The sequence below is a fragment of the Hirundo rustica genome, chromosome Z, assembly GCF_015227805.2.
Source record: "Hirundo rustica isolate bHirRus1 chromosome Z, bHirRus1.pri.v3, whole genome shotgun sequence".
NCBI lineage: Eukaryota > Metazoa > Chordata > Aves > Passeriformes > Hirundinidae > Hirundo > Hirundo rustica.
This window is the reverse complement of record NC_053488.1, coordinates 69127046-69198120: the sequence shown is the minus strand read 5'-3', so window position 1 is coordinate 69198120 and position 71075 is coordinate 69127046.

The window sequence follows — 71075 nt, the reverse complement described above, 5'->3', positions numbered from 1 at the left end:
ACAATCAGGAGGAGATTGGAACAATTGTGCAGGAGAGTTATGATTTATTTGCTGTCATGGAAAGGTGGCGAGATGACTTGCATGACCGGAGTGCTGCACTGATGGTCATGAGCTCTTCAGAAGGGACAGGCGGGCGAGCAGAGGCAGTGGGGTGGCTCTGCACTTCAGGGGGGGGTTTTGACTGTGCAGAGCTCAAGGTCAGTGGGGATAAGGTTGAGTGTCTGTGGGTAAGGATCAGGGAAAGGCCAACAAGACAACCTGACCAACCTGATCTTCTTTTATACTAGGTGACCCACCTAGTGGATGAAGTAAAGGCTGTGGATGTAATCTACCAGGACTTCAAAAAAAGCCTTTGACACCATCTCCCCTGGCGTGGGAAGCTTTCAGCCTGTGTCCTGGACAGGGGTACTTTTTGCTGGGTTAAAAAATTCTGGCTATAGCCAGAGAATGGAGGTGAACGGTGTCACATCCTGTTGGTGTCCAGACAATAAGGATGTCCCTGGGCTCAATACTGGGGCCAATCCTGTTCCATATTTTCACTGGTGATCTGGATGAGGGGGTTGAGGGTACTGTCGGTAAGTTCACAGATGGCGCCTGGATGAGTGCGAGTGTTGAATTGCTGGAGGGCAGGGAGGCTCTGTAGAGGGATCTGGACAGGCTGGAGCAATGGGCCGAGGTTTGACAAGGCCAAGGATTCTGTACATGGGTCACGACAACCCTGCAGCATGCTGCAGGCTGTGGACAGACTGACTGGGACGTTGCCCAATGGAAAAAGACCTCCTAGTGGTGCTGGTCAACAGCAACTGAACATAAGCCAGGAATGCGTGCACGTGAGGTCAATGGCATCTTGGCCTGTATTAGGATCACTGTGGCCAGTAGGACCAGGGAAGAGATTGTGTTTCTGTTCTTATCTCTGTTGTGTGCTCTGAAGGAGCTGGGAGTGTTTATTCTGGAGAAAAGGAGGCTCAAGAGTGACTTTATGACTCGCTACAGCTACTTGAAAGGAGCAAAGTGAGGATGTCTTGTCCCAGGCAAGCAATGACGGGGAAAGGAGATGGTCTTAGGCTGCACCAAGGGAAGTTCAGGTTGCACATCAGGAAGAATTTCTTCACTGAAAGGGTTGTTAAGCTTTGAAAGAGGCTGCACAGGGAGGTGGTGGAGTGACTATCCTTGGAAGTGTTCACTAAATGACTGGACATGGTATTCAAAGTTATGGTTTTGTTGATATGCTGGTGTTTGGTCAAAGGTTGAACTTGATTATCTTGGAGGTCTTTTCCAAACTAAAAAAATCCTATGATTCTATGATTAGATCTTTCTTCTAGGGAAAGAAACTCTTCTCTGACACTTTCCTACAATAACTACTTGTCATTACTTATTTTTCAAAATTTATCTGTTGTATTTATTTGTATTTTTTTTAGTATTTCTATTTGCCACTCTAATTTCCACTCAAATATTTGTCACTTTAATATGTTTTTCTTTGTTTTTGTTTTAAGAAATGACTGATTATAATTTGGCATATCCTTATGCAGTTATATTCTAGAATTTGTCACTCTACATTCTTGCTGTTCATCATGTCTTACCAAATAATATGTACAGACTTTCCACCAGAAAGTCTGTACATTTTAGGAGACCAGATGCTACAGTCTAATTAAACACAAAGTTCCAAAACCATTTTAATCTCCAGCTGCACTAGTGCAGCCTACTCTTTATAGATTCATGCCACAAATTAGCAAATTAGGATTCTGCACATGTTCTTTCCTGTTGATATTGATGATGCATCAGATATTTAAACAATCATCAGGTGAGTAACAGATGCATAGTTCCTATTCTAATGGTGAAGGTGTGACATAAAGACAACAAGCTGTCCAGTTTTACACCTCTGCAAATGGTAATTCCTCGCTTGTTTCTTTGATAAGGTTGTGTAATTGATAGATCAGAGTGTCACAGGAGATGGTCTACTTTTTTTGTTTTGCCTTTTTTTTTTTCTTTTTCCATTCTACACACTCAGAATACTTCTACTGTCCTCTCTATGTACCTAATTAATATATTTTCTGGTTATGAAATGACATTTATTTCTTCCCCACTTTATTCACATGGCACTCACATTAACAAAGATATCTTCTTAATGTGTTCTGAGTTTTTTTCCCAGTCTTGTTTTCCTGTGGACACCTGGATATCACACTGAAGTGCAAGTTGCCTCCTACTATTAATGTAACAAAAGCATGATAGTAAGGATATTATGTTAGAGAACAAAATGAATGGAATTAAACTTATTTTCCTTAAACACCCAGTCACAGGAAGGCTGTGTTGCAAAACTATTTTTTTCTCAAGTTTAAACACAGAGCAAACCTTACACTCAAAAACTAAAATGAACTTTAGAGTCAGCTGAGTATTATTCCAGAATAGTTGTCCTTACTTTTTATTGTATGTCATTGAAATTTGGTGTAAATGTACCTCCATATACATACTATTAAACATTCTGAATTGTTTGTGGGATCAGAACTCTCTCTCCTTGATGCAGAAGTGAGGCTCACCCTCGTTACGCAGAGCACTCAGCTACACTTTGGAGAATCCCCGCCATGAAACTTAGACATCATAATTATTCAAGCCATTAATAAAATATGTTTTAGCCTTTGCAACATCAGAACACTTCTACCAACGTGGGTAGCCAGTATCAGATGGCTACCTATTGTACCAAACATCCTATTTTTTTCCCTCCTTCTTCATTAATTTGGTGTCTGCAGAGCTGTTTCTCACACTTTTCTTACTCCTCCTTTCCATGCTGCTGTGCAGCTTTTTTCACCCTTTCTTAAACATTTGCAGTGACCAGTAGTGTGACTGGTAGGCCCAGCTGTCTCCTGTGGTACGTCTGTTTTGGAACCCATTAGCACCACCCAGAACTGTCTGTCCAACAGATATATCTCCTGGCCTCTCCTCACAGAGTCAAACCCTGCAGCCCCCATGCTGCCAACACTTCAGCACCAATATCCATTACAGAATAGTTGGCCACACAAAATAAATTTTAAAAAAGGTAGAAAATTGATGGTCATAATTTTTAAAAGTAGGGATACTATAGCAAGTTTTGTTATCATTATATTAAAAAATAATATAGCATGCTTTTAGGAAGATGGCAGTATAATTTTTTAGGATTATTAGTGAATAGAATAGCTAAAACATCGAAGTATCATACAGCAGGTAAGCAGTGTTGTTCATTATGCAACATTTAGATTAAAAAAAAAAAAAAAAAATCCCAGAAAATTAAAACAGTGTTTCACAAATTGACAAAATATTTTATTAATTGCCAAAAACGTCTCAAAAGTCTTGGCAATGTTTTCGTTTTGAGTTGTGCCAGAGTTGATGCAAGCTGCCATTGCAGGAGAGGATGCCACTGTCAGTGAGGGCACCTATACTGAATAACCTACTGCCACCTTAGGCAGTGTGGAGCTCATCTCATTCTTGTTTGTTAAATAATGTAATGCAATATTCTAGAAATCAATTGACTGCAAGCAGCCTGGTTCTTCCTTTCTCTTCCCTTCCCTTTACATGGGTGAACTCGTAGCCACTCAAACTTCCAAAATAATTAATTTTCTGTGCATCTCTACCCCAAATATATAACATTTATTATATAGATATTCATACTAAAGGTTCATAGGAAATAGCCCTGAAACACCCAAGAAAATCTCAAGTTCTTGTACATTGGAACATACTTTAGCTGCTTTCATTTATTTTAATATATGGAAATTATCTAGACAGATGTATTTAAGGAATTTTTTCTTACTTGTGAGGAAGATTTTGTTGGAGGTACAATTTTCATACTGCTACACCTGGACAGTGTATTTGTCGTGAATCAGAGAAAAGTATGAAAATTTGCTTATTCTATTTATTTATTTGTTTGTTTATTTGTTTGTTTGTTTGTTTGTATCTTAGTTTCAGCAATGCTAAAACATAGATATATAGGCTGCAGGTAGCACAGTAAAATTTGGTCAGCTGTTTTCTACTATACATACCAACATAGAGTTGAGAAGGGGGAAGAAATGCATGGAGAGAAAGAACTGATAGCTTCTCTCAGATACTGATACTCTCTTTAGCTAATAAGGTCAGACTCAATCATCAGCCAAAGCTTTAATATATGGAACTCTGACTCCAACAATACCCTTTAATTTCATTTAATTGGAAGCAGCTCATATGAATCTATAATTTTGTCCTTATCAACCAGGACTCTGTTGGAAACGTTCCCAACAGAGACAAGGAGAAATGAAAAGTTCTCTTTTTCTGTTTTTCTGCATTCTGTTACTTTGGATCACACAAACAGTGTAGCAAATTCTGTTATTTTTTTATGAAATTTCAAATCAACCCAGTAGTCTGGTCTTGAGAGCAAAGCTTAATATGCCTCTCCACATGTTCTCAGTGAACACTCAGGATAGGTATTAGTAAACAGTGGGCAAGGAGTGAAAAAATCTGACTCTATAAATCCCAAAAATTCCAACAATCTTTAAATGAAAATATTTCCATTTCCTTGAAAAAAGGATACATTCTGCTATGCTTGTGAGTGTTAAATACCAGCTTGATTCTACAGGGAGACTTATTTTTACGACAATTATTAATTTCAAAGATTGTCTTTTAATTTCGTTGATGAATGTCATTGAGCCCTATAAAGAAAAAGAAAGAGAGTCTAAAGATGTGGAACAAGTTTACATTTTCAGCAAAAAGCTATTCATAAAATAATCAGGCCTCCTGATCCTTTGAGTTTAGACAGAGCAAGAGGAGATAAATACTTTCATCCTATACAGTTAGTAAAAGAGAAAGTCAGCTGAACCATATGCAGAGTGCATAAACTAGTATTTGTTAATCCATTGCCTTATTTTTCTACTCTATCTAGAGATTAAGGCATATACAAATCCTACCTTAAGTATCCTAAAGGAGAAATTGCAAGTAGCTGTCTATTTTTTAAGCATTGTGGATTTCTTTTTCTAATTACTTAAATAATTAAGAAATTGTGACAGTTATGTTCCAAATTAATGGCAAAGAAATGAGCTGTAACACATAGAAGTCTCTGTTCCATTGCTTACAGCATGATTTGGGAGTATTATTTGTATTATGCTTATGCTCATTTCCTCAAATAGCATGAGTCTGACTGGGTGCAATGATAATTAAAAAGCTAAAAAGCTTACCTATTTGGTTCACTTGAGAAGCAAAGGGACTCTAAATTGCCCTGCCCAGAAGTGGGTATACTTCATTTCCTCGCACATGATACTGGCGAGACACTGCATGCCCCTAGCAGGATTGATCTTAATGTAAACCATGTTTCTGGAAAAAGACTAAACACGTTGTATAAGATAAGCAAGAAAGAAAAGAAACCGACTATTGTTTATAATAATTTGGGTTTAGAATTTTTTTTGAGAGTTAAAAGATTAGTTGTTTAGAAGAAGTAGCTGGCGCTTTACAATCCCTGCATACTTTGCCTTTTCTTTGGTGGAAAGAACTTAAAATAAAACCAATTCCTGCAAAAACATCTTTACCATTGTCTGAATGAAGCATGCCTTCTTGTCAGATGTTAAACACAGATATCCATACTGGTTGTTTTGGGGATATTGGAACCAGAAGGGAAGCAGAGTCCTCTGTTGGAAGATACATATGTTACTGTTATAAGACCTCCTCAGCTCTCTAGGAATGTTTTCTTCCCCTTGCTGAAGTGAGAGGAAATTTATGAAGTCAGCACCTATTTATCATTCTAAATATTAAAACTGTCAAAAAGTAAGCTTATATATTTTTTTAAAAAAAAAATTAGAAGTGCTAGGCACTAATCACATGAACATAAGTAAATACCTTCAAAATGAGGATGACCTGTAAACTACTAAAAAGAAAATTATATATTAGTGGAGAAATGTTACAAACTAAGGCAGATATTTTTACAAATTTCTGCTAAGCAACTGGAAAGCAATTCATGAAGATGAACTCACAGCCCTTGAAGTTCTGTTTTCTTCTGTCAGAATGAAAGTTTAAGTTTCATTAGAGACATTAATGGGTTGTGATATCATAAGAAGCATCCTACCCACACAGAATGTAAAATTCTTTATACAGTTAAATACAGGTTGCATGTAGAAGTGTCAGTCTGGGAAATCACCTGCAACATGAAACATAAGAGGTGAGGACCAGACAACTGGAATTATTGAGGATCAATGTCTCTTGGAAATATATTGTCCAAATACTTACTTTCATGATGAGAAATAATAACAAATTCATGTCACAAAAGGCCACACCTAATTGGCAAAGTCAAATAGTTTCAGAAGAGTCAAGGATCTTGGTGAAGGAAATATTTGTTGTATAACTTGGTGTACTGACCCTAAATCTCATTTACACTGAAGGGCCATTAAGATGTATTTATGCTTTAGTCTACATCACACTTTCAAACTAGTGAAGACAGAATTCGTTCCAGAATGTTGACATAATTCCTAGGATTTTGACAATATAATTGTCTTTGTCTTTGGCTGTTATACTTAATAGGGATTCTAAATATAATCACAGGAATGTGTTTGTACTGTAATCTTTCTTCCATTGGGGAAAAAAAAAAATCAAAATGCACTTTAGACCTCAAGATAAAGATTTAGGAAGAGTTAATTGCTTTAACCCATCACAATCCAACAGATTACACATAAGGGTTAGTATTGCTGCTGGAGCTCTCGGCAGTAGCTTCATCTACTCAGTGCACATTTTAATCTTAGTGGAAGTATATTATCCTAGTTTTCCTAGCTAGGAAATACACTTTTATAGTTTCTAGTAAATTAATTTTTTTCCCATTAAATCTTCCAGCACTTTTATTCTCTTTAGGACAAAAATTAAAGTGTTGTCTGTATGGGGGTTTTGATGGTGGAGACAAGGTGTTTTGAGTTTTGGGTATTTTATTTGACATCTATAATTTCATTAGAAGAATATTTTAATTTCTAAATTAATCAAGCTTGGCTTTTCAGAAGCTCAGTATTCATTTACAAACATAATTTCATCTTTAAACAGGAAAAAATCCAAACACTTATCCCTCATCATACTGGAGGATAAGTTGTACAAGGTAATCTTTAATAAAATGGGGAAGAAATGCAAAATTATGATCTACCTTCCAAGATGTCAACACTTGATTTACAGGAAAACATCTTCTTGTCTACTCTGGTTTGGTAAAACTCTTTCTATTTTCTACCTCTGCAAGCACTGCTGAAAATTAAAAAAAAAAAGAAGTAAAAACCCTAATATAATTAATAAATAGTCCTTCCATGAAAAAAAAAAATGGAAAACTCAAACCAAAACAGAACAATTTCCCTCCCCCCTTCCCCCCCCGACCCCCCCCACCCCCACCCCCACCCCATTGTTCCTGAAGGAAGTAGGAAGAGAAGACAGGGTCTCAACTTACTACTGTGTGCTGAGGTAGAGAACATTACTTCCTGTATCTCCAGTTAATCACCAGAGCCAAAACAACACCACTCTGCAGTATTGATGCTACAAATACATGTCACAAGTTTAATTGTAGAGAATTCAAAAGTTATGCTGAAAAATGTCATGGCATTTTTTTTGTTTGGAACACATAATAATCAATTCATAGAATGGCTGTAGTACTGTAGAGCACAACCTTTTGGAAAGGGCTGAATGCTGATGGTTATGTGGTATCCATCCAGCGTATATCTTGGTGCACAATTTTCAAGTGAAAATGGATTTATAGTCTTTGACTAATTATTAAGCTTGCATTTCAATTTCAAAGATGTAACAAAATGCTCTTCCCACCCCCCCAAACCTCCCCAACCCCAAAGAAACACACTAAAATCAACAAAACCACCAAAACCAAGGCTCTAAGCAGAATGTGGCTTCTGTTTTATGATAGTAGGTAAATTTAGTAATTTAAATTTACTTCAAACCCTAGACGTTGATTGATGGCTTCCAATAGAAAAAAAAATGATAGACAGTAGCTGTCACTGCTAACAGAAGTATTTAAAAACAAACAAGGAAGAGTTAGGAAAGATGTCAAGAGCATAATCTCCAGGGTAACAGTTTGATCATTTTGCTAGAGACAAAATAATGTCACAGATTCACTCTTTTATTAAAAGAGTGAGCAGTGCTGAGATATCACGATGAACAAACTCAAAGCAAGCTGCATATTAAAGCCTTTCAATTGAGTTCGTATTTTTAAGTGGCTGTTCAGAATCTTTTAAATGGCTGCAAACTGCTACCATCCCTGTTTCAACAACAACCACCACTTTTCCTTTGCATTCTATTAACATTTATGACAGCATTTCCAGATAATGATAGGTTTATGTATATTATTCCAGCCTAAGAGCAACAAATTTTTTATCAGTCATTTTTCTTATATATTTCCACATTTTGACCCTGGAATACAACAATTAGGACTGGAATACAACAATAAGCTGGACTTAATCAGAAAATTTAGACATTCAGAAGAGAAAAATCTCCACTACCTATTCCATATCTATTTTAGGAACATTACCATTTCAAGCTCAAATTAATTTGTATCTAAAAAGACTGTTCAGATCTTGTTTTATGCCCCTCGCATTAAATATTAACTGCTTTCTGCAGCTGAACTAAATCTAGAGAAAAAAATAAAAACATTCTGTGAATTACTTATGTGTAACTTCATATATTACCTCAATTCCTAGAAATATGACAGTATTAAAAAAAAAAAAAAAAGTGTTAAAACTTCAAAAGAAAGAATTTTAATTTTGTTGGAGGGGTTTTTTTGTTTGCTTTTTTATAGTTTTCTTTTTTTGGGAGATATCTCTTGAAAGAAAGATCTTTTGTATTTAATTTATATGCTTGCTTATGTTCCAAATTTTCCTTTTCAAAAATTCTCTAACTCATTTAACAAATTGTCCAATTGGAATGTGAAAGTCCACCTCATTTTGGCCTTCCATTTAAATATTGTTGAAAATCACTGTTATTTAATATTTGCATCTTCCACTGGTCTATAAATATATAAATTTATTCCTGTCAATTTCTCCTCCATTTAGAGTCCTCTAGTTTCTAAAAGGTCAGTGACCTTTATCAATGGGCTAGTATCCATCTAAGTGACATAGTGTAGTGATTCTGAAAGAATTTATATATATAACCCAGAAAGTAAACAATCTATGCCTTTTCTGATTACTTAAGTTTTCCCATGTTCTTTTTTGACAGTATGTTTTAATGTTCTATTTATTTGAGTCTGTATAGAACATACGTATCACAAATAGCAACACAGAAGGAGTATAAAAATGTGAGTAAAAGCTGCAGTGTTAGAAAAGTAAATTACTGACATGTTGTGTATCACTAACTTTGGTGGTTTATTTTTGCCAAAACAGTGGCAATAATACTGTATGAAGTGCACCCAGGCTTAAAAAGTATTTATATCAAGATTTGAGCATCATTTAAATGTATCCACCAGTAACTTATTCTAAAAAATATACCACTAAGAAGCAGCCTGGAGCATAAAAGGAAAAAAAAAAAAAAAAAAAAAAGAGGCAAGCAAAGTATTCTCTAAAACCTGCAATAGAGCAATATAATATATGTAGAGTATGATGCTATCTTCTGGAGGTGGTGTCTGGACAGAGTACAGCTCTGGTTTATGACAGGTAAAGAAAATGGGCATCTGCTGTGTGCTGGAGGGGATCTACTACCAAAATTTGCTCAGAAAAGAACATGGATTTTCATGTTTAAGGTTGAACACATTTTAATTCAAGAATGTTCTTGAAACTCTCCGCAAACCAATGGATACTATAAACAATCAATGAGTCACAAACAAAAATATAAAACCAGACATAAATGTTAGGCATAAATGTAATATTAGCAAGAGGGGATTTAATTTAAAATGGCCTTGGAACACAAGTCCAGCTTTTGTGCAGTCTGTGCTTGCCTATATCCGGTAAATTGTCCCCAGCATTGCCAGAGAGTAAAACTCCAGCTCTGTTCTGAGAAATGGTGCTTTTGGCATTAAATTTTGCCAAACATTTTCAACTCAGGTGAGCAGCATAATACTAGCAGTATTAATTTTGCATATACCAGTAATAATTTTTCATGTTGTTGTGTTTTGTTTTTGTTTTGTTTTGTTTTAATTCATTGTGCACACACATCTCAGTGAAGCAAACTTCCAGAGAGGATGGCCTAATTAATCTGATTTTATAACCTTAATTTGAAATTAGGAGTGTGACAAAATGCATATAGACAAATAAGGTCTGAGAGAAGTTATTGGAGAACTCACACCATGTTTTCTGCTGTGCAAGATAATGAGCCTGATAAAGTCTTACAAAACAATGAAAATATGTTTTAAGGAAGCGTGGGGAAAATAACCTGAAATATTAGTAGTTATTTGAAAAGAAAGAAATTATTTCAGGAAAATTCAACACTTCTCTATATTAACTTAGGTGAGTCATTCTCTTTAACAGACTGTATTCCTATATTGCACTAGAGCTTTTAAGAAGAAGAAACAATACATTAGAGTACTTCTGTTAGTGGCATGAAGAGGCGTTTTATTTCAGCCAGACACATTTGCCTCATCATAAACACTGAAACTTGGAAGAACTAAACTAGTATAACATGATAGAACAGTTTGAAATAGTGTTTGAAACAGTGAATGCTTTAGTGAAGAGACTTGAAGGGTGATGTCATTATTGTCTACAATTTCCTTAAGAGGAGTCACAGAGAGAGATGTCTTCTCTCTGGTATCTCATGACTGGATGTGAATGTCTAAAACTTGTACTGGGGAGAAGTTCAGATTTGTTATTCGGAAAAAGTTTTTCACTGAGAGATTGGTCAAGCACCATAAAAAGCTTCCCAAGAAGTGGCCCCAAGCCAATTGCTGTTCAAAGGCCTTTCAACAATGCCCTTATACTTTATCTTTCAAAATTTATCTTTTAGATTTCCCTGTGTGGAATCAGGATTTGGACTCAACAATCCTTGTGAGTCCATTCCAAGTCAGAATATAATTATTTGCTAAGGAATAACATTCCTGTATAAAATTGCTTTTCATGAATTAAGGATTAAAATTGTACTTATAGCAAATTTACATTTGATTTGTAATTTAAGTAAATTGACAAAAATAAACTTAAGATTCAGGTTTTTCTTTTTTTAATGTGTATATATACATAGGAAAAAGATATTTCACCAAAGCCATTACAGACATACTCAGTTTCAGAAGAAAAAAATATTAGTTTGGAGTTTTCAAAGTTTCAGGGCTTTAGGACATTCTTGTTTTAGTTTGGGAAACCTGCTTTCTGACTCCTGCAGAATAAAATTATTTAATCACACACCTGTATACTTGTTATGCTTGTGGAGGATACTTAATTCTTTCCTTAATATATCAGATGTTGTAAAGGATAATTACTGTTTCGGTATGACCTCCATAACTGCAGTATATACATGGGAAGTACTGTATTATTTGGCAGAAATAATATTTGTTAAGCAGAATAATTTTTCTAAAGGTTTTTCCCTTCTTATCTGCTACAGAGTAACAGACTGTAATCCTCAATTAATTCTTTTTAGAAAGTATTTTTTTCTGGATCTGAGAATGAAACTCTCCATTGGTTTTAACCAGTGTTATTCAAAATAAGAGCTTGTATAATAATATATCAAGAAAGCAAAAATCTAATACTGTGTCTTGTCTCCCTCATGGAGCCCTGGCTCGGTTATTGCTCTGGCTAGCCTGAGAGACAAACCTCAGTTAGAAGGATTTTTCCTCAGGGTCCCAAAACCTAGGAGTGGCTGAGAACCTTTCCCTTATCAGAGAGAGCAAGTCCCCGTTGATGGCAAGGGAGGGTCTGCACTTGATCTGAGGGTGAAACCAGGATTTTATTCAGTCTTTCTGCTGTGGTCCTGCCCCAGCCAGGGTCAGGAGCCCTGTCCCTCTCCCCGAACCAAGAGGGTTTTGCCACATGTTGCTTCGGCTTATATCCAGGTAAGAGGCTAAAGACGGGGACAAGCCACTACCCAGTCAGGGATAAGGTGGGAGTGGAACAGGGTTGGATTACATTCCAGGAGGGGAACTGCGTGGGAGATGGGCAGGGGCAAACTTCAGGATAATACATTTTCCAGGGGAACTGGGGGGGTACAGAAGAAACCATTACAAAACCCAATATAAAAAGGAAAGGCTATATGAAACCAAATAATATACAGCAACATAATGCAAACAACCATTTTTAACAGCCCAAAATGTAAGCAGTCCAGTTCATGAAAAGCTCTTTGTTCTCCCTTCATGAAATGGGAGAAAATTTTTTTGTGAGTTTATATGATACTTAAGATTCTGTGTCAACTTCTATGTAGACCAAAGTGTGCTCTGGTGGTTGCTGTATAATCTCATGGGTGTGGGCCCCTAAATCACCTTCCAGAAAGCAAGTTCAAAAGCATAACAAAAAGTTTAGATTTTATACTATTACGCTTTTTCATTACAAAGTCCAAACAGGGAGCTTGTTCCACTATCAACTGACTTTTTCTTGGAAAATATAGATTTTGAAAGGTTTTTTTTGATGCATAAATATCTTAACTAGACAGGCTCCATAAGCAGTCTTTTGACATAAATAAAAGTTAATCTCAACTTCAATCTGAAGTTCAGTCACAAAGTTTTCTGTAAATTTACAGCTTATTTATACTGCTGATAGGTATTGTATAGTACCTCTTAAAATTAATATGATTAAACTTATGACCAAAATGTTTCTGTCGTATTTAAAACTTTATGCAATAATGCTATACATGAAGTTTCCTCTTACACGTGAAGTATAGGATATACATTGACAATGAATGCACTGATGATTTTTGGTTGGATTGTAACCTAACTAAGACAATTATAATAGGCAAATACTTTCAGACATAAAACTTTTTCTCATGCATATGTAAATTTGTTCTGTGCTAAATGAGACTACTATTTTCATCATTATTCATGAAGCTACAATAAAAACTACTGCAAAAGAAAAACTTGGGAAGAGATAAAAAGCTAACAAAAAAAAAAAAATCAAGGTTGGTTTCTTTTTTTGATCAATAATCAAAAAATCTTTATTTACAGTGCTAAAAATCAACAATTTTCTCTCCTTCTAAATTATCTTTCAATTCTGACTTCTGGAATGACCAAACTAGGATAGTTATTTCCAACACAAACAAAACATTAAACTACATATAGTCTCAGTAAAAAAAAACCTCTGTGAATAAAAAGAAACAAATCTTCCATGAACAGATGTAAAATAATGAGATGAATACTGATATATATGAAAATAATTTGCAATTCCTTAAAGTAAAATAAAATGCTTTTGAATAAATTTGGATAGACAGGTTTCCATTATAACTAATGGTGGAACTTCCAAAAATATGCGACACTATTATATAGTCAGATACTCATAAAAGTAATGAATCAAAATGGGTGCTTTAATTTTATTTACATAGTCTGGCATTATAAACCATTTTCTGTGACACCAGTTGGTTACCCATACAGTCAGTGTATGGGTAAGTGCAATTGGCCAGGAAAAATAACTTACAGCTGCTTTGAATTCCCAGGGAATAAAATTTGCCAGAAAGTGCTGGATAATATAACCTTCAGTTTCTAAATATGGAAGAGTATCACTTTCATTTTGAAAAGATATATAGATTCATGTACATTGTGAATACATATTCTGAAAGAAATGCCATATTCAAATGATTTGGCCTAAAACATAAAGGAAAAATACGCAAGAACAAGACAAAGTAGCATAAATACAAGTGATTTTTTTGTTTTCAAAACCTAAAGTCCACCCATAAAATCAAAAAAAGGAAAGCTGAAGTCCCAGTGAGAATGAATTATTGAAATAAGCAGTAGATAGTCAGATTTTGTATCACATAATGATTAAACCATTAATTAAAAATCACACATTTTTTTGATGTCGATTATACAGAAAAATTTTTAGATGAAATAATGTATCTGGAATCCAAGCACATTTTCTTAAATACAATGAACAACAGCAACAGCAACAACAAAAGTAATGATGAAAACTACTCTTCAAATGTTATGTTGGAATAATTAAGATTCAGATCATAAAAATATGTGAGATATATCTGCTCATCTGGTGTTTTTGCTTGTAAGTTTCAATGATTATTTTAATCTACTATTTCTAAACCTTTCACTCCTTAAGAAATTTCTTGGACAGTAACCTTCAAAGAGGTATGCTGCCTCCTCTGAGGCATAGTGACCTGATTTGGGAACAACACGGCAGCCACACCCAGGCTGCTCAGGCCACCAGCTCACAGACACCAAAGTGGTGGACGGCAAATGGCAGTTTATTAACTGATTACATGGAGTTATAAAACCTCTGTTTGCTACATCACCTCCGTCTGCTTACGTTACAAGTTAGGTGTTGCTTAGCTTATCAAGGACACTAAACAACTCAGTGTTGAGGGAGGGGTTCTGTCTACCCGTACAGCACGATATCTTCCGATCGCCTGTCCCTAATCTCCCACATCTCCCCCACCTCTCATGATTAAGTAAAAAACCTATGAAAGTATAAATGTTATAAAAAATGCAAAAGCTGTTAAAGTTAATATAATAGGACACAAAAGTGATATAACATGTTAGTAATAAGTGCACTTCATGGTAATTGCGGGCATTCGACCAATAGGATGTCGACTTTCTCTAAATGGCTTCTAACAAACGACACTGACTTGTTCAAAATGCAAGGCCCAGGAATCAATATCAAGAGTATCATGGTGAGAGGGCCTATTAGGGTGGAAACAAGGGTGGCTAGCTGTGGGGACTAACTGATTGAACCATGACTCGAACCATCCTTGTTGGGCCTCTCTCTCTCTCTTTCTCTCTCTTTCTCTTTCCCTCAGTTCGGTCATGGAGTCTCGCACGACTCTGGTATGGTCTGCATAAAAACAGCATTCTTCTCTCAAGGCGGCACACGGGCCTCCTTGCTGCATGAGCAAGAGGTCCAGTCCTCACCTGTTCTGCAGGATGACTTCTGAAAGCAAGGAGATCGATTCCTCGAGAGAGGAGATGGATTTTTCAGTTCTTAACAAGTCCTCGTCAATTGCCATCTGCAGCTGAGAAAACCCAAACTTGGTGTTGGGTCACGAGAGCTGAAACACCTGTGGCTGTGCCAGTGGCTCCTAGGCCAAGGAGCATTGCAATGGTTATACCTGTCATTACATCTCTTTTGTGGAGCTCGATGGTTTCTTCTAAAAGCGATACATTTCTTCTTCTTGGTGATACAGGACTCTAGGAACAATCAAAACTTGGACACAAAAGTCAGCAAGGTTATTGAATTTACCAAGGTACACACAGGGAGTTATTCCTATTTGTTGACAGACCCACATTCCTGATACGAATGGGACCGCCCACTTATCAGTCTTTTGGCTAGGTTGGATGAACTCAGCACGAGTGCTTCCCATCTGCTTTGCTAAGGTTACATTGCAAAGCACTTGCCTCGGCCTGTGACTTGACTCAGGGTAATTTCTCTCCGGGGGGTGTCCCACTTACAGTTGTTTGGATTACCTGCTGCAGAATATTCGAAAGGAACATCAAGGGCAACACCCTCATAAAAGGAGGTTCTGCATTATAACATAACCAGCATGATTTTGTAAAGTTTGGATTGGATTGGTTCAACGACAAAAAGGTAGCGTTTAACACACTAAGAAATGGATTGTAAGGATCTGACTTAGGTTTTTGGTAGATAGCTAAAGGACTGAATGAGGAGGAGGTGCCAGATGTGGCCTTCCTCTTGTGCCTGCGTGCTGTAAGATTCTGATAGGGTTAAATTGATTTGCACCAGTTAGTAAGGCTAGTTGCTTTGCACAATTGTCCGCCCACTCTTGTTTAAAAACTATCATCCCTGCTCCATCGAAAATCAATCTGCAGGTTTGCTTTATGTCAAATGGGAGCATGTCATCCCCTCCAAAAACACTATCAATGAGAGTAGAAACCATAGCTGAATTGATCCTTCAGTCAGTGATTGCTTTAACAATTGCTTGTACATTCTTAGGATTTACTGGGGAGTATGTTCTCTGGTTTCCACCTGCCCCCCGACTCAGACTGGAAAAGCCAGTGTGGCCAATGGACCCCAATCGGCGCATGCAATTTTTATTTTCCTGCAGTCTGTGAGAGGAGTTTGTTCTTTTTCTGACTTCCCCTCAACCAGAGTAGAAGCATTGTTGTTACTGATTTTATATACTGTTACTTCTTCTTTGTCGGAGCAGGAGCCAGAGGCGGCAGCAGAGGACTGGCTGTCCCAGTCCTCTGAGCTAGAGTTCGAATCAGAGTCGGAAGTCGACTGACTGGCTGCTTCCGGGCTCTGGACCCGTTTGGTTGGGCTCTGACCCCACCCCTTTCCCTCAGGGCTGGGCTGTCCCTTCCCTCTTGGCCCCCGCCCCTTTCTCTCAGGGCTGAGCCGCCCCTTGCCTCCCCCTTTTAAACTGTGTTCCTTAAAAGAATGTGCTTTTTGGCAAGCCTTCTGACTAGCTTTGATTCCCTTTTTCTTCTGTTCGCGTGTGTCCGCGCTATCTTTGTTTCTGTTAACAACAGGCACACTATGCAAAAGACCTTCTTTGCTTCTTGCTTCTTGGCTATCTGCCGAACATTCCAATCTGGCTACATTTTTGTTCTCTCCCAGAGATTCACTGCAATCTCTTGCCATATAGGGTGGAGGTCCCCCCTCAGCCCCTTCTACCAGCGACCCCCCGGCAGAATTTTTGGCAATATCCCTGGCTTCCTCAGTTAATCGATCATAAAACAATTTTTCCTGATTTTTTTCTTCAGCAGCTAGCTCTGGACTTGAAGCCTTTGGAGGGAGATTTTGCTCCTCCAAGTTTCTGCAGTCGGCAGCACCAACTTTATCAGCAGCCTGAACACAGTCACTGACTGCCAGATTGCATTTTTCTACACTCTGATAATCGCCTTTAAAAGTTTCCTCTGAAAAAGTTTCTTCTAAAACAGTTTGCATCGCAGCTCCTACACCGAGCTGCGGTGTAAATTTTAGAAAATTTTGTGTGGCTTTCCAGGTCTCTTCTTCCTGAAAAGCCCTTTGTAAAGCTTGCACAACCCTCCCCCATGACTTAAGATACTTTGCCGACCCAGAAGACATAGTTTACTCGGCAAGAACTTTTGTACATTGATCCCAAATATCTGGGTGGAGAATTTCCACCGGCGGATCAATGATACTAAGTTGCAAAAGCCTCATCACTGCGAGGGTAAAATCTTTTGCTTTACAATCAATTCCCCACTGTTTATGAATCTGAGATATCCCCTTCGTGAGAGGTTCCATCCTTCTCCCACGGGTCCCGGGGCATCCCCCTCGCTGAGCTGGCCCCGCCACTCGGCCGTTGTTCACCCGTTCACGCGGTTCCCAATCTCCCGGGCAACTCCCGGGGCTTCGGCACCACTTTCTGCCTCTGCTGAGGCACAGCGACCTGATTCAGGAGCAACATGGCAGCCACACCCAGGCTGCTCAGGCCACCAGCTCACAGACACCAATGTGGTGGACGGCAAATGGCAGTTTATTAACTGATTACATGGAGTTATAAAACCTCTGTTTGCTACATCACCTCCGTCTGCTTACGTTACAAGTTAGGTGTTGCTTACCTTATCAAGGACACTAAACAACTCAGTGTTGAGGGAGGGGTTCTGTCTACCCGTACAGCACGATATCTTCCGATCGCCTGTCCCTAATCTCCCACACCAGTCCCTCCAAGAAATGCTGATTCCAGTGGGATTTAGGCCCAAGTGTTGTTCTCAAGAGCACTGAAGTTCCCGGTTTCAGCAGCAAGACAAGAGCAGGCAGCTTGCCAGGTGTCTGCCATCTCAAGCACTCCCCCGCCTTGCAAATTCCTCGGCTTCCTCTAGCCATGGGCTCAACTCCTGTTCTTGACCTGCTGCCTTCTCCTGTCACCGGTGAAACTGGCCCCTATTTGCTCCTTCCTGTGGCACCTTGTAGGGAGGTCTAGAATGAAATGACGGAGGAGAATTCCACAGAACCTGCACTTTGTCTTATTTGCCCTGTTTGGTGCTGGCAACTGTCCGAAGCAGACGTGGACTTTGTGGTTCGGTGAGTTATGCGGTCTGGAAAAGGAAAGAGGAAGTTAGCTCAGGAAAACCAGGATCCATTTACTCAGCTCCTACAGGCCAGCGAGGAGAGTGCAGCAAATGACTGCAAAATGCAGTACCACGTAGCGTCCACCATGGGCAGGACAGAGATTTCAAAGGCACATCCATGGAGAAATCTGACCTTGCAGTTTTCCCACAAGCTGAAGGCAGTGGGTTTTTGGAAAGGCAGCAGGAGCTCAGTGTTGGACAGAGAGCATTTTCAAGGGAAAGGCTGACTTGGGAGCTGGCGGAAGCAGAGGGGACGGGCAAATGTGCCCATGGGTACACCCACACTATGAGGGCCGCTCCAAGAGCACCCCTGCCATGCACAGGACACGGTCACTGCCCCATGCAGAGGATGGGTCCCTGCCGTATTGACAACACAAACGCTGTTCCAGTGCAGTGCAAGCACATATGTCGAGTTTGTTACTCAGCCTTTTTTCCCCACTAAGGTAGCCTTCTTCCTTCAGCAAGCCCTACAACGTGCTGGTTGATGTTAGCCATGAAGGAGATGGGGGGGAAGGACAGGCATTCCCAGTTAGGGAACTCTCCAGGATATTTCCAAATCCGTATTTGATGGATTTCATCCATAGAATTGAAGCAAGTGTTGCTTGTTTGCATCAGACATATTGGTGGCCAGAGTTCTAGGGCTGTGTGCTTGGTGCCTGTTTGGCATTATTTTTGGATCCTCTGAGCTATGGGTTATGGACTGCAAGGGGCAGTTTGTGCTGCTTTGGGAAGGAGGAGTACTTTCCGGGCTTTCTTTTGCGTCAGCTGTAGAGGAGGTTCAGTTGCTATGCGTAAATTCACAGACCAGCCTAGAGCAGCTGCTGTTGTGATGTCAGTGGAGGGCTGCCACGTCACAGCATTGTCCACAGGAGGTTGCCCTAGTGCACGCAAGGCCTCAGCATCCAGAGCTGCTCTTGGCGTGCTCGTTGCAAGAGGATCCCGAATTGAGGTGTTCTCAAGCAACAGTCTGTGCCCCGACAAGGGATTCTGTTTCTTTTGCCTGCTGTTGCACGAGTCTGCGGACTTGTGTAGGCATCCTTTTGTTTCCCCTGCGGTTGTAGGGTGTGCAGACACATACAGGTGTCTTCTCTTTTCTTCTTTTTGTTTTTTTTTTCTTTTTTTTCCCCCCCTCTTTTCCTTGCACAGTCCGGGGACTTGTGCAAGTGGGGTTTTATTCCATTTTTTATTTTCGGCCCACGGACTCAAGCAGCCCTGCTGAAACCATGCAACGCATCCGTCGAGCAGTCGGCAGGGCTTTTTCAACGGTGTCACCCCCCAGAATTTTTAACGGTCTGAGACGTAAGTCAAAGATTTTTCTTTGTTGTAGCAGACTGAAACAAAAGTGCCATAAAGATGCCATAGGTTTGGTAAAGCTTCTGCCAACAGCTCCTGCTAAAAAGGGAGTGCCTCTTGCCCAGCAGGGTGTGGAAAACTTCCAAAACGCAGACTGGGAGAGCTTTGGAGGCATCTTCTAAAAACGGTGTGGTTCTCTCCAGAACTGAGGGGAAGCAGCTTTTTTCTGCATTCCATCCGTAAAGGATGTACCTGTCTAACTGGACCCTCTCCGTGTGCTGCGAGAGCGTTTGGCTTTGCGCTGAAGGGCAAACTGCCGAGCAGTTTGTGTGTGCTCCTGAGGCCCGCAGCTGGGCCTGTGCTGTGTCTGAAGAGAACTGCAAGCCCTAAGAGGGGTTTGGGGAAAGCTTTTCTGGGGAATTGTTGGCGGCAACCGCGTGGGACATGCTGCGTGCCATTTACAAAAAGAAAAAGGAAGTCCAGAAAAGAGATGAGAAAAAAGCTGCTTTAGCTGTAGGGTGGACAATGAGCTACAATGTAGGCACTGACTACTGAGGAACAATTTGCATTTTCTCGGCCAGGTTTCTAGTTCCTTAGTGGCAAAGCTGAGCAAAGGGTAGACACAGGTACCTAGGCTACAGGTCTGCAGTTTTGCTTGCTGTGCTAAAGATCTGTTGCTCCGGGAGGGTTGTTGTGAGAGAAAAAGGCTCTCTGCTTGGGTAGACTTGTTCTGAGGGATTCCTTAGCGCAGACAGTTTTGTAACAGCACCTGGTTCATTATTTTCCCTTGCCTTTGGCAGGTCGCCTCAGACATGGGAGGAGTCAAGACTACGTTTTGGTGAGTGGCACTGGTACTCTTGATGCTCCTGAGGTGCCTGAGGATTGTGGAGCAAGCTGTGGGCTTGGCCTCTTGTAGTTGAGTGGCAGCCTGGCAGGCTGAAAGGAAGCGCACCTCAGTGTCTCCATGGGCACTACCAAAAGGATTCCATCAGATTCCTCCTTTTCCAATGAAGAGGTTTTAACTAATGAAAGCCAAGTTCTGCAGACAGGAGGCTGCGTGCTGATTGTAGCCAGGCTGAAATATCTCCTTCGGAAACACGTGCAGTCCCGTCCAAACATTAGTCTCATCAGCCCGCTTGAATTGAGTTTTAATGACTGAGGATACCACTTGCATCCAAATTCATGACTTCTCCTTAGGACAGCTGGGGATAGAGCTCAGCAGAAAGAAGGCTCTCTGGGCCAGGTTACTTACTCCCTGTCCCTCATGCTGCTGTCTGTCTGCAGAGCACCACAGCAGCAGCAGAGCCCCCTCTGGCTCGCTCTCTTCCTCCAGAGGCTAAAGAGGAGGCAGAGGACAGCAAACCTCCACGTGCTGTCGCTCCAGGGCCGGAGCATCCTGAACCAGTAAGTGGCAGCTTTGGTTGGTTGAGTGCAAAGCTTTGGTGCAGTGCAGAGCTGCAAGTTTCTGATCAGGCAGCGCTTGCCCTCTGTGGCTGGAGACGCTGAGGGCTGGAGTCCTGCCATGAGCTGGCTCTTCAGCCCAGCTGCTGGCACGTGGGAAATGGGATGCGGACTGTCGCATGCAGGCATCATTTTTGTGGCATTCTGACACATTCTGACTGTGACCTTGCCTCGGGGTCAGATAAGCAGTAGCAGGATGTCCTTTAGTGCTGCTGGGGTGAAAGTGAGCCCCTTTGTGCAAAGTGCCTGAGCAGGCTCCCTGTGGTCAGCAGGGAGAGCGGTCCCAAGGCTCACTTCACAGCCTTGTGGGGTACCGAGGAGGCACCCTTGCCTGCAGGGACCTGCCCCTCTGCACACCCTATCTAGGTAGCTACAGTCACTGCTTCCACTACAGCCTTAACCTTGACATGACTCAAGTTGGCTGAGAAGCAAATCTTGAGCAGCTCTGCAGGGCAGAGACAAGGTCTGTCTCTGAAGGGTCAGAGTGCAGTCCTTATCGGCTGCTTTCTAAGACCTGAAATCCTGAGGGGGGGCCAGTTGACCACAGCTGAGCAGGGAAACGTTCCCTGCTTCTGCTCAGACACTTACACAGCAAGCCAAGGGTTAGTTGGTTACCTACATCAACACCCGCACACACCAGCTTTTGTCTTCAGGTGAGCTGCGTCTCTGCTTGCTGCTTCTCCCAGCTCTCAGGAGCCAGCTTGCCTGCTGCTTACTGCTTGTTTGTGCTTTTTGCCTACCCACTCCTTGCAGGCCGTGGCAGGAGAGCTTCATGCCAGTCAGGACTCCTTGGCCCCGGCAGGAGAGGCGGTGCGGCAGCTGAGCACGGATAGAGTGCGCAGAGCCCGCGAGTTGAGGTGTGTGCTAAGCTTTCTCGCTTTCTCTGGGCAGGGTGGGCATTGCTGGGCTTTAGAGGCCCAGTGTCAAAGAGCACAAGAATTGCCTTCTCATCATTTGACTTGCTCAGCACAGACAGGGGAAGGCAGCCCGTGGGCAGGTTTGTCTGCCAACTGACCTACAGCAGAGCTGCCTCCTGGGACTCGCTTCCTGAACCTTGACAAAAAGTACTCTGAACTGGGCCACAGGAAAAGCAAGGGAAGTTCAGGCTGGCCTTAAAGACAGCAAAGCATTGAACTGCAAAGGCAATCATGGAGCAGAACAAGTGCCCTCAGAGAGCTTGTGCAGATTCCAACCCTGGAAATTTGGGAGCCCCAGCTGGATAGAGTCTTGAGCAGCCTGTCCAGATGCCATAGCTGACCCCAAGGGCTTGGAGCTGAACACTGGGCTAGAGGCTTCCTGGGCTCTCCTGCCAGCCTAAACCATCTTTGATTATTGGACTGGAAATTTGTACCCATCTCTTCCCCAAGCTAGAGCTTGCAGGCTCTTTCCTTGTTTCACTAATGCAAGCAAGAGTAGTTGTGAGAGTACACATCTGGACTTGCTAAGCCTCTCTTAGGCAAAGAAGAGAGTCTTTTGCAAGTCCGGCATCCACTGTACCAGAGAGAAGCATAAGACCTAGCAGGCAGGAAGCTGCTAAGCTGTCTGGAAGCACCTGAGCTTTCTGGAAATGGTGTGTGGTTTCTGGAAGCTTGTTTTACTTTCTCACTGGTACAGACTCTTTCAGCTGCACGAATGACAAAGAGACAGGCTGGTCTAGGGAGGGAATTCCAGCATTCTCTTGAGGTGGAACTAGAAGGCTGGTGGAAGCCCCCGAGGCTGCTCTGTGTGGGACATCGTAGGTAGTCCTGGTTTTGCAAGGAGGCTGTGTTGCTAGTAAAGGCTTGTTTGTCTGTCCCCTTGTCACAGAGGGAAGCAGTTGGCTGCACTCGAGACAAAGCGCCACTCCTCACTGGAGAGGCCATTTGAAATGTCAGCAGAGACAGCAGAGGAACTGCAGCCTCAGAGGGACCTGCTGAAGGGAGAGGTTCCTCTGGCAGTGCCAAAGGTACGCTCCCCTTATTCCTAGGCAGCACTTGTGGGAGAGGGGGCTGCCCCTAGCAAGACCACCTGAAATGCTGCTTCTGGCAGCAAGCTAAGACCGAGATGGTGTTGTTGCTGTTCCTCTTGAGTAATGGCGGCCCCCTTGCTTCCAGGTTTGCCGCCCGCAGCGGCCAGCTCACAGGAGGGGTCTGGAGAGGCTGTTCCAGGAGTTCTCTCGCCAAGGGCACACGCTGTCCCAGGTGTGCAGAGAGAAAGCGGCGCTGGCACAAGAGAACGCAGCCCTGGGAGCCCGACTGGCAGCCACAGAGAGGAATGTGCAAAGACTTTCAGAGCAGCTGGCAGAGGCCAGGTAAAGGCAGCGAGGAGGCCCTGGGCAGGACATTACTGAAGGTCTGTAATTACCACGGTGGGAAGCATTACGTCAGGATCTATTGCCTCCTGCGTGCTCTCCAGATGTTTCTCAGACAGAGAAGTGAGGAGACATGAGAAAAAAGAAACAGATACTGTCACCTGAGCGTTACATTTCTGACAGCTCAAGCTCTCAAAGCTCTTTTTGGGCGCCTGCTTGGGACCCTTTGCACATTCCTGTGACAAGTGCAGCTTGGCACTGGATTGAGTCCCAGGGAAACCATGCAGATGTTTGCTGAAACTGGGTGTTTCCCTCTAGTTTTGGTTTCTCCTTTGCTGCACCGGAACATCAATCTTTCCTTGCCAAGTCGTTTGACCTGGTATTTGCAGAATTCAAGGCTCCGATATGTCAGTGTTGTGAGTAGGATGCTGACGCTTGGGGTGAAGCTAGAGGGTGGTGCTGAAAATCTTGAGACCCTTGTGAGTTGACTCCGGTGAAGTACGGTGCAGGACCTAGAGCTGCTTGCAAGCAGCAGCAGCAGTAGCAGAAGGGAAAGGTCTTGTGACTTCTTGACAGTGTCTGGGGATTCTTGCTGAGCACTGATGCTTGCTCACTTGTCCACTCACTTCTGTCAAGGTCCCTTTGGCTGGTCCCTCTTCCTTTTTAAAGAGGGCCCAGACATGTGTGCGCTGCTGGCTTAGTTGGCCATAACTAAAGGTACCAAGTGTTCCTGTCCATGAACTTCCAGTAATTTAAATGGCAGGATGCCTGTCCCTCCTCCGAGATAGTTCTTGTTCAGATAAAATCCTAGTTCTGGCTTCCTACTCCTGCTGCTAGGAGCCGGAGCGTTCATGCGTCGTTCGGTGCGTTCCTTTAGTCCCTTTTACTTGGAGAGCGTCTGGAAAACAAAGAACCTCTACGTACACTGGCAATAGCATTAAACATTGACAAGTCAGCCAGGAGAACAGTGTGTTCTGTTGCGCAGCAGAGGAAGTGCTGCTGATGAGCTCAGGGCTGTGAGCAGAGGCTGGGCTTTTGCTCAGTGGCAGAGACTTTGCGGGCACAGCCACCCGTGTGGGGTACGTCAGGCAACAGCAATTTGAGCTTTGACTGCTGAGCTCAAACGCAGCTGGGCTTTCGGTGCTGGGTGAGGTCATGAGGAAAGGCTGCCCTGGAGGGGCCTGCTTTGCTATTTTAAGTGGTACAAGTAGTCTTGCTGTACCCATACTCAGGTGTAGCGACCTTAAGGCACATGGTCCTGGAAAAAGTGCCCGTGGGGGCCAGAAACAATTTCTCTTCATCTTCCCAACTTGCAGGTCAGAGAAGGAGAGCTTGCAAAGGAGCCTGCTGGAGGCTCAGCGGCACTTATCAGAGCTGGAGATGGCCAGGAGCCGTCTGGAAGGCCAAGTTCACACAGCCACGCAGGCCAAGGAGGTGATACTCGGTGAGAGCCCCGTGCGCTTTGTTTCTGGTGATTGCCCTGCCTAGTGCAGTTGCTCCCTGGCCAGCTCTATCTGCGGGGCTTCTGAGGAGTGCAGGAGCTGGGGGCAGGTCCCTCCTTGCCTGTGAAACTGAAAGGGCTTAAGGTCAGGAGAGTGCTCTGCTTGTGTCGTCTCTGACTGTTGCCACTTGTCACGTTTGCAGAGGATGTGAGGGGCCTTCGTCGTGAGCTGCAAGCCATAAGATCTCTCAGCAAGCAGCAATGCAAAGAAATGGCTCAACAGCTCCGCTGGGCAGAAGAGCAGTACATCAAGGCTCTCCGACTCCGGCAATCTGCTCAGGAAATGTCAAAAAGGAAGCTCCGGGAAAAATTGGTAAGAAACAAGGTGTACCTGAAGTTTTCAGGCAAGCTGGGTGGGCTGGCTTAGCAGAATAGCAGCCTGAGTATGGGACATGGCTGCAAACATCTGCTGTAGGCTGCACGTTGCTGGGCCAGGCAGCAGCACGCTTCAAGGGCTCCCACTTGCAGGCCTGTGAGGACCCCGAGCAGGGTGCTGGGACAGGACACGCAGCCACAGATTCAGGACGGGCATAAGCCAAGTTTCCCAGGAGGCTGGGTGGTCGCCACCCAAAGCACGGCAGTGAAGGGGCAGGATCTTCCCCACAGCCTCGTGCCATGCAGAAGACTTCTGCTGCTGACCTTGCTGGCTACTGCAGTGCCAGCAACGGGGTGCCTTGCTTTCTGTCCTTCCGTGCTGGACAGAGGTCTTCCCTTTGGGCTTGAAGCATGGGCAACAGGCCCCGTGTTGCTGGTATTCCGGCTGGTGGCCTGTCTTGTGACTAGGGCATTGGGTTGCTGGCCTCCTCCTCATCCTGCAGTCCACCTGTAGCTTCTCCTTGATCAAAAGGCAGAGGAACTTTGAGAAGAGAGCTCAGAGAACAGGCAGAAATCCTGAGGAGAGAGGGGTCAGGAAACAGGCAGCCAGCAGAGCAGGGAAGGAAGGTGGCATCTCCTCTCCTTCTGCCTGCTGACCCTCCTCCTAAGTTTCTGGTCAGGACGGGAGCGCTGCAGGGCACAAAGCCGCGCTGCAAACTCTTTGGGTAGCGGGGTTGTGGAAGGGATGAGGCTCCCATTTTTATCCTTGGAGAGCCTAGCTAGGACTTCACCTGGCTGTGTCTCTTCCCCTCATCAGGAGAGGCAGGTGGAAGAACAGCGTTTGGAGGCGCAGGAGCAACTGGAGCAACAGGAAAACGTCCTGGCAGAGGTACAGAGGGAACAGGAGAAAAGGCTGCTTGAGATGAAGCAGGAAGTTGTCATCATGCCAGCTGAATAAGAAACGATACGAAGCAGAGCCAGTCAAGAGGCACAGAGTGTGAAAAGAGATTGTGTGTTGTTTTGGCCTCCTCTGGGCTCCTTATGGGCACTGCTTCTCTGGACACTGTCCATCTGGGTGGGATTGTGTCTTAGCTGGCCCTTGGCAAACACAAGAAGGAGGACAAAATGCTTTTGGCCAGTGTGACCTCAGCAATCTTGGGTGTCACACAAGTGGCGTGTGGGACGTTTAAAGCTGTCTGGTCTTAATTTCTGCGCAGCTCCAGTGCCAGAGGATTGGTGTATTGGCCAAGGTGTGCCAGCTGCAGGGAGATGGAAGGCAAGGCCAGGAGCAGGTAGAGCAGCTGAGGCAGGAGCTGCATGAGGAGCGGGAGAATGGGCAGGTGACCCTGACTAGCCAGGTAGCAGAGGAAAGGGCAGTAATGGAGGCACGGACTATGGCTCTCAGGAAAGGGGAGGCAAGGACTACCGCAGGCACTGGAAGTGCTTCTGAGCCTGGAAGGCTCCAGCGGTGAGCGCCGGGAGGAAGAGCAAGGATGGAAGGGATAAAGCTGGGTAGAGAAGCAGAAGGAAGTGGCTGCATGGAAGTGCTTATGAGACTGGAAAAGAGGAAATCTGAGTCTGATGGCAGGCGCTAGTCAGATTTTTCTTGAAACAATTTCAAGGACAAGCTGCAGGAAGCTCAGAGGAAGATGAAGGCAATGGAGAAGAGGCGCAAAGAAGAAATGGAAAGGATGCAGAAGATGCAGCTGCAGTACAGGCTGGCTGAACAAAAGCAGGTGAGTGAAAGAGCAGTAGGCACTGCAGCCATGCAGCAAGTGGTCTCTCCTCTTCTCACCTTTCCCCTGCAGAGCAGCAGGTGGATGGGGGCAATGCCTCTGACTGCTATGCTCTGTGGTCTCTATCGCAGCTGCTCACAAGGACACTTGCTGGGCAGCTGAATCTCAGCGGCTGCCCTGGGCAGCAGGGCTCGTGCTTTGCCCAGTGGGCCAGCCATCACCTGCATGTATTTCTGCTGGCCACAAAGTGCTCGCTTTGTATTTTGAGGGGTTGGCTCAGGTGAACAAGGCGACCCGCGCGGATGCTGAGCAAGCTGTCCCTGTCCATGGTAACTGCAGTCCTCAGAAGAGGGTGAACTTTAAAGCTGCTCTTTCCTTTTCACAGTCATGCTCAGCTTGCAGCCTAACACCTGTTCTCTTCCTAAGGGCTTGCCTTCAAAATGCATGGTCTGGGCCATCTCTGCCAGCCACCTTTCTGACACCAACCAATTTCTTGTCCCAGGTGAACGCAGGCTCTGCCGCTGCAGCAGCATCCTCCAAAGAAGCCTCCTCTCCGCAGCCTGAGAACTCGAGCACGAGCAGTTCGTCCCGCTCAAGCCAGGAGAGAGAAAAGCAGTGCCTGGAGCTGCTGAGTACGTCCTGTGGATTTCTTGTGCGCTGGAGCAGAGTGCTGCGTGTGTGCCTCGGCACGAGCTGTACCACGTCTTCCTCCTCACTCTGGTGTCAGACAGACATTTTGAACTCCCTAGAGAAGCCGTTGTGGGGCTTGGAGAAATTCAGGGAGCACTTTGGGCATTCCTTTTGCTTTTGAGGCCAGCTTAGAGTGGGTGGGTTTTGCCCAAGCTTCCCCGAGCAGTATAGGCAAAAAGCGGGGATTGTTTCCCAAGCAGCAGGAGGCTGTGACCTAGCAAATGACCCAGTGTGTGTGTGCTAGTCTGGCCAATGTGATCAGAACAGTTGGCTTCCTGGACTCCCTTTAGACCCCTGACTCGTCACCAGTCATTGGAGACAAAATACTGCCGAGAAATTGATTGGCTGGTTTCAGACCGGTGTTGTTCTTATGACTGGCAGGACTTCTACTATTCCTTCTACAGTTGGTTTTGATAAGAATCCTCCTTTTTGGTTCGCCCAACCTCCTTGAAAAGAACATCAGACACCTCTTGAAAAGACACATCTATGTGGCATGGTCAGACAAAACTGCCCTGCCGACAATGCTCAGGAGGAAGCCTGCAGCCCCTCTGCTGCGTCTTCCTCTGGGGCCGAGCCCTTTGTCACGGCTAATGCCCAGCCGGTAAATGCTCTTGGAATACTAAGCATTGGCCTGAATCCCTGCACCGGTCATACTCTAGGAGAGCACACCCAGGCCTTGGTGACTCTGCAGTACAAGCAACAGAGCTGCTTCTTGCAGCTGGTCCTAGCTGGCAGTGCAGTGCCGTCAGAGAATATCCGGTCAGGTACACAACGGAGCCCAGTTTATTTAGTGTCTGCCATCGGCTGTTGGGACAAAGGGTGGATTGATCTACTCCTCCGTGGGTCTGAACTCAAAGACCGTCACCTTGTGTTGTGAGGGGTATCCACAGCTTGTAATGGGGCTTGGTCTGGCTCCGGCTTCTTCACAGTGGTTGTCAGTGGCCATTTGTGGGCTTTGCCAAGCTTTTTGTCATACCTGCCCTGCCGCTGACAGCTGATGCGACTGCAGAGGCTGGAGCCTTCCTTAGGAGGGAGGTTTCAGCTGTCGCTCCGTTGCTGCAGCTTTGTCTGGACTCGTGAAAGGATCAGCATCTCGTTTGGGCAGCTGTCTGTGGCACGTTGGCGCCTGAGGAGCGGCGCTGTCCAAGTTACCCGTCTCGGCTGTGCCCATCTGGGAAGATGTTCAAGAGGCCGAGTCCAGTGCTAGTGACTGCTGCAGGCCAGGCTGAAGACAAGGAGTTGTAGTTCTTCACTAAAGGGGAAAGGGGTAAAATGGTCTTCAGAATTTAGCCTGCTCATAAATGCAGAGGGTCCTAATTCTTACAGCCTTTGCTCTAGGTTACAGCATGAGCTGCTGTTCTCTAAACACGGCAAGGCATTCTTTAGGCAAACTGCTGAGAGGTAGAGAAGGTCCCCTCCTGTCCTGGAATGCACTTGGCAATATTCTTCCTGCTCTGCAAAAAGTAGTTGTTGATAAAGATTCACCCCAGATCCCAGAGTGCATTTCATCTTTGGAAGCCTTCAACTTTTGTTGAATCTCACCAAGGAGTGTTTATGCCCAAGAAAATGAAGGCTCACGGTTTTTCAGCCCTCCTTCCCGTTTGTAGATGACAACCACTTGCCTCGGTGCCTGTTCTTTTCTGATCTCTGTCTTCTCTGAGGGTTTCTCCACGGGCTTAGTCTCCTCTCAAGGTAACCCTGCAAAGGAGTGTGGCGAGTCAGACTCCGTGCAGGCCGTGTGTGCTACAGAGCTACCTGTCTTGCAGGGGCTGCTGTTGTTGTTCCTGTTGATGTTCCCCTTAGCCAACCGACCATAAATGGCTCAGAGCCCCAGAGAGCGGAGCTGAGTTTCAGAGCTCCTGGAAGCTGGTATCTCTGTTTTGAAGTTTGCTTCTTTGCATTTTCTTTCTTTCAGGGAGAGTTGTGAGAGCGGGAGATCCAGAAAAGAAATACACTGGACGGAAGCGTATTGGCAGTGGGTGAGTGCAGCCGCACTTTCTTCTACAGAGCTGTGGGCCAGGTATTTTGGTGGTGCGATGTCAAGTGGGAAGTCAGGCCGGCTGCAAGCGTCTTCAGAGCCTGGCTTTAGGACTGATCACCGTCTCAGTACTGATCGCAAGGCACCATCAAAGATAACTGGATGCTGACAATGTCTTGCCTGCCACAAGGAGCAGCGCCTGGAAGCCCTCCTGTCCCTCACGCGTGTGGCACCAGTTTGCTTGTTTTCCCGGGAAACATGGTTTTGTATGTGTCAGAGTAATACGGCCGCACTGATGAAGGAAGAAAAACCTGAGGGACCAGCTTCCCACCTGATAGCTGTCAGATAACAGCTGTTTTCTTTCCAGCATCTTGCTGCAAACAATATTCAGTGGTCAGGACAATACAAAAGGCTGTGTGGTGTTGCCTGAGTTTGGCAGTTAGAATCAAGAGAGCAGTGAGAAGGCCCAGCAGGACTGTGTGCTTCGTGGCCTGGAAAGGCACACCACAGGCACAGACACCAAAAGGAAAAAGGAAAAGGCAAAGAAGAGCCCCCCCATCCATAATCTAGTGTGTACATTTGGGACTTGTAGCAGCCCTTTTTCCTCCTGCTGGACCCAGCTTTTCTCTTGCACACACTGCACAGCAGAGGGCTGCTGGGCTGCCGTGCCATTGGCTGAAGAAGTAGATGAAGCCCGGTGTTTTAGAGACACTTCAAGCAGAAGAGAGCTCCTGCCTGGGCTGCCTTTTGCTTCTCAGCACTGAACGGCTTCTCTGTTCTTGCCGCCCTTCTGTTTCTAGGGGTTTTGGAACCGTTTATAAGGCCTTCGATGCTGCCACAGGACGCGCGGTAAGTGCCAACAGCCCGTGCAGATTTTGCAGCTCTTGAGTGGTTTTCCCTGTGATGTGATCTGTGGCTGGAGCTTTGGGCCGCCCGTCTTTGCTGCAAAGGCCGTCCCACAGAAGCAGCCTGCCTAGAGGCAGGCTGCAAAATGCATCTTGGACAGACTTTGTCCTTCCTACCTAGTCGAATGAATGCAAGGATGGCAGCGGTGTCTTTCCGAGAAGGACACCCTAGCTTGGGCCTACTGGCTAAATATGCCTAGACTAGCTGACGGCAACAGCCCTCATTTGCTCTCAGCAAATACTGCTCCGTCTTCCTGGTAGTTCCTTATCCACCTGCAGTGCTGCACTCGGGAACTACACTTGGAGGGAGCTCTACAAGGCATCCAAAAGCCCTAAACCCCACTTAGAACCTGGGGTGTATCCACAGTGTAGCACAGAAAAGAGTCTTCATTTTTAAACCCACTACATAATTACAACAAGCGTAAACCGTGATCAAGAATGTTCTTCAAAGATGCAAAAATCCAAACAGAAGGAGTAAGGATGTGCTAGGATTGCAACTTTACTTTGAGCTGTCTTGGGTTTTTTGGTGGGTTTTTTTGGATAGCATTTTGTCCGTAGTGTACGTGTGTATTTCCTTGGGCGCACAATCAAGAATGGCAGCAGTTTCTGAAACGCTGGTCAAAGCCCCTAGAAATGCTAACGTATTTTCTGCAGTTTCAACTTATTTTCAAAGCCGCAAAATTGCTTTTGGCTTGCAAAGCGTGTGTGAATGGTAATAGTAATGGTGAGAAACAAAGTCTGTTTGAGAAATCTGCGGGTGCAGAGAGTGTTGCTAGCGCTTGGTGGTAGATGGTTTAGAGTCCCTTTCTGTCAAGGTGACAAGGCGTCCAGGCCCCCAAGCGCACGGAGATAAGAGGCTCCTGTAATGTCTGCTCCTAATGGCTTTCAACATCGTTGTAGGTGGCCATAAAGCACCTTGATCTCCAGCAGCAGGGCTGCAAGGATGTGCTGAAAGAAATCATGGTCATGGATAAATTTAAGAACCCAAATATTGTCACCTACCTAGAGAGGTAAGACGTCCTGGTATTTTTCTGGGAATGTTTATTTGCAGACTTGCAAGGCAAAGGTTTGAAAGCTCTTTCCTCACTGGCAGAAAATGGATCTTTCTATTGACATCAATGCACTCCTCTACGATGCATGGGAGAAGACTGCATTTGGTCCCCATGTATGGTTCCTGGCATAAATAGCTTGGAGTATGCTCTCAGAAACCTGGCTCTCTGACTAAGCCTGGATGTTCACTCTCTGCGTGTTCTTTTGCTGTTTTGGGGCGTGAATTTTTCCAAGGATCAGAGGAGAAGTGCTGAGGAAGCATCACAGCCATGATTTCCCTTGCACTGCTCCCACTCTTTTCCATTGCTTTGCATGCCAAGAGACCAGGCTAGGAAAGAAATAATTTGCCAGGTTGGAAATTGTTTTTCCTGGTTGTGACTGTCCCTTATGCAAGGTTTTCCAAAGGGTGTCCGCAGTACTGCACACCCGCCTGCCCTAGGTAAAAGCTCTGAACACTGTGTCTCCTTGTTGCTGGAGTAAAGGGCACAATTTGTCTATGGAGACGATGAAGCAGTTGCTGCGACGTGTCCGCTTCCAGATTGATCTTTACCGTCACAAAACTGCCTTTTTCCCTAGCTTGCCACCTAAGCCGTCTCCTTTTCTGCGGATTTGCCTTCGCCATTTAGACGGCACAGATTGCAAGCACTGGATAGCCTAGGTGGAGTGTGTCTTCATTTTATTCCATCTTCATTTACCAGGGACCCGGAAGCAAAACTCAGCTGTAGGCTTTTCTTCGGTGCAGCAATTTAGCTGTGCACGTTCGACTCCACGCTGTTGTTTTCCTCTTCCAGCTACCTTGTCAACGAGGCTGTCCTGCTGGTGTTGGAATACATGGACGGAGGCTCTGTAGCTGATGTGGTCAGCAGGAAAAGGATGCGTGTAGGACACATAGCAACAGTCTGTCGGGAGGTAAGGGATCCTGCTTGTGCTTGGGATGGCTTGGACAGGCTTGTTCTTTGAAAGCTCTGCTTTCCCATGGAGTGATTCCATGTTCAGAGCCTTCTTTCTGTTTTGCTCTTACGCTTCAGAGAAGAAAGAGCATCTGGCCTGAACTGCCTGCCAGTGTCCCTGCCCTTATTATAGGCTGTTCTTTGCTCTTACCTACTACCGTTGTTGAACTCTCTGTCTCTTCTTCATTTTTATTTTCTGTTCCTCACTCTGCCGCTCCAAGCCTTTGCTCTGAACCTTTCTGCATTGCCGCCTTTGCCTGGAAGTGCAGAGGTGCCGTGGTCCAAGTTTTAAACCAATGGCAAAGCCAAAGAGAGACTCATGTCTCACAGGTCTCGGCTTCAAGGGAAGGCATGGTACCCACCATGGTGCTGGCTGCTGAAAACTGACAAATGAGCTACTTCCACGTCTGCTGTCAAGGCAGCCACAGAACCCTTGTCCTCCAGTCTCCCGCCCGACGGCCATCCCCTTGGTACCCAAGCCAGGGTCTTTCCCTCTTTTGCAAAAGCCTTGTTTGTCCTCGGGATGGGGAGAGCGCATCCGCTGCAGCAGCGGTCATTCTGACTGGCTTTGCAGGGGACAGTCTCCTGCAATGACTGATGTTTTCCCCTCAGAAACAAATATGTCTTCCCTTGGAAAGACCCTGCTCTCCTCAGGTTGCAGCAGCAAGCTCTTCCTCTTGCCAGCATTCACTGTTCCTGTGAGAGCTGTGAATCTTCATGAGAAGTTTCCTTTTATGTGTGATGAAATCAGATCAGGCTAACTTTTGGCCTCCTGTTTCTTTTTTCTCTCTCAGTGCCTGCAAGGCCTGGCTTTCCTTCATGCCAACCAGGTGATCCACAGAGACATCAAAGGCGACAACATCCTTCTGGGCCGGGACGGTGCCGTCAAGCTGGGTGGGTGTTCTTGGTCAGGCGCAGCGCTCCGGGGAGCTGGGGTGGGGCTGCTTTTGGGTGGCTGCCAGGTGCTCAGCAGCGGTGCTGGCGAGAGTGCACGGAGCACGCCTGCAAGCTCAGGGTGCAGCTGTAAGGTGCTGAGAGGTCTAGAGAGGAGCAAGGTGTCAAGAGTAACTTTGATTTGTGTGTGTTCCTTGCAATGGGAGAGTTACAGCGTAAACCTTCGTATGAATGAGGAGAAGCCACGGTGTGAATCGTGTCAGGTTTGTTAAGTGGACAATTCCCAATTTGCTTGGCTGCAGCCCTGAGGAAAGAGAGCACAGCTGCTTTTTCAGCTAGATTCAGTACTGCATTCTGAGACTTAGAGTGAGGAACTCTTTTCCTGGGTCTCCTACTTGAAGCAGTGTTTGTTTTTCTCCTCAGCTGATTTTGGCCTCTGTGCTCTGCTCATCCCTGAGCACAGGAAACCAAGGTCGATGGTCGGGACCAGTTGCTGGATGGCACCCGAGGTTGCGAGAAGACAGCCATACGGCCCCAAAGTGGACACCTGGTCCCTTGGCATTGTGGGAATAGAAATGGTCAAAGGAGAGCCTCCTTACACGTGGCTACCCAGTGACAGGGTGAGGTGCAAATACGCTCAGATACCGGTGTCCTCCTGCTCCGTCCCCATTACACAAAACCCCGCTCCCACAGCTTGCACTGGTTCCACCAAGGCCCACTTCTAAAAATGTCCCTGGCGCTCACATCAGCTGTCAAGGCAAGGCTCCTTGCGGGTTGAAGAGCTGGGGCTGCACTCGGGCCTTTTTTCTTTTGGGAGTGCAGGCTCATCTCTAACCATCCGCTAGGCAAGAAATGGCCACTGCAGACCGGAGCTTAAAAGATGGGGTCTAGGTGAGCACTTCAGGACATGGAGGAATCAGGAAGAGCCTCATGTTGCCTTTTCCTTCAGGCCATCCATGTGATAGGCACACGAGGGGCACCAGATGTGCGCAAGCTCGGGCTACCCTCTGTCTTCTGTGACTTTCTGCGCTGCTGCCTGCAGATGGATGTGGACAGGCGAGGCTCTGCCAAGGAACTTCTGCAGGTACAAGGCAAAGCAGCTGCAGGCCCAACAGCTCTTGCCTGTCAGGGTTTGCTCCTGGGCCACACTCCAGGGCGTGAGATGGGCCCCCCTGTAGTAATCTCTGCTCTGGGTGCTTTTCAAATGAAAACCAAGTAGGATCCAAGACTGGTTGAGGTTGGAAGGGACCAGTGAAGGTCACCTAGTCCAATCCCCGTGCCACTGGCAAGGACATCCTCAAGCAGATCAGATTGCCAGGGTGCAGCACCTCGCAGCTCTCGGGGCAGCATGTGCCAGTATTTCAGCACCTCCCTGGTAAACAGTTCCTGCCTTAGAGCCAATCTGAATCGACCCTCTTTTAGCTTAAAACCATTCCCGCTGTCCTCTTGCAATTGGCCCTGCTAAGAGATGCGTCCGCATCTTTCTTCTAAGCCCTTTCAAATAGTGAAAGGTCTCCTTGAGGCCTGCCCTTCTCTGGGCTAAACAAGGCCAACTCTCGCAGCCAGTCCTCAGAGGAAAGCTCCCAACCTCTCATCATTTCTGAGGCCCCTTTTTGCAGTTGTGCGTGGTGCATTCAGGTTTACCTGGAAGCAAAGGAACGGGAGTATTGCAGTGCAGGGGACAGAGGCCAGCAGTGGGCCTTGAAGAACACAGTGAAACAGTCCCTGCCAAGCCATCCTAGATTGCTCTGTGGGAAGGCAGGGGCTGTGGGGAGCTGAGTGTCAGCCTCAGAAGGCACCCAGCCTGTCCCTCCTGCCCCACTCCTCGAGCTTTCTGCCAGCCAACCAGGGACAGCTGAGCAGGATTTGTGCCAGCCCCGTGTGCTGCCGGGCCCAGTCAAGGGGATGAGAACCGCTGCAGCTTTGCTGCCAGCTTTCGTGGCAGACAGGGGGCTGCTGAGCGGGCCACTTCCTTGGCTGTCCCTGCTGTGGAGGAAGATGCCAGCCAGCACAGGAGGGGCAGGGCATGCCAAGGTAGACACTGCCCTCCCTGCAAGCCAGAGCTGACTTCATCTGCTCTCTGCTGCTTGTGTCTGTGCCTTTCTGGGCACTAGAGAAGTCCAGTTTCAGCCTGCTAGGAACTCAGTTTGGAAAAGAATGGCTTCCTTTTTCCTTTGTCTCTTCTCATTTGGTTTCTTTTGTTTCTTCTTTCTGTTGGGCAGCATCCATTTCTGAAATTAGCGGAGCCTCTCTTCAGCCTCTTCTGACAGCCTGATTGCTGCCATCCTTGCAGCAAAGCAATGCAGGCAGTAGAGGAGATGACAAGGACCACTTCAACCACAAGGACCACTTCAGCACTTTGAGAATAGAGCCTCTAACAACAGGCAGAAGTCCTGAGGAGACAGGGGCCAGGAAGCAGGCAGCCATGAAAGCGGGAAAGGAAGGTGATGTCTCCTTCTCTCCCACCTGCCGATCCTCCTTCTACATTTCTGCTTGGGACAGCACTGCTGGAGGGCGCAAAGTCACTACCAATGCACACGGTTCAGGTGGCGGGTTGTGTGAGGCATGCAGCTTTGGCTGGGTATTTGGGGAGCTTGGCTGGGACTTCATCTGGAAGGGTCTTCCTCCCCTCACCAGGAAAGCGAGCAGGAACAACAGGGTTTGGAGGCACAGAAGATGCTGGAGCAATGGGAGAACTTTTTTCTTTGGGGAGTGGGTGGGATGGTGTCTTAGCTGGCCCTTGGTAAACAGTGCTGAAGAGACCTTGGTGCCATGAGGCCCTCTCAGGTGAGAGGCTACCAGAGCACAGATTTGAGGAAGGCAGGCATGGCATTGCAAGACTGAAGGGAGTGGGAAGCACAGAGCTTTCTCTTGGAAGGAGGGAGGGCCCCTAGGAAGCCGCCTGCAGAGTTAGGCTGGAGCTGTGGGGGAGGGCTGGCTGCCAGGCTGCTAAGGAGGTGCCTGAAGCTGCTGAGGACATCCTGTGCATCTTTGTCCGATCCATCAGTGTATTATAGTGTGTGTGCCTCGGCATAAGCTGTACCACATCTTCCTCCTCCCTTTGGGGTCAGGCAGACATTTTGGACTCCCTACAGAAATCGTTGTGGCGCTTGGAAGCAGCCGGGGAGCTCTTGGGTCATTCTTTTTGCCTTTGAGGGCAACTGGGAGTGGGTGGGCTTTGCCTGAATTTCCCCATGCAGTAAAGGCAACAAGCAGGGATTGTTTCCTGAGCAGCGGAAGGCTGTGACATAGCCACTGACCCAGTGAATGGGTGTGTGCTGGTCTGGCCAATGGGATGAGAACAGCTGGCTTCCTGGACTCCCTTTAGACTCCTGACTTGTCACCGGTCATTGGAGACAAAATTCTTCAGAGAAATTGATTGTCTGTGATGCTGGTTGCATACTGGTGTTGTATTTATAACTCATGACTGGTATTACTTCTATTATTCCTTCTACAGACCATGTGGGCCGCCTGCTATGTAAATCCCCACCCCTGGTGCTTTTCAAATGAAAACAAAGCAAGCTTGCAGAGAAGCAATTGAGGAAGCGGAAGAGATGGCCAGCAGCACTTCAGGATTTCTTTCTCCAATGCCAGCTTGGACCTGGACTCAGAATAAAAATCCTAGAAACCCCCAAGACTCTTGGAAGATTCCCTACCTTGTCACTCAGGGAATACGGCTCCACAATCACTCCTGAATTGTCCATTCTTTCTTAAAGATGGAAAGTCTCTCCTGTGGGCCTTCTGGTGTGCTGTGGAATTGGGAACGCTCTCTTTCCTTTATCAACTCCAACCTGCACTCTCTTTGGAATACCCCCCGCTGACCCGGTTTTGCCCAGCCGCAAACTTCTGGGTGGGGAAGAAAGCGCAATTGCATTTCCAGCCAAATGGCAATGAAGAGCAGCACGGCCAAAACATCCTGTGCAGATAGAGGCTTTCAGCTGTGCACACAGAGGCTTTTGGTTCGTGCCCAGTTGAGCCGGCGCATCTCCTCTGTGACTGCTCCCTCTTCCCAGGTGGCCGTGGCTAATAGGCACGAGGCTCTGCAAGTGGAGCCAAAGAAGGTGGGCACGTCTGCTGGCAGTACAGGAGAGCGGGGAGCAAAGAGCCCGCGAGGTCCGTGGCCAAGGAGGCAAGGCACCCGCTGGACCTGCTCTTCGTCAACAGGCACGCACTGGTGGGTGAAGCCAGGCTCAGGGGCCTTCTGGGGCTCAGCAATCATGAAAAGGCTCTGTGTTAGGCTGGGTTTGTTCCCCGTACTTTGCCTTCTGTTGTCCCTGTGCTCTGCAGTGTCCACCCAGGGTTGTGCAGCTGGCACATCTCAAGTGCACGAGAGCCTCATGTGTCTGCCCTTGGCGGTGGCTGCTCACGGCAGCCTTTTCAATCAGGAAGCTGCATCGGGAGAGCGAGTTCCACCCTGTGCCTGCTCTGGGAGGCCAGGGCCTGTCATCTGCAGTCCCAGGTGGGATTGAGGGTTGCCACAGGCTTGTATGACCCTACTGCAAGCAACAAGAGACAGCGGCTGATAGTAGTTTCCAAAGTCGTGTCCTTCAGGAGCGGTGTGCTGAGCGTGTCCTTTGTCCATCCCTGCCCCAGACCTAGGGATCAGATGGAAGCGTTGCTGCTGCTGCTGAAATCAGCGAGGGTTTGGCGGTTGGCTTCCATCCCAGCAGAACTGGTCACTTAAAAAGCTGATGGTGGCCTGCAGATCTCTGGGCTGCATGGGTGTGAGCGACCTGTCCGTTGTTATTATTCTCCATCAGGGAAGGCTGTGGCAGCCAGGAGTGTGTCAAGACAGCAAACACAGAGTGCAATTCGTGACTCTCCTCCACCTGTGTCTGCTGAGTTTTGACCTTGGTGATTAAGTGACACAAAGTCAACTGCTTTTGGTCCCTCTCTCTATCTCCATGTCAGGTAATGCTGCTAAATCGGCCTGTAGCACAGCGGTGGGGGAAGAAAGCTTCTCAGCTCCGCAGGTGCAATAAGCTGCCATTGATGCACAGGAGAACTGCATTTTGTCTTTGAGAGGGAGAGGAAAAGTGTTTTTGCAGTGAGAAAAGGGCTTATGATGCTTCTGAATTTTCCTCCTTTCCTTCTGTCAATGACAGACAGATCTCCGTAGCTCAGAGGTGTGCCCGTGATTGGCAGCATAAGGGAGAGTCTCTGGTGCCGCACCCAGGCTGGGCCATGAGAGGCTGGGCGTGAGATTCCGAGACCAGGCGCGGGATGTGCTGGGTGGGCTCACCTGCAAATTGTGTGTAGACTTGGAGGTAGGTGCCACAGTCAAAGAAGATCTGTTTGGCCTGTCCAGTGGCCAGATCGAGGAGGATGTTGTCAGCTTTGGTGTCCCGGTGCAGGAGGCGGCAGCTGCTGCACTGCCGTCGCTGCTGCGACTGCAGCACTGTTGCCGCTGAAGTGCCGGGGTTGTCTGTCTGCACGCCGGTGTGTCGGTTGCCCGTTTGTCCGATCCCTGCTCGGCCCCGTGCTCCCCACGGCCGAGCCCCGCGCCCCGGGGCAGCACTGGCCGCTTCGCTCGGGGGCCGAACTGGGCTCGGCCGGAGTCACGGGGCAGCTCTTGCTTCCTCCCGTGCCGGCGTCAAGACTTCTACTCCGCTACCGTATCACTCTCATTTCCGGAAACCCTGCCGCTTTCCCCGGGAGCTCACGTCCCCCGGGCCTCAACCCGCCCACTCAGCCCGCACTGCCGTCTCTTCCTCACAAGCAAAGCGCTGTCCGGACTTTTCCCTGGAGCATAAGCAAGTGCTGAATGAGGAGGCTGCCGGTGCCAGGCAGAGCCAGCTGCGTGGGAGGGCAGAGCAGCAGATGAGGAGGGAGAAATCCAGCCCCTGCGGGGCAGCAGCGCTGCCCCGACTGCTCGGGGTGAGGAGGCGGGCCTGCCCCCGCCGCTGTGCTCTCCTCGCCCGGGCTGTTGTGTTGTCTTGGCCGTTTCCAGGTGAAAATGGGAGACCACGGATAGGATTAAAAGAAAAGACTTAAACCGCTCTTTTTGCCACAGTTTGGATGCCAGTCCAATATAGCAGCTCAGCTCTCACCCGTGTTCCTCCTGCCTTGCCAATCCAGCACTGTCACAGTGGAGCAAAGGTCCCCTCTGCAAAGAAACTGCTGGCTGGTTAATTTCTCCTGCGGTTTATTGACACAGCTTGAAAACCAGAACAGGCTGGATCCCGAGTGCGTTCAAACACATCAACTTCTCCACGTTTAGCCAAGGCAAAACCTCTGCGCAATGTCACGCAGATCCCCTTTGTTGCTGCTGTGTACTGTCCCTGATATGGGCAAAATACTATGAGAGCCAATTCCCTGTCTCTAGAAGTCACGCGCGACCAAAGCACTGCACTGGAAGATCTTACCTTTGCGTGTTTCTTGTGTTTCCAGCGTTGCTTTCAGAGGAAAACAAGGGAAGGCAAACTGTGTGTAGCTAATGATAGAGTGTCTAGAACTTGCTAAGTTATAGGTCTTCGAGGTGAGATGAATTTGGAATTAAAGGGATGGAGACCTTGTGCAACACAGAAGAGGGGAGCATGTAAATCAAGGCATTCCTCCATGTGAACATCTTGGATTCTTTCTTTCCATTTCCATTTCACCTTGGGAATGCAGGTTCAGTTTCCCCAGAACCTTTTCCACAGTCTTGTTTGCTCTTTTCAGCTCTTTTCTTTATTGGAGAGCTAGGTTGAGCTTCTGTCACAAGATGTGCCTCCAATTACAGCTGCTCTTGGCTTTCAACACTGTGTGTGCAGCGAGACTCTTGCAGCAGATCAGGACAAATGTTTTGAGAACTTTACAACTTGTCCTTTATTTTCCTTCTGGACTCGAGACTTGTGCTGTTGGCTAGGTTTTCATTTAGACTATTGTGACCCGAGAAAACAGGAGGTGGTACCAAGGGAGTGTTGGGGAATACAGCCCTGGGTGAACTCAGAGGAAGGAGCTCCAGAGCCTGCAGCCAGAAAGGGAGACTTGTGCGATAATCATTCAAACTCCTCAAGGTGCACCTTGAAAGTGCAGATCACCTTGAAAGTGATCCAGAACGTGAAGATGGTCTGGCAGAGGGAGTTTGTTTCTCTCTTCAGTTTAGATGATTCCACGTCTTGTGCTTTGGTACAAAGCAAGAGTACAATCAGTTCCTTCAAAGCAGCGGAACAAGCATGACCTGCCAGAGTAGACGACTGAAAGAATTTGAGGAGAAATGCAGGGAATGACTTGGTTACCATTGTCTGTGAGAAGGGTAACTTTTTCTAAGAGATTCTAACACATTCCCTGTGCTTTTGACCTTCTTAACAAGGCCCTTTGCATCACAGATTTGTCAAGAAGTGAGAACCCTGAGCTTCTGTGACTGCACGAAAGGTGACGTGTTCCTCTGCAGTGACTCTCGGGTGGAAAGAGGAGCGGGGTGCCTGAGCACTCTCGGCATGTGACAGTCCGCATCCCATTTCCCACGTGCCAGCGGCTGGGCTGAAGAGCCAGCTCATGGCAGGACTCCAGCCCTCAGCGTCTCCAGCCACAGAGGGCAAGCGCTGCCTGATCAGAACCTTGCAGCTCAGCACTGCACCAAAGCTTTGCACTCAACCAACCAAAGCTGCCACTTACTGGTTCAGGATGCTCCAGCCCTGGAGCGACAGCACGTGGAGGTTTGCTGTCCTCTGCCTCCTCTATAGCCTCTGGAGGAAGAGAGCGAGCCAGAGGGGGCTCTGCTGCTGCTGTGGTGCTCTGCAGACAGACAGCAGCATGAGGGACAGGGAGTAAGTAACCTGGCCCAGAGAGCCTTCTTTCTGCTGAGCTCTATCCCCAGCTGTCCTAAGGGGAAAGAATCAATTTTGAACGAAATGGAAATGTAAGTCTTTAAAACAGACTTCAAATAGGTTAATGAGACCCGTTAGACAATACTATATCTGGTTCTAAATGAGATATTCCACCCTGCCTGCAATAAGCAAGCAATCTTCTGCCTGAAGCTCTCAACTTTCATCAGATTAAAGGCCGTGATACGGAAAAGTTGAAAATCCCTTTACTCCTACCGATGCGGACACTGAAGACTTACAGAGGCTTCTGGCTTCCCAGGTGAGAAGCCAAGGCAAGCGCTGCTGCTGCTGCTGCCAGAGAGCCCCGGCTGGGCAGGGAGGGCACCACTGTGCCGCGGGCTGTTTCTCCTTCCAGAGCTGGGCGGTCCTTTTGAGGCAGTCATGACGAGTGGTGGGAGAACGAAGGGGCCTTTTCCTGCGCCAGCAGGTATAGACACACTAGGGCCACCTTCAGGGCAGAGTTTTGGCCCCACAACGTCAAGCAGAGGGACACAGTTGGAAAAGGCTTCCGTTCAAGCCTTCTTCGCAGTCAGAAAAGAGGGGACCCAAGTGACGGGATGAGCAGCGGGGCCCGAGCCCTCCTCTGTGCCTGCTGTGAGGGGCGGCTGCCGCTGGGGGGCGCCATGGGAAGCGGGCGCCCCTGCGTGGGGCGGGCGGGCCGGGCCGGGCAGCCGCCAGGGGGCGCCCGGGGCGGGGCGGGGCCCCTCTGTGAGGGGGGAGAGCCTCGGGCAGCTGCGAAGCGGCGCCGAGCCGCAGACGGGGCTGTGTGTCCGCAACGCGGGGCAATGCACGGTGCCGGGGCAATGCGCAGCTCCAGCGCAGGCTGACGGGGAAGGCAATCTTCCCCTGGAGTACAGGATGTAGGGCTTTTGCGCCCCAGTCCCGCACTGAGCTGGCAGGCCACAAAGCCTCCTCAAGCACCGGTGCCTCCTGTCCGGGCTTCCTGCGCTTGCTTTGCTGACAGTGTCCAGTCAGCCAGACTGGGGGCAGGCTCGGCTGAGGTTACAAAGGGCTGCCGTCCAGAAGAAAAATAGACAGAACCCAAAGCAGAAAGGAAGCATTAGTTCCCAGGCTGAGCTCCTCACAGGCAGAGGCAGGATTCCGCTTGTTCCCAGAAAGACGCAGAAATAGGACCTGAGGGCACCATGTGCCCTTTCACCTTCATGTCCGGGACCTTGCCATTGCAGGTCCGTGTAGCACACAATTGTATTCACCCCTTTAACCAGGTGGCTTCAGCTTGGGGGGATTTTGTCCCTGGGAGCAGCCTGGCAATGCTGCTTGCTATCACAGGGCTTTGTTCCTTCCAGGAAATGCCAAAGACTCACTTAGGTTCCTTCTTTCTAAAACATGGCCTGGCTTAATTGCCAAAAAGTTGAGCAGTATAAGCTGTTCCTCAGCAAATGCCAGTCTGCTGCCTCCGCTGAGGCGTAGCGACCTGATTTGGGAACAACACGGCAGCCACACCCAGGCTGCTCAGGCCACCAGCTCACAGACACCAATGTGGTGGACGGCAAATGGCAGTTTATTAACTGATTACATGGAGTTATAAAACCTCTGTTTGCTACATCACCTCCGTCTGCTTACGTTACAAGTTAGGTGTTGCTTAGCTTATCAAGGACACTAAACAACTCAGTGTTGAGGGAGGGGTTCTGTCTACCCGTACAGTACGATATCTTCCGATCGCCTGTCAATAATCTCCCCCCCGCCAATGATTAAGTAGAAAACCTATGAAAGTATAAATGTTATAAAAAATGCTAAAGCTGTTAAAGTTAATATAATAGGACACAAAAGTGATATAACATGTTAGTAATAAGTGCACTTCATGGTAATTGCAGGCATTCGACCAACAGGATGTCGACTTTCTCTAAATGGCTTCTAACAAACGACACTGACTTGTTCAAAATGCAAGGCCCAGGAATCAATATCAAGAGTATCATGGTGAGAGGGCCTATTAGGGTGGAAACAAGGGTGGCTAGCCATAGGGACTGATTGAACCATGACTCGAACCATCCTTGTTTTGCCTCTCTCTCTCTCTTTCTCTGGGCCAGTCTTTCCCTCAGTTCGGCCATGGAGTCTCGCACGACTCCGGTATGGTCTGCATAAAAACAGCATTCTTCTCTCAAGGCGGCACACAGGCCTCCTTTCTGCATGAGCAAGAGGTCCAGTCCTCACCTGTTCTGCAGGACGACTTCTGAAAGATAGGAGATCGATTCCTCGAGAGAGGAGATGGATTTTTCAGTTCTTAACAAGTCCTCGTCAATTGCCATCTGCAGCTGAGAAAACCCAAACTTGGTGTTGGGTCACGAGAGCTGAAACACCTGTGGCTGTGCCAGTGGCTCCTAGGCCAAGGAGCATTGCAATGGTTATACCTGTTATTACTTCTCTTTTGTGGAGCTGGATGGTTTCTTCTAAAAAGCAATACATTTCTTCTTCTTGGTGATACAGGACTCTAGGAACAATCAAAACTTGGACACAAAAGTCAGCAAGGTTATTGAATTTACCAAGGTACACACAGGGGGTTATTCCAGCTTGTTGACAGACCCACATTCCTGATACGAACGGGACTGCCCACTTACCAGTCTTTTGGCTAGGTTGGATGAACTCAGCACAAATGTTTCCCATCTGCTTTGCTAAGGTTACACTGCCAAAGCACTTGCCTCGGCCTGTGACTTGACTCAGGGTAATTTCTCTCCGGGGGGTGTCCCACTTACAGTTGTGTGGATTATCTGCTGCAGAATATTTGAAAGGAACATCAAGAGCGACAGCCTCATAAAAGGAGGTTCTGCATTATAACATAACCAGCATGATTTTGTAAAGTTTGGATTGGATTGGTTCAACGACAAAAAGGTAGCATTTAACACACTAAGAAATGGATTGTAAGGATCTGACTTAGGTTTTTGGTAGATAGCTAAAGGACTGAATGAGGAGGAGGTGCCAGATGTGGCCTTCCTCTTGTGCCTGCGTGCTGTAAGATTCTGATAGGGTTAAATTGATTTGCACCAGTTAGTAAGGCTAGTTGCTTTGCACAATTGTCCGCCCACTCTTGTTTAAAAACTATCATCCCTGCTCCATCGAAAATCAATCTGCAGGTTTGCTTTATGTCAAATGGGAGCATGTCATCCCCTCCAAAAACACTATCAATGAGAGTAGAAACCATAGCTGAATTGATCCCTCAGTCAGTGATTGCTTTAACAATTGCTTGTACATTCTTAGGATTTACTGGGGAGTATGTTCTCTGGTTTCCACCTGCCCCCCGACTCAGACTGGAAAAGCCAGTGTGGCCAATGGACCCCAATCGGCGCATGCAATTTTTATTTTCCTGCAGTCTGTGAGAGGAGTTTGTTCTTTTTCTGACTTCCCCTCAACCAGAGTAGAAGCATTGTTGTTACTGATTTTATATACTGTTACTTCTTCTTTGTCGGAGCAGGAGCCAGAGGCGGCAGCAGAGGACCGGCTGTCCCAGTCCTCTGAGCTAGAGTTCGAATCAGAGTGGGAAGTCGACTGACTGGCTGCTTCCGGGCTCTGGACCCGTTTGGTTGGGCTTCGAACCCACCCCTTTCCCTCAGGGCTGGGCTGTCCCTTCCCTCTTGGCCCCCGCCCCTTTCTCTCAGGGCTGAGCCACCCCTTGCCTCCCCCTTTTAAACTGTGTTCCTTAAAAGAATGTGCTTTTCGGCAAGCCTTCTGACTAGCTTTGATTCCCTTTTTCTTCTGTTCGCGTGTGCCCGCGCTATCTTTGTTTCTGTTAACAACAGGCACACTATGCAAAAGACCTTCTTTGCTTCTTGCTTCTTGGCTATCTGCCAAACATTCCAATCTGGCTACATTTTTGTTCTCTCCCAGAGATTCACTGCAATCTCTTGCCATATAGGGTGGAGGTCCCCCCTCAGCCCTTTCAACCAGCGACCCCCCGGCAGAATTTTTGGCAATATCCCTGGCTTCCTCAGTTAATCGATCATAAAACAATTTTTCCTGATTTTTTTCTTCAGCAGCTAGCTCTGGACTTGAAGCCTTTGGAGGGAGATTTTGCTCCTCCAAGTTTCTGCAGTCGGCAGCACCAACTTTATCAGCAGCCTGAACACAGTCACTGACTGCCAGATTGCATTTTTCTACACTCTGATAATCGCCTTTAAAAGTTTCCTCCGAAAAAGTTTCTTCTAAAACAGTTTGCATCGCAGCTCCTACACCAAGCTGCGGTGTAAATTTTAGAAAATTTTGTGCAGCTTTTCAGGTCTCTTCTTCCTGAAAAGCCCTTTGTAAAGCTTGCACAACTCTCCCCCATGACTTAAGATACTTTGCCGACCCAGAAGACATAGTTTCCTCGGCAAGAACTTTTGTACATTGATCCCAAATATCTGGGTGGAGAATTTCCACCGGCGGATCAATGATACTAAGTTGCAAAAGCCTCATCACTGCGAGGGTAAAATCTTTTGCTTTACAATCAATTCCCCACTGTTTATGAATCTGAGATATCCCCTTCATGAGAGGTTCCATCCTTCTCCCACGGGTCCCGGGGCATCCCCCTCGCTGAGCTGGCCCCGCCGCTCGGCCGTTGTTCACCCGTCCAGGCGACTCGAATCTCCCGGGCGACTCCCGGGGCTTCGGCACAACTTGCTGCCTCTGCTGAGGCGTAGCGACCTGATTCAGGAGCAACATGGCAGCCACACCCAGGCTGCTCGGGCCACCAGCTCACAGACACCAATGTGGTGGACGGCAAATGGCAGTTTATTAACTGATTACATGGAGTTATAAAACCTCTGTTTGCTACATCACCTCCGTCTGCTTACGTTACAAGTTAGGTGTTGCTTAGCTTATCAAGGACACTAAACAACTCAGTGTTGAGGGAGGGGTTCTGTCTACCCGTACAGCACGATATCTTCCGATCGCCTGTCCCTAATCTCCCACACCAGTCCCTCCAAGAAATGCTGATTCCAGTGGGATTTAGGCCTGAGTGTTGTTCTCAAGAGCACTGAAGTTCCCGGTTTCAGCAGCAAGACAAGAGCAGGCAGCTTGCCAGGTGTCTGCCATCTCAAGCACTCCCCCGCCTTGCAAATTCCTCGGCTTCCTCTAGCCATGGGCTCAACTCCTGTTCTTGACCTGCTGCCTTCTCCTGTCACCGGTGAAACTGGCCCCTATTTGCTCCTTCCTGTGGCACCTTGTAGGGAGGTCTAGAATGAAATGACGGAGGAGAATTCCACAGAACCTGCACTTTGTCTTATTTGCCCTGTTTGGTGCTGGCAACTGTCCGAAGCAGACGTGGACTTTGTGGTTCGGTGAGTTATGCGGTCTGGAAAAGGAAAGAGGAAGTTAGCTCAGGAAAACCAGGATCCATTTACTCAGCTCCTACAGGCCAGCAAGGAGAGTGCAGCAAATGACTGCAAAATGCAGTACCACGTAGCGTCCACCATGGGCAGGACAGAGATTTCAAAGGCACATCCATGGAGAAATCTGACCTTGCAGTTTTCCCACAAGCTGAAGGCAGTGGGTTTTTGGAAAGGCAGCAGGAGCTCAGTGTTGGACAGAGAGCATTTTCAAGGGAAAGGCTGACTTGGGAGCTGGCGGAAGCAGAGGGGACGGGCAAATGTGCCCATGGGTACACCCACACTATGAGGGCCGCTCCAAGAGCACCCCTGCCATGCACAGGACACGGTCACTGCCCCATGCAGAGGATGGGTCCCTGCCGTATTGACAACACAAACGCTGTTCCAGTGCTGTGCAAGCACATATGTCGAGTTTGTTACTCAGCCTTTTTTCCCCACTAAGGTAGCCTTCTTCCTTCAGCAAGCCCTACAACGTGCTGGTTGATGTTAGCCATGAAGGAGATGGGGGGGAAGGACAGGCATTCCCAGTTAGGGAACTCTCCAGGATATTTCCAAATCCGTATTTGACGGATTTCATCCATAGAATTGAAGCAAGTGTTGCTTGTTTGCATCAGACATATTGGTGGCCAGAGTTCTAGGGCTGTGTGCTGGGTGCCTGTTTGGCATTATTTTTGGATCCTCTGAGCTATGGGTTATGGACTGCAAGGGGCAGTTTGTGCTGCTTTGGGAAGGAGGAGTACTTTCCGGGCTTTCTTTTGCGTCAGCTGTAGAGGAGGTTCAGTTGCTATGCGTAAATTCACAGACCAGCCTAGAGCAGCTGCTGTTGTGATGTCAGTGGAGGGCTGCCACGTCACAGCATTGTCCACAGGAGGTTGCCCTAGTGCACGCAAGGCCTCAGCATCCAGAGCTGCTCTTGGCGTGCTCGTTGCAAGAGGATCCCGAATTGAGGTGTTCTCAAGCAACAGTCTGTGCCCCGACAAGGGATTCTGTATTCTTTTGCCTGCTGTTGCACGAGTCTGCGGACTTGTGTAGGCATCCTTTTGTTTCCCCTGCGGTTGTAGGGTGTGCAGACACATACAGGTGTCTTCTCTTTTCTTCTTTTTGTTTTTTTTTTTCTTTTTTTTCCCCCCCTCTTTTCCTTGCACAGTCCGGGGACTTGTGCAAGTGGGGTTTTATTCCATTTTTTATTTTCGGCCCACGGACTCAAGCAGCCCTGCTGAAACCATGCAACGCATCCGTCGAGCAGTCGGCAGGGCTTTTTCAACGGTGTCACCCCCCGGAATTTTTAACGGTCTGAGACGTAAGTCAAAGATTTTTCTTTCTTGCAGCAGACTGAAACAAAAGTGCCATAAAGATGCCATAGGTTTGGTAAAGCTTCTGCCAACAGCTCCTGCTAAAAAGGGAGTGCCTCTTGCCCAGCAGGGTGTGGACAACTTCCAAAACGCAGACTGGGAGAGCTTTGGAGGCATCCTTCTAAAAACGGTGTGGTTCTCTCCAGAACTGAGGGGAAGCAGCTTTTTTCTGCATTCCATCCTTAAAGGATGTACCTGTCTAACTGGACCCTCTCCGTGTGCTGCGAGAGCGTTTGGCTTTGCGCTGAAGGGCAAACTGCCGAGCAGTTTGTGTGTGCTCCTGAGGCCCGCAGCTGGGCCTGTGCTGTGTCTGAAGAGAACTGCAAGCCCTAAGAGGGGTTTGGGGAAAGCTTTTCTGGGGAATTGTTGGCGGCAACCGTGTGGGACATGCTGCATGCCATTTACAAAAAGAAAAAGGAAGTCCAGAAAAGAGATGAGAAAAAAGCTGCTTTAGCTGTAGGGTGGACAATGAGCTACAATGTAGGCACTGACTACTGAGGAACAATTTGCATTTTCTCGGCCAGGTTTCTAGTTCCTTAGTGGCAAAGCTGAGCAAAGGGTAGACACAGGTACCTAGGCTACAGGTCTGCAGTTTTGCTTGCTGTGCTAAAGATCTGTTGCTCCGGGAGGGTTGTTGTGAGAGAAAAAGGCTCTCTGCTTGGGTGGACTTGTTCTGAGGGATTCCTTAGCGCAGACAGTTTTGTAACAGCACCTGGTTCATTATTTTCCCTTGCCTTTGGCAGGTCGCCTCAGACATGGGAGGAGTCAAGACTACGTTTTGGTGAGTGGCACTGGTGCTCTTGATGCTCCTGAGGTGTCTGAGGATTGTGGAGCAAGCTGTGGGCTTGGCCTCTTGTAGTTGAGTGGCAGCCTGGCAGGCTGAAAGGAAGCGCACCTCAGTGTCTCCATGGGCACTACCAAAAGGATTCCATCAGATTCCTCCTTTTCCAATGAAGAGGTTTTAACTAATGAAAGCCAAGTTCTGCAGACAGGAGGCTGCGTGCTGATTGTAGCCAGGCTGAAATATCTCCTTCGGAAACACGTGCAGTCCCGTCCAAACATTAGTCTCATCAGCCCGCTTGAATTGAGTTTTAATGACTGAGGATACCACTTGCATCCAAATTCATGACTTCTCCTTAGGACAGCTGGGGATAGAGCTCAGCAGAAAGAAGGCTCTCTGGGCCAGGTTACTTACTCCCTGTCCCTCATGCTGCTGTCTGTCTGCAGAGCACCACAGCAGCAGCAGAGCCCCCTCTGGCTCGCTCTCTTCCTCCAGAGGCTAAAGAGGAGGCAGAGGACAGCAAACCTCCACGTGCTGTCGCTCCAGGGCCGGAGCATCCTGAACCAGTAAGTGGCAGCTTTGGTTGGTTGAGTGCAAAGCTTTGGTGCAGTGCAGAGCTGCAAGTTTCTGATCAGGCAGCGCTTGCCCTCTGTGGCTGGAGACGCTGAGGGCTGGAGTCCTGCCATGAGCTGGCTCTTCAGCCCAGCTGCTGGCACGTGGGAAATGGGATGCGGACTGTCGCATGCAGGCATCATTTTTGTGGCATTCTGACACATTCTGACTGTGACCTTGCCTCGGGGTCAGATAAGCAGTAGCAGGATGTCCTTTAGTGCTGCTGGGGTGAAAGTGAGCCCCTTTGTGCAAAGTGCCTGAGCAGGGCTCCCTGTGGTCAGCAGGGAGAGCGGTCCCAAGGCTCACTTCACAGCCTTGTGGGGTACCGAGGAGGCACCCTTGCCTGCAGGGACCTGCCCCTCTGCACACCCTATCTAGGTAGCTACAGTCACTGCTTCCACTACAGCCTTAACCTTGACATGACTCAAGTTGGCTGAGAAGCAAATCTTGAGCAGCTCTGCAGGGCAGAGACAAGGTCTGTCTCTGAAGGGTCAGAGTGCAGTCCTTATCGGCTGCTTTCTAAGACCTGAAATCCTGAGGGGGGGCCAGTTGACCACAGCTGAGCAGGGAAACGTTCCCTGCTTCTGCTCAGACACTTACACAGCAAGCCAAGGGTTAGTTGGTTACCTACATCAACACCCGCACACACCAGCTTTTGTCTTCAGGTGAGCTGCGTCTCTGCTTGCTGCTTCTCCCAGCTCTCAGGAGCCAGCTTGCCTGCTGCTTACTGCTTGTTTGTGCTTTTTGCCTACCCACTCCTTGCAGGCCGTGGCAGGAGAGCTTCATGCCAGTCAGGACTCCTTGGCCCCGGCAGGAGAGGCGGTGCGGCAGCTGAGCACGGATAGAGTGCGCAGAGCCCGCGAGTTGAGGTGTGTGCTAAGCTTTCTCACTTTCTCTGGGCAGGGTGGGCATTGCTGGGCTTTAGAGGCCCAGTGTCAAAGAGCACAAGAATTGCCTTCTCATCATTTGACTTGCTCAGCACAGACAGGGGAAGGCAGCCCGTGGGCAGGTTTGTCTGCCAACTGACCTACAGCAGAGCTGCCTCCTGGGACTCGCTTCCTGAACCTTGACAAAAAGTACTCTGAACTGGGCCACAGGAAAAGCAAGGGAGGTTCAGGCTGGCCTTAAAGACAGCAAAGCATTGAACTGCAAAGGCAATCATGGAGCAGAACAAGTGCCCTCAGAGAGCTTGTGCAGATTCCAACCCTGGAAATTTGGGAGCCCCAGCTGGATAGAGTCTTGAGCAGCCTGTCCAGATGCCATAGCTGACCCCAAGGGCTTGGAGCTGAACACTGGGCTAGAGGCTTCCTGGGCTCTCCTGCCAGCCTAAACCATCTTTGATTATTGGACTGGAAATTTGTACCCATCTCTTCCCCAAGCTAGAGCTTGCAGGCTCTTTCCTTGTTTCACTAATGCAAGCAAGAGTAGTTGTGAGAGTACACATCTGAACTTGCTAAGCCTCTCTTAGGCAAAGAAGAGAGTCTTTTGCAAGTCCGGCATCCACTGTACCAGAGAGAAGCATAAGACCTAGCAGGCAGGAAGCTGCTAAGCTGTCTGGAAGCACCTGAGCTTTCTGGAAATGGTGTGTGGTTTCTGGAAGCTTGTTTTACTTTCTCACTGGTACAGACTCTTTCAGCTGCACGAATGACAAAGAGACAGGCTGGTCTAGGGAGGGAATTCCAGCATTCTCTTGAGGTGGAACTAGAAGGCTGGTGGAAGCCCCCGAGGCTGCTCTGTGTGGGACATCGTAGGTAGTCCTGGTTTTGCAAGGAGGCTGTGTTGCTAGTAAAGGCTTGTTTGTCTGTCCCCTTGTCACAGAGGGAAGCAGTTGGCTGCACTCGAGACAAAGCGCCACTCCTCACTGGAGAGGCCATTTGAAATGTCAGCAGAGACAGCAGAGGAACTGCAGCCTCAGAGGGACCTGCTGAAGGGAGAGGTTCCTCTGGCAGTGCCAAAGGTACGCTCCCCTTATTCCTAGGCAGCACTTGTGGGAGAGGGGGCTGCCCCTAGCAAGACCACCTGAAATGCTGCTTCTGGCAGCAAGCTAAGACCGAGATGGTGTTGTTGCTGTTCCTCTTGAGTAATGGCGGCCCCCTTGCTTCCAGGTTTGCCGCCCACAGCGGCCAGCTCACAGGAGGGGTCTGGAGAGGCTGTTCCAGGAGTTCTCTCGCCAAGGGCACACGCTGTCCCAGGTGTGCAGAGAGAAAGCGGCGCTGGCACAAGAGAACGCAGCCCTGGGAGCCCGACTGGCAGCCACGGAGAGGAACGTGCAAAGACTTTCAGAGCAGCTGGCAGAGGCCAGGTAAAGGCAGTGAGGAGGCCCTGGGCAGGACATTACTGAAGGTCTGTAATTACCACGGTGGGAAGCATTACGTCAGGATCTATTGCCTCCTGCGTGCTCTCCAGATGTTTCTCAGACAGAGAAGTGAGGAGACATGAGAAAAAAGAAACGGATACTGTCACCTGAGCGTTACATTTCTGACAGCTCAAGCTCTCAAAGCTCTTTTTGGGCGCCTGCTTGGGACCCTTTGCACATTCCTGTGACAAGTGCAACTTGGCACTGGATTGAGTCCCAGGGAAACCATGCAGATGTTTGCTGAAACTGGGTGTTTCCCTCTAGTTTTGGTTTCTCCTTTGCTGCACCGGAACATCAATCTTTCCTTGCCAAGTCGTTTGACCTGGTATTTGCAGAATTCAAGGCTCCGATATGTCAGTGTTGTGAGTAGGATGCTGACGCTTGGGGTGAAGCTGGAGGGTGGTGCTGAAAATCTTGAGAGCCCTTGTGAGTTGACTCCGGTGAAGTACGGTGCAGGACCTAGAGCTGCTTGCAAGCAGCAGCAGCAGTAGCAGAAGGGAAAGGTCTTGTGACTTCTTGACAGTGTCTGGGGATTCTTGCTGAGCACTGATGCTTGCTCACTTGTCCACTCACTTCTGTCAAGGTCCCTTTGGCTGGTCCCTCTTCCTTTTTAAAGAGGGCCCAGACATGTGTGCGCTGCTGGCTTAGTTGGCCATAACTAAAGGTACCAAGTGTTCCTGTCCATGAACTTCCAGTAATTTAAATGGCAGGATGCCTGTCCCTCCTCCGAGATAGTTCTTGTTCAGATAAAATCCTAGTTCTGGCTTCCTACTCCTGCTGCTAGGAGCCGGAGCGTTCATGCGTCAGTTCGGTGCGTTCCTTTAGTCCCTTTTACTTGGAGAGCGTCTGGAAAACAAAGAACCTCTACGTACACTGGCAATAGCATTAAACATTGACAAGTCAGCCAGGAGAACAGTGTGTTCTGTTGCACAGCAGAGGAAGTGCTGCTGATGAGCTCAGGGCTGTGAGCAGAGGCTGGGCTTTTGCTCAGTGGCAGAGACTTTGCGGGCACAGCCACCCGTGTGGGGTACGTCAGGCAACAGCAATTTGAGCTTTGACTGCTGAGCTCAAACGCAGCTGGGCTTTCGGTGCTGGGTGAGGTCATGAGGAAAGGCTGCCCTGGAGGGGCCTGCTTTGCTATTTTAAGTGGTACAAGTAGTCTTGCTGTACCCATACTCAGGTGTAGCGACCTTAAGGCACATGGTCCTGGAAAAAGTGCCCGTGGGGGCCAGAAACAATTTCTCTTCATCTTCCCAACTTGCAGGTCAGAGAAGGAGAGCTTGCAAAGGAGCCTGCTGGAGGCTCAGCGGCACTTATCAGAGCTGGAGATGGCCAGGAGCCGTCTGGAAGGCCAAGTTCACACAGCCACGCAGGCCAAGGAGGTGATACTCGGTGAGAGCCCCGTGCGCTTTGTTTCTGGTGATTGCCCTGCCTAGTGCAGTTGCTCCCTGGCCAGCTCTACCTGCGGGGCTTCTGAGGAGTGCAGGAGCTGGGGGCAGGTCCCTCCTTGCCTGTGAAACTGAAAGGGCTTAAGGTCAGGAGAGTGCTCTGCTTGTGTCGTCTCTGACTGTTGCCACTTGTCACGTTTGCAGAGGATGTGAGGGGCCTTCGTCATGAGCTGCAAGCCATAAGATCTCTCAGCAAGCAGCAATGCAAAGAAATGGCTCAACAGCTCCGCTGGGCAGAAGAGCAGTACATCAAGGCTCTCCGACTCCGGCAATCTGCTCAGGAAGTGTCAAAAAGGAAGCTCCGGGAAAAATTGGTAAGAAACAAGGTGTACCTGAAGTTTTCAGGCAAGCTGGGTGGGCTGGCTTAGCAGAATAGCAGCCTGAGTATGGGACATGGCTGCAAACATCTGCTGTAGGCTGCACGTTGCTGGGCCAGGCAGCAGCACGCTTCAAGGGCTCCCACTTGCAGGCCTGTGAGGACCCCGAGCAGGGTGCTGGGACAGGACACGCAGCCACAGATTCAGGATGGGCATAAGCCAAGTTTCCCAGGAGGCTGGGTGGTCGCCACCCAAAGCACGGCAGTGAAGGGGCAGGATCTTCCCCACAGCCTCGTGCCATGCAGAAGACTTCTGCTGCTGACCTTGCTGGCTACTGCAGTGCCAGCAACGGGGTGCCTTGCTTTCAGTCCTTCCGTGCTGGACAGAGGTCTTCCCTTTGGGCTTGAAGCATGGGCAACAGGCCCCGTGTTGCTGGTATTCCGGCTGGTGGCCTGTCTTGTGACTAGGGCATTGGGTTGCTGGCCTCCTCCTCATCCTGCAGTCCACCTGTAGCTTCTCCTTGATCAAAAGGCAGAGGAACTTTGAGAAGAGAGCTCAGAGAACAGGCAGAAATCCTGAGGAGAGAGGGGTCAGGAAACAGGCAGCCAGCAGAGCAGGGAAGGAAGGTGGCATCTCCTCTCCTTCTGCCTGCTGACCCTCCTCCTAAGTTTCTGGTCAGGACGGGAGCGCTGCAGGGCACAAAGCCGCTGCTGCAAACTCTTTGGGTAGCGGGGTTGTGGAAGGGATGAGGCTCCCATTTTTATCCTTGGAGAGCCTAGCTAGGACTTCACCTGGCTGTGTCTCTTCCCCTCATCAGGAGAGGCAGGTGGAAGAACAGCGTTTGGAGGCGCAGGAGCAACTGGAGCAACAGGAAAACGTCCTGGCAGAGGTACAGAGGGAACAGGAGAAAAGGCTGCTTGAGATGAAGCAGGAAGTTGTCATCATGCCAGCTGAATAAGAAACGATACGAAGCAGAGCCAGTCAAGAGGCACAGAGTGTGAAAAGAGATTGTGTGTTGTTTTGGCCTCCTCTGGGCTCCTTATGGGCACTGCTTCTCTGGACACTGTCCATCTGGGTGGGATTGTGTCTTAGCTGGCCCTTGGCAAACACAAGAAGGAGGACAAAATGCTTTTGGCCAGTGTGACCTCAGCAATCTTGGGTGTCACACAAGTGGCGTGTGGGACGTTTAAAGCTGTCTGGTCTTAATTTCTGCGCAGCTCCAGTGCCAGAGGATTGGTGTATTGGCCAAGGTGTGCCAGCTGCAGGGAGATGGAAGGCAAGGCCAGGAGCAGGTAGAGCAGCTGAGGCAGGAGCTGCATGAGGAGCGGGAGAATGGGCAGGTGACCCTGACTAGCCAGGTAGCAGAGGAAAGGGCAGTAATGGAGGCACGGACTATGGCTCTCAGGAAAGGGGAGGCAAGGACTACCGCAGGCACTGGAAGTGCTTCTGAGCCTGGAAGGCTCCAGCGGTGAGCGCCGGGAGGAAGAGCAAGGATGGAAGGGATAAAGCTGGGTAGAGAAGCAGAAGGAAGTGGCTGCATGGAAGTGCTTATGAGACTGGAAAAGAGGAAATCTGAGTCTGATGGCAGGCGCTAGTCAGATTTTTCTTGAAACAATTTCAAGGACAAGCTGCAGGAAGCTCAGAGGAAGATGAAGGCAATGGAGAAGAGGCGCAAAGAAGAAATGGAAAGGATGCAGAAGATGCAGCTGCAGTACAGGCTGGCTGAACAAAAGCAGGTGAGTGAAAGAGCAGTAGGCACTGCAGCCATGCAGCAAGTGGTCTCTCCTCTTCTCACCTTTCCCCTGCAGAGCAGCAGGTGGATGGGGGCAATGCCTCTGACTGCCATGCTCTGTGGTCTCTATCGCAGCTGCTCACAAGGACACTTGCTGGGCAGCTGAATCTCAGCGGCTGCCCTGGGCAGCAGGGCTCGTGCTTTGCCCAGTGGGCCAGCCATCACCTGCATGTATTTCTGCTGGCCACAAAGTGCTCGCTTTGTATTTTGAGGGGTTGGCTCAGGTGAACAAGGCGACCCGCGCGGATGCTGAGCAAGCTGTCCCTGTCCATGGTAACTGCAGTCCTCAGAAGAGGGTGAACTTTAAAGCTGCTCTTTCCTTTTCACAGTCATGCTCAGCTTGCAGCCTAACACCTGTTCTCTTCCTAAGGGCTTGCCTTCAAAATGCATGGTCTGGGCCATCTCTGCCAGCCACCTTTCTGACACCAACCAATTTCTTGTCCCAGGTGAACACAGGCTCTGCCGCTGCAGCAGCATCCTCCAAAGAAGCCTCCTCTCCGCAGCCTGAGAACTCGAGCACGAGCAGTTCGTCCCGCTCAAGCCAGGAGAGAGAAAAGCAGTGCCTGGAGCTGCTGAGTACGTCCTGTGGATTTCTTGTGCGCTGGAGCAGAGTGCTGCGTGTGTGCCTCGGCACGAGCTGTACCACGTCTTCCTCCTCACTCTGGTGTCAGACAGACATTTTGAACTCCCTAGAGAAGCCGTTGTGGGGCTTGGAGAAATTCAGGGAGCACTTTGGGCATTCCTTTTGCTTTTGAGGCCAGCTTAGAGTGGGTGGGTTTTGCCCGAGCTTCCCCGAGCAGTATAGGCAAAAAGCGGGGATTGTTTCCCAAGCAGCAGGAGGCTGTGACCTAGCAAATGACCCAGTGTGTGTGTGCTAGTCTGGCCAATGTGATCAGAACAGTTGGCTTCCTGGACTCCCTTTAGACCCCTGACTTGTCACCAGTCATTGGAGACAAAATACTGCCGAGAAATTGATTGGCTGGTTTCAGACCGGTGTTGTTCTTATGACTGGCAGGACTTCTACTATTCCTTCTACAGTTGGTTTTGATAAGAATCCTCCTTTTTGGTTCGCCCAACCTCCTTGAAAAGAACATCAGACACCTCTTGAAAAGACACATCTATGTGGCATGGTCAGACAAAACTGCCCTGCCGACAATGCTCAGGAGGAAGCCTGCAGCCCCTCTGCTGCGTCTTCCTCTGGGACCGAGCCCTTTGTCACGGCTAATGCCCAGCCGGTAAATGCTCTTGGAATACTAAGCATTGGCCTGAATCCCTGCACCGGTCATACTCTAGGAGAGCACACCCAGGCCTTGGTGACTCTGCAGTACAAGCAACAGAGCTGCTTCTTGCAGCTGGTCCTAGCTGGCAGTGCAGTGCCGTCAGAGAATATCCGGTCAGGTACACAACGGAGCCCAGTTTATTTAGTGTCTGCCATCGGCTGTTGGGACAAAGGGTGGATTGATCTACTCCTCCGTGGGTCTGAACTCAAAGACCGTCACCTTGTGTTGTGAGGGGTATCCACAGCTTGTAATGGGGCTTGGTCTGGCTCCGGCTTCTTCACAGTGGTTGTCAGTGGCCATTTGTGGGCTTTGCCAAGCTTTTTGTCATACCTGCCCTGCCGCTGACAGCTGATGCGACTGCAGAGGCTGGAGCCTTCCTTAGGAGGGAGGTTTCAGCTGTCGCTCCGTTGCTGCAGCTTTGTCTGGACTCGTGAAAGGATCAGCATCTCGTTTGGGCAGCTGTCTGTGGCACGTTGGCGCCTGAGGAGCGGCGCTGTCCAAGTTACCCGTCTCGGCTGTGCCCATCTGGGAAGATGTTCAAGAGGCCGAGTCCAGTGCTAGTGACTGCTGCAGGCCAGGCTGAAGACAAGGAGTTGTAGTTCTTCACTAAAGGGGAAAGGGGTAAAATGGTCTTCAGAATTTAGCCTGCTCATAAATGCAGAGGGTCCTAATTCTTACAGCCTTTGCTCTAGGTTACAGCATGAGCTGCTGTTCTCTAAACACGGCAAGGCATTCTTTAGGCAAACTGCTGAGAGGTAGAGAAGGTCCCCTCCTGTCCTGGAATGCACTTGGCAATATTCTTCCTGCTCTGCAAAAAGTAGTTGTTGATAAAGATTCACCCCAGATCCCAGAGTGCATTTCATCTTTGGAAGCCTTCAACTTTTGTTGAATCTCACCAAGGAGTGTTTATGCCCAAGAAAATGAAGGCTCACGGTTTTTCAGCCCTCCTTCCCGTTTGTAGATGACAACCACTTGCCTCGGTGCCTGTTCTTTTCTGATCTCTGTCTTCTCTGAGGGTTTCTCCACGGGCTTAGTTTCCTCTCAAGGTAACCCTGCAAAGGAGTGTGGCGAGTCAGACTCCGTGCAGGCCGTGTGTGCTACAGAGCTACCTGTCTTGCGGGGGCTGCTGTTGTTGTTCCTGTTGATGTTCCCCTTAGCCAACCGACCATAAATGGCTCAGAGCCCCAGAGAGCGGAGCTGAGTTTCAGAGCTCCTGGAAGCTGGTATCTCTGTTTTGAAGTTTGCTTCTTTGCATTTTCTTTCTTTCAGGGAGAGTTGTGAGAGCGGGAGATCCAGAAAAGAAATACACTGGACGGAAGCGTATTGGCAGTGGGTGAGTGCAGCCGCACTTTCTTCTACAGAGCTGTGGGCCAGGTATTTTGGTGGTGCGATGTCAAGTGGGAAGTCAGGCCGGCTGCAAGCGTCTTCAGAGCCTGGCTTTAGGACTGATCACCGTCTCAGTACTGATCGCAAGGCACCATCAAAGATAACTGGATGCTGACAATGTCTTGCCTGCCACAAGGAGCAGCGCCTGGAAGCCCTCCTGTCCCTCACGCGTGTGGCACCAGTTTGCTTGTTTTCCCGGGAAACATGGTTTTGTATGTGTCAGAGTAATACGGCCGCACTGATGAAGGAAGAAAAACCTGAGGGACCAGCTTCCCACCTGATAGCTGTCAGATAACAGCTGTTTTCTTTCCAGCATCTTGCTGCAAACAATATTCAGTGGTCAGGACAATACAAAAGGCTGTGTGGTGTTGCCTGAGTTTGGCAGTTAGAATCAAGAGAGCAGTGAGAAGGCCCAGCAGGACTGTGTGCTTCGTGGCCTGGAAAGGCACACCACAGGCACAGACACCAAAAGGAAAAAGGAAAAGGCAAAGAAGAGCCCCCCCATCCATAATCTAGTGTGTACATTTGGGACTTGTAGCAGCCCTTTTTCCTCCTGTTGGACCCAGCTTTTCCCTTGCACACACTGCACAGCAGAGGGCTGCTGGGCTGCCGTGCCATTGGCTGAAGAAGTAGATGAAGCCCGGTGTTTTAGAGACACTTCAAGCAGAAGAGAGCTCCTGCCTGGGCTGCCTTTTGCTTCTCAGCACTGAACGGCTTCTCTGTTCTTGCCGCCCTTCTGTTTCTAGGGGTTTTGGAACCGTTTATAAGGCCTTCGATGCTGCCACAGGACGCGCGGTAAGTGCCAACAGCCCGTGCAGATTTTGCAGCTCTTGAGTGGTTTTCCCTGTGATGTGATCTGTGGCTGGAGCTTTGGGCCGCCCGTCTTTGCTGCAAAGGCCGTCCCACAGAAGCAGCCTGCCTAGAGGCAGGCTGCAAAATGCATCTTGGACAGACTTTGTCCTTCCTACCTAGTCGAATGAATGCAAGGATGGCAGCGGTGTCTTTCCGAGAAGGACACCCTAGCTTGGGCCTACTGGCTAAATATGCCTAGACTAGCTGACGGCAACAGCCCTCATCTGCTCTCAGCAAATACTGCTCCGTCTTCCTGGTAGTTCCTTATCCACCTGCAGTGCTGCACTCGGGAACTACACTTGGAGGGAGCTCTACAAGGCATCCAAAAGCCCTAAACCCCACTTAGAACCTGGGGTGTATCCACAGTGTAGCACAGAAAAGAGTCTTCATTTTTAAACCCACTACATAATTACAACAAGCGTAAACCGTGATCAAGAATGTTCTTCAAAGATGCAAAAATCCAAACAGAAGGAGTAAGGATGTGCTAGGATTGTAACTTTACTTTGAGCTGTCTTGGGTTTTTTGGTGGGTTTTTTTGGATAGCATTTTGTCCGTAGTGTACGTGTGTATTTCCTTGGGCGCACAATCAAGAATGGCAGCAGTTTCTGAAACGCTGGTCAAAGCCCCTAGAAATGCTAACGTATTTTCTGCAGTTTCAACTTATTTTCAAAGCCGCAAAATTGCTTTTGGCTTGCAAAGCGTGTGTGAATGGTAATAGTAATGGTGAGAAACAAAGTCTGTTTGAGAAATCTGCGGGTGCAGAGAGTGTTGCTAGCGCTTGGTGGTAGATGGTTTAGAGTCCCTTTCTGTCAAGGTGACAAGGCGTCCAGGCCCCCAAGCGCACGGAGATAAGAGGCTCCTGTAATGTCTGCTCCTAATGGCTTTCAACATCGTTGTAGGTGGCCATAAAGCACCTTGATCTCCAGCAGCAGGGCTGCAAGGATGTGCTGAAAGAAATCATGGTCATGGATAAATTTAAGAACCCAAATATTGTCACCTACCTAGAGAGGTAAGACGTCCTGGTATTTTTCTGGGAATGTTTATTTGCAGACTTGCAAGGCAAAGGTTTGAAAGCTCTTTCCTCACTGGCAGAAAATGGATCTTTCTATTGACATCAATGCACTCCTCTACGATGCATGGGAGAAGACTGCATTTGGTCCCCATGTATGGTTCCTGGCATAAATAGCTTGGAGTATGCTCTCAGAAACCTGGCTCTCTGACTAAGCCTGGATGTTCACTCTCTGCGTGTTCTTTTGCTGTTTTGGGGCATGAATTTTTCCAAGGATCAGAGGAGAAGTGCTGAGGAAGCATCACAGCCATGATTTCCCTTGCACTGCTCCCACTCTTTTCCATTGCTTTGCATGCCAAGAGACCAGGCTAGGAAAGAAATAATTTGCCAGGTTGGAAATTGTTTTTCCTGGTTGTGACTGTCCCTTATGCAAGGTTTTCCAAAGGGTGTCCGCAGTACTGCACACCCGCCTGCCCTAGGTAAAAGCTCTGAACACTGTGTCTCCTTGTTGCTGGAGTAAATGGTACAATTTGTCTATGGAGATGATGAAGCTGTTACTGCGACATGTCCGCTTCCCTGCCTTTTTCCCTAGCTTGCCACCTAAGCCGTCTCCTTTTCTGCGGATTTGCCTTCGCCATTTAGACGGCACAGATTGCAAGCACTGGATAGCCTAGGTGGAGTGTGTCTTCATTTTATTCCATCTTCATTTACCAGGGACCCGGAAGCAAAACTCAGCTGTAGGCTTTTCTTTGGTGCAGCAATTTAGCTGTGCACGTTCGACTCCACGCTGTTGTTTTCCTCTTCCAGCTACCTTGTCAACGAGGCTGTCCTGCTGGTGTTGGAATACATGGACGGAGGCTCTGTAGCTGATGTGGTCAGCAGGAAAAGGATGCGTGTAGGACACATAGCAACAGTCTGTCGGGAGGTAAGGGATCCTGCTTGTGCTTGGGATGGCTTGGACAGGCTTGTTCTTTGAAAGCTCTGCTTTCACATGGAGTGATTCCATGTTCAGAGCCTTCTTTCTGTTTTGCTCTTATGCTTCAGAGAAGAAAGAGCATCTGGCCTGAACTGCCTGCCAGTGTCCCTGCCCTTATTATAGGCTGTTCTTTGCTCTTACCTACTACCGTTGTTGAACTCTCTGTCTCTTCTTCATTTTTATTTTCTGTTCCTCACTCTGCCGCTCTGAACCTTTGCTCTGAACCTTTCTGCATTGCCGCCTTTGCCTGGAAGTGCAGAGGTGCCGTGGTCCAAGTTTTAAACCAATGGCAAAGCCAAAGAGAGACTCATGTCTCACAGGTCTCGGCTTCAAGGGAAGGCATGGCACCCACCATGGTGCTGGCTGCTGAAAACTGACAAATGAGCTACTTCCACGTCTGCTGTCAAGGCAGCCACAGAACCCTTGTCCTCCAGTCTCCCGCCCGACGGCCATCCCCTTGGTACCCAAGCCAGGGTCTTTCCCTCTTTTGCAAAAGCCTTGTTTGTCCTCGAGATGGGGAGAGCACATCCGCTGCAGCAGCGGTCATTCTGACTGGCTTTGCAGGGGACAGTCTCCTGCAATGACTGATGTTTCCCCCTCAGAAACAAATATGTCTTCCCTTGGAAAGACCCTGCTCTCCTCAGGTTGCAGCAGCAAGCTCTTCCTCTTGCCAGCATTCACTGTTCCTGTGAGAGCTGTGAATCTTCATGAGAAGTTTCCTTTTATGTGTGATGAAATCAGATCAGGCTAACTTTTGGCCTCCTGTTTCTTTTTTCTCTCTCAGTGCCTGCAAGGCCTGGCTTTCCTTCATGCCAACCAGGTGATCCACAGAGACATCAAAGGCGACAACATCCTTCTGGGCCGGGACGGTGCCATCAAGCTGGGTGGGTGTTCTTGGTCAGGCGCAGCGCTCCGGGGAGCTGGGGTGGGGCTGCTTTTGGGTGGCTGCCAGGTGCTCAGCAGCGGTGCTGGCGAGAGTGCACGGAGCACGCCTGCAAGCTCAGGGTGCAGCTGTAAGGTGCTGAGAGGTCTAGAGAGGAGCAAGGTGTCAAGAGTAACTTTGATTTGTGTGTGTTCCTTGCAATGGGAGAGTTACAGCGTAAACCTTCGTATGAATGAGGAGAAGCCACGGTGTGAATCGTGTCAGGTTTGTTAAGTGGACAATTCCCAATTTGCTTGGCTGCAGCCCTGAGGAAAGAGAGCACAGCTGCTTTTCCAGCTAGATTCAGTACTGCATTCTGAGACTTAGAGTGAGGAACTCTTTTCCTGGGTCTCCTACTTGAAGCAGTGTTTGTTTTTCTCCTCAGCTGATTTTGGCCTCTGTGCTCTGCTCATCCCTGAGCACAGGAAACCAAGGTCGATGGTCGGGACCAGTTGCTGGATGGCACCCGAGGTTGCGAGAAGACAGCCATACGGCCCCAAAGTGGACACCTGGTCCCTTGGCATTGTGGGAATAGAAATGGTCAAAGGAGAGCCTCCTTACACGTGGCTACCCAGTGACAGGGTGAGGTGCAAATACGCTCAGATACCGGTGTCCTCCTGCTCCGTCCCCATTACACAAAACCCCGCTCCCACAGCTTGCACTGGTTCCACCAAGGCCCACTTCTAAAAATGTCCCTGGCGCTCACGTCAGCTGTCAAGGCAAGGCTCCTTGTGGGTTGAAGAGCTGGGGCTGCACTCGGGCCTTTTTTCTTTTGGGAGTGCAGGCTCATCTCTAACCATCCGCTAGGCAAGAAATGGCCACTGCAGACCGGCGCTTAAAAGATGGGGTCTAGGTGAGCACTTCAGGACATGGAGGAATCAGGAAGAGCCTCATGTTGCCTTTTCCTTCAGGCCATCCATGTGATAGGCACACGAGGGGCACCAGATGTGCGCAAGCTCGGGCTACCCTCTGTCTTCTGTGACTTTCTGCGCTGCTGCCTGCAGATGGATGTGGACAGGCGAGGCTCTGCCAAGGAACTTCTGCAGGTACAAGGCAAAGCAGCTGCAGGCCCAACAGCTCTTGCCTGTCAGGGTTTGCTCCTGGGCCACACTCCAGGGCGTGAGATGGGCCCCCCTGTAGTAATCTCTGCTCTGGGTGCTTTTCAAATGAAAACCAAGTAGGATCCAAGACTGGTTGAGGTTGGAAGGGACCAGTGAAGGTCACCTAGTCCAATCCCCGTGCCACTGGCAAGGACATCCTCAAGCAGATCAGATTGCCAGGGTGCAGCACCTCGCAGCTCTCGGGGCAGCATGTGCCAGTATTTCAGCACCTCCCTGGTAAACAGTTCCTGCCTTAGAGCCAATCTGAATCGACCCTCTTTTAGCTTAAAACCATTCCCGCTGTCCTCTTGCAATTGGCCCTGCTAAGAGATGCGTCCGCATCTTTCTTCTAAGCCCTTTCAAATAGTGAAAGGTCTCCTTGAGGCCTGCCCTTCTCTGGGCTAAACAAGGCCAACTCTCGCAGCCAGTCCTCAGAGGAAAGCTCCCAACCTCTCATCATTTCTGAGGCCCCTTTTTGCAGTTGTGCGTGGTGCATTCAGGTTTACCCGGAAGCAAAGGAACGGGAGTATTGCAGTGCAGGGGACAGAGGCCAGCGGTGGGCCTTGAAGAACACAGTGAAACAGTCCCTGCCAAGCCATCCTAGATTGCTCTGTGGGAAGGCAGGGGCTGTGGGGAGCTGAGTGTCAGCCTCAGAAGGCACCCAGCCTGTCCCTCCTGCCCCACTCCTCGAGCTTTCTGCCAGCCAACCAGGGACAGCTGAGCAGGATTTGTGCCAGCCCCGTGTGCTGCCGGGCCCAGTCAAGGGGATGAGAACCGCTGCAGCTTTGCTGCCAGCTTTCGTGGCAGACAGGGGGCTGCTGAGCGGGCCACTTCCTTGGCTGTCCCTGCTGTGGAGGAAGATGCCAGCCAGCACAGGAGGGGCAGGGCATGCCAAGGTAGACACTGCCCTCCCTGCAAGCCAGAGCTGACTTCATCTGCTCTCTGCTGCTTGTGTCTGTGCCTTTCTGGGCACTAGAGAAGTCCAGTTTCAGCCTGCTAGGAACTCAGTTTGGAAAAGAATGGCTTCCTTTTTCCTTTGTCTCTTCTCATTTGGTTTCTTTTGTTTCTTCTTTCTGTTGGGCAGCATCCATTTCTGAAATTAGCGGAGCCTCTCTTCAGCCTCTTCTGACAGCCTGATTGCTGCCATCCTTGCAGCAAAGCAATGCAGGCAGCAGAGGAGATGACAAGGACCACTTCAACCACAAGGACCACTTCAGCACTTTGAGAATAGAGCCTCTAACAACAGGCAGAAGTCCTGAGGAGACAGGGGCCAGGAAGCAGGCAGCCATGAAAGCGGGAAAGGAAGGTGATGTCTCCTTCTCTCCCACCTGCCGATCCTCCTTCTACATTTCTGCTTGGGACAGCACTGCTGGAGGGCGCAAAGTCACTACCAATGCACACGGTTCAGGTGGCGGGTTGTGTGAGGCATGCAGCTTTGGCTGGGTATTTGGGGAGCTTGGCTGGGACTTCATCTGGAAGGGTCTTCCTCCCCTCACCAGGAAAGCGAGCAGGAACAACAGGGTTTGGAGGCACAGCAGCTGCTGGAGCAATGGGAGAACTTTTTCCTTTGGGGAGTGGGTGGGATTGTGTCTTAGCTGGCCCTTGGTAAACAGTGCTGAAGAGACCTTGGTGCCATGAGGCCCTCTCAGGTGAGAGGCTACCAGAGCACAGATTTGAGGAAGGCAGGCATGGCATTGCAAGACTGAAGGGAGTGGGAAGCAAAGAGCTTTCTCTTGGAAGGAGGGAGGGCCCCTAGGAAGCCGCCTGCAGAGTTAGGCTGGAGCTGTGGGGGAGGGCTGGCTGCCAGGCTGCTAAGGAGGTGCCTGAAGCTGCTGAGGACATCCTGTGCATCTTTGTCCGATCCATCAGTGTATTATAGTGTGTGTGCCTCGGCAGAAGCTGTACCACATCTTCCTCCTCCCTTTGGGGTCAGGCAGACATTTTGGACTCCCTACAGAAATTGTTGTGGCGCTTGGAAGCAGCCGGGGAGCTCTTGGGTCATTCTTTTTGCCTTTGAGGGCAACTGGGAGTGGGTGGGCTTTGCCTGAATTTCCCCATGCAGTAAAGGCAACAAGCAGGGATTGTTTCCTGAGCAGCGGAAGGCTGTGACATAGCCACTGACCCAGTGAATGGGTGTGTGCTGGTCTGGCCAATGGGATGAGAACAGCTGGCTTCCTGGACTCCCTTTAGACTCCTGACTTGTCACCAGTCATTGGAGACAAAATTCTTCAGAGAAATTGATTGTCTGTGATGCTGGTTGCATACTGGTGTTGTATTTATAACTCATGACTGGTATTACTTCTATTATTCCTTCTACAGACCATGTGGGCCGCCTGCTATGTAAATCCCCACCCCTGGTGCTTTTCAAATGAAAACAAAGCAAGCTTGCAGAGAAGCAATTGAGGAAGCGGAAGAGATGGCCAGCAGCACTTCAGGATTTCTTTCTCCAATGCCAGCTTGGACCTGGACTCAGAATAAAAATCCTAGAAACCCCCAAGACTCTTGGAAGATTCCCTACCTTGTCACTCAGGGAATACGGCTCCACAATCACTCCTGAATTGTCCATTCTTTCTTAAAGATGGAAAGTCTCTCCTGTGGGCCTTCTGGTGTGCTGTGGAATTGGGAACGCTCTCTTTCCTTTATCAACTCCAACCTGCACTCTCTTTGGAATACCCCCCGCTGACCCGGTTTTGCCCAGCCGCAAACTTCTGGGTGGGGAAGAAAGCGCAATTGCATTTCCAGCCAAATGGCAATGAAGAGCAGCACGGCCAAAACATCCTGTGCAGATATAGGCTTTTCAGCTGTGCACACAGAGGCTTTTGGTTCGTGCCCAGGTGAGCCGGCGCATCTCCTCTGTGACTGCTCCCTCTTCCCAGGTGGCCGTGGCTAATAGGCACGAGGCTCTGCAAGTGGAGCCAAAGAAGGTGGGCACGTCTGCTGGCAGTACAGGAGAGCGGGGAGCAAAGAGCCTGCGAGGTCCCTGGCCAAGGAGGCAAGGCACCCGCTGGACCTGCTCTTCGTCAACAGGCACGCACTGGTGGGTGAAGCCAGGCTCAGGGGCCTTCTGGGGCTCAGCAATCATGAAAAGGCTCTGTGTTAGGCTGGGTTTGTTCCCCGTACTTTGCCTTCTGTTGTCCCTGTGCTCTGCAGTGTCCACCCAGGGTTGTGCAGCTGGCACATCTCAAGTGCACAAGAGCCTCATGTGTCTGCCCTTGGCGGTGGCTGCTCACGGCAGCCTTTTCAATCAGGAAGCTGCATCGGGAGAGCGAGTTCCACCCTGTGCCTGCTCCGGGAGGCCAGGGCCTGTCATCTGCAGTCCCAGGTGGGATTGAGGGTTGCCACAGGCTGGTATGACCCTACTGCAAGCAACAAGAGACAGCGGCTGGTGGTAGTTTCCAAAGTCGTGTCCTTCAGGAGCGGTGTGCTGAGCGTGTCCTTTGTCCATCTCTGCCCCAGACCTAGGGATCAGATGGAAGCGTTGCTGCTGCTGCTGAAATCAGCGAGGGTTTGGCGGTTGGCTTCCATCCCAGCAGAACTGGTCACTTAAAAAGCTGATGGTGGCCTGCAGATCTCTGGGCTGCATGGGTGTGAGCGACCTGTCCGTTGTTATTATTCTCCATCAGGGAAGGCTGTGGCAGCCAGGAGTGTGTCAAGACAGCAAACACAGAGTGCAATGCATGACTCTCCTCCACCTGTGTCTGCTGAGTTTTGACCTTGGTGATTAAGTGACACAAAGTCAACTGCTTTTGGTCCCTCTCTCTATCTCCATGTCAGGTAATGCTGCTAAATTGGCCTGTAGCACAGCAGCGGGGGAAGAAAGCTTCTCAGCTCTGCAGGTGCAATAAGCTGCCATTGATGCACAGGAGAACTGCATTTTGTCTTTGAGAGGGAGAGGAAAAGTGTTTTTGCAGTGAGAAAAGGGCTTATGATGCTTCTGAATTTTCCTCCTTTCCTTCTGTCAATGACAGGCAGATCTCCGTAGCTCAGAGGTGTGCCCGTGATTGGCAGCAAAAGGGAGAGTCTCTGGTGCCACACCCAGGCTGGGCCATGAGAGGCTGGGCGTGAGATTCCGAGACCAGGCGCGGGATGTGCTGGGTGGGCTCACCTGCAAATTGTGTGTAGACTTGGAGGTAGGTGCCACAGTCAAAGTCAATCCGTTTGGCCCGTCCAGTGGCCAGATCGAGGAGGATGTTGTCAGCTTTGGTGTCCCGGTGCAGGAGGCGGCAGCTGCTGCACTGCCGTCGCTGCTGCGGCTGCAGCACTGTTGCCGCTGAAGTGCCGGGGTTGTCTGTCTGCACGCCGGTGTGTCGGTTGCCCGTTTGTCCGATCCCTGCTCGGCCCCGTGCTCCCCACGGCCGAGCCCCGCGCCCCGGGGCAGCACTGGCCGCTTCGCTCAGGGGCCGAACTGGGCTCGGCCGGAGTCACGGGGCAGCTCTTGCTTCCTCCCGTGCCGGCGTCAAGACTTCTTCTCCGCTACCGTATCACTCTCATTTCCGGAAACCCTGCCGCTTTCCCCGGGAGCTCGCGTCCCCCGGGCCTCAACCCGCCCCCTCAGCCCGCACTGCCGTCTCTTCCTCACAAGCAAAGCGCTGTCCGGACTTTTCCCTGGAGCATAAGCAAGTGCTGAATGAGGAGGCTGCCGGTGCCAGGCAGAGCCAGCTGCGTGGGAGGGCAGAGCAGCAGATGAGGAGGGAGAAATCCAGCCCCTGCGGGGCAGCAGCGCTGCCCCGACTGCTCGGGGTGAGGAGGCGGGCCTGCCCCCGCTGCTGTGCTCTCCTCGCCCGGGCTCTTTGTGTTGTCTTGGCCGTTTCCAGGTGAAAATGGGAGACCATGGATAGGATTAAAAGAAAAGACTTAAACCGCTCTTTTTGCCACAGTTTGGATGCCAGTCCAATATAGCAGCTCAGCTCTCACCCGTGTTCCTCCTCCCTTGCCAATCCAGCACTGTCACAGTGGAGCAAAGGTCCCCTCTGCAAAGAAACTGCTGGCTGGTTAATTTCTCCTGCGGTTTATTGACACAGCTTGAAAACCAGAACAGGCTGGATCCCGAGTGCGTTCAAACACATCAACTTCTCCACGTTTAGCCAAGGCAAAACCTCTGCGCAATGTCACGCAGATCCCCTTTGTTGCTGCTGTGTACTGTCCCTGATATGGGCAAAATACTATGAGAGCCAATTCCCTGTCTCTAGAAGTCACGCGCGACCAAAGCACTGCACTGGAAGATCTTACCTTTGCGTGTTTCTTGTGTTTCCAGCGTTGCTTTCAGAGGAAAACAAGGGAAGGCAAACTGTGTGTAGCTAATGATAGAGTGTCTAGAACTTGCTAAGTTATAGGTCTTCGAGGTGAGATGAATTTGGAATTAAAGGGATGGAGACCTTGTGCAACACAGAAGAGGGGAGCATGTAAATCAAGGCATTCCTCCATGTGAACATCTTGGATTCTTTCTTTCCATTTCCATTTCACCTTGGGAATGCAGGTTCAGTTTCCCCAGAACCTTTTCCACAGTCTTGTTTGCTCTTTTCAGCTCTTTTCTTTATTGGAGAGCTAGGTTGAGCTTCTGTCACAAGATATGCCTCCAATTACAGCTGCTCTTGGCTTTCAACACTGTGTGTGCAGCGAGACTCTTGCAGCCAATCAGGACAAATGTTTTGAGAACTTTACAACTTGTCCTTTATTTTCCTTCTGGACTCGAGACTTGTGCTGTTGGCTAGGTTTTCATTTAGACTATTGTGACCCGAGAAAACAGGAGGTGGTACCAAGGGAGTGTTGGGGAATACAGCCCTGGGTGAACTCAGAGGAAGGAGCTCCGGAGCCTGCAGCCAGAAAGGGAGACTTGTGTGATAATCATTCAAACTCCTCAAGGTGCACCTTGAAAGTGATCCAGAACGTGAAGATGGTCTGGCAGAGGGAGTTTGTTTCTCTCTTCAGTTTAGATGATTCCACGTCTTGTGCTTTGGTACAAATCAAGAGTACAATCAGTTCCTTCAAAGCAGCGGAACAAGCATGACCTGCCAGAGTAGACGACTGAAAGAATTTGAGAAGGAGAAATGCAGGGAATGACTTGGTTACCATTGTCTGTAAGAAGGGTAACTTTTTCTAAGAGATTCTAACACATTCCCTGTGCTTTTGACCTTCTTAACAAGGCCCTTTGCATCACAGATTTGTCAAGAAGTGAGAACCCTGAGCTTCTGTGACTGCACAAAAGGTGACGTGTTCCTCTGCAGTGACTCTCGGGTGGAAAGAGGAGCGGGGTGCCTGAGCACTCTCGGCATGTGACAGTCCGCATCCCATTTCCCACGTGCCAGCGGCTGGGCTGAAGAGCCAGCTCATGGCAGGACTCCAGCCCTCAGCGTCTCCAGCCACAGAGGACAAGCGCTGCCTGATCAGAACCTTGCAGCTCAGCACTGCACCAAAGCTTTGCACTCAACCAACCAAAGCTGCCACTTACTGGTTCAGGATGCTCTGGCCCTGGAGCAACAGCACGTGGAGGTTTGCTGTCCTCTGCCTCCTCTTTAGCCTCTGGAGGAAGAGAGCGAGCCAGAGGGGGCTCTGCTGCTGCTGTGGTGCTCTGCAGACAGACAGCAGCATGAGGGACAGGGAGTAAGTAACCTGGCCCAGAGAGCCTTCTTTCTGCTGAGCTCTATCCCCAGCTGTCCTAAGGGGAAAGAATCAATTTTGAACGAAATGGAAATGTAAGTCTTTAAAACAGACTTCAAATAGGTTAATGAGACCCGTTAGACAATACTATATCTGGTTCTAAATGAGATATTCCACCCTGCCTGCAATAAGCAAGCAATCTTCTGCCTGAAGCTCTCAACTTTCATCAGATTAAAGGCCGTGATACGGAAAAGTTGAAAATCCCTTTACTCCTACCGATGCGGACACTGAAGACTTACAGAGGCTTCTGGCTTCCCAGGTGAGAAGCCAAGGCAAGCGCTGCTGCTGCTGCTGCCAGAGAGCCCCGGCTGGGCAGGGAGGGCACCACTGTGCCGTGGGCTGTTTCTCCTTCCAGAGCTGGGCGGTCCTTTTGAGGCAGTCATGACGAGTGGTGGGAGAACGAAGGGGCCTTTTCCTGCGCCAGCAGGTATAGACACACTAGGGCCACCTTCAGGGCAGAGTTTTGGCCCCACAACGTCAAGCAGAGGGACACAGTTGGAAAAGGCTTCCGTTCAAGCCTTCTTCGCAGTCAGAAAAGAGGGGACCCAAGTGACGGGATGAGCAGCGGGGCCCGAGCCCTCCTCTGTGCCTGCTGTGAGGGGCGGCTGCCGCTGGGGGGCGCCATGGGAAGCGGGCGCCCCTGCGTGGGGCGGGCGGGCCGGGCCGGGCAGCCGCCAGGGGGCGCCCGGGGCGGGGCGGGGCCCCTCTGTGAGGGGGGAGAGCCTCGGGCAGCTGCGAAGCGGCGCCGAGCCGCAGACGGGGCTGTGTGTCCGCAACGCGGGGCAATGCACGGTGCCGGGGCAATGCGCAGCTCCAGCGCAGGCTGACGGGGAAGGCAATCTTCCCCTGGAGTACAGGATGTAGGGCTTTTGCTCCCCAGTCCTGCGCTGAGCTGGCAGGCCACAAAGCCTCCTCAAGCACCGGTGCCTCCTGTCCGGGCTTCCTGCGCTTGCTTTGCTGACAGTGTCCAGTCAGCCAGACTGGGGGCAGGCTCGGCTGAGGTTACAAAGGGCTGCCGTCCAGAAGAAAAATAGACAGAACCCAAAGCAGAAAGGAAGCATTAGTTCCCAGGCTGAGCTCCTCACAGGCAGAGGCAGGATTCCGCTGGTTCCCAGAAAGACGCAGAAATAGGACCTGAGGGCACCATGTGCCCTTTCACCTTCATGTCCGGGACCTTGCCATTGCAGGTCCGTGTAGCACACAATTGTATTCACCCCTTTAACCAGGTGGCTTCAGCTTGGGGGGATTTTGTCCCTGGGAGCAGCCTGGCAATGCTGCTTGCTATCACAGGGCTTTGTTCCTTCCAGGAAATGCCAAAGACTCACTTAGGTTCCTTCTTTCTAAAACATGGCCTGGCTTAATTGCCAAAAAGTTGAGCAGTATAAGCTGTTCCTCAGCAAATGCCAGTCTGCTGCCTCCGCTGAGGCGTAGCGACCTGATTTGGGAACAACACGGCAGCCACACCCAGGCTGCTCAGGCCACCAGCTCACAGACACCAATGTGGTGGACGGCAAATGGCAGTTTATTAACTGATTACATGGAGTTATAAAACCTCTGTTTGCTACATCACCTCCGTCTGCTTACGTTACAAGTTAGGTGTTGCTTAGCTTATCAAGGACACTAAACAACTCAGTGTTGAGGGAGGGGTTCTGTCTACCCGTACAGTACGATATCTTCCGATCGCCTGTCCCTAATCTCCCACATCTCCCCCCCGCCAATGATTAAGTAGAAAAACCTATGAAAGTATAAATGTTATAAAAAATGCTAAAGCTGTTAAAGTTAATATAATAGGACACAAAAGTGATATAACATGTTAGTAATAAGTGCACTTCATGGTAATTGCAGGCATTCGACCAACAGGATGTCGACTTTCTCTAAATGGCTTCTAACAAACGACACTGACTTGTTCAAAATGCAAGGCCCAGGAATCAATATCAAGAGTATCATGGTGAGAGGGCCTATTAGGGTGGAAACAA